Here is a 66,404-nt window from a genome sequence, read left to right on the forward strand (position 1 = left end):
AGGGTTAACTTATTCGTCCTGAGTCATCTATCCAATGTTTGACAATTCCAGGATGTATTATTTGATGTTTGACAATTCCAGAACATACTTTCGTGCCTGTAAGTCAAATTGATTTGGACAGACCAGCAAACAGGTGCACCTCACGCTGTAATCTTCTGGGATTTCAGAGCTCGGATAGGGAAGTTTCCCACTTTCTGATAATCAAAACGCCAGGGTGCATAGTTTGCATATTTTTGTGGACATGTCAAACATACAGCTGCTGCAGTGTGCCACTCTTCGCTCACAGTGTGACATTTCCTGCTACCGCCTGAATCAGGGTGAAAGGGTAAAGTGTTGCTGTACTGGCATAGAGTTCTTAAATGATATTCACAGCTACCTATTCTCAGATCAACCAAAGCTTGTGGTATACTTGATTTCACTTGAATAGCATTGGGCATCACGGTGGATTCACGTAAACAAACTTAGACAGGCATTAATTGGGGGGGGGGGGGGGGGCGCAATTAGTATGACTTCCATCCCACTGTATGCTTTGCCTACCAAGCACCATTCCCTAACTGATTTGTGTTTGCCATTTTTGTGTAAGATTTATCAACTGGTACTCCAGAAGGTTGTAGTTACTAAAGGTTTTATTAAACTTGTCATTATTTTGTAACCTAAACATGCCACTGTTCTCATTCATAAACTCTGTACAGTTCACTGGTTTTATTTTATTGTGGTGGTACACAGGTACACCAGCAATTTAATGTTCAGTCTGTTAAATTAGTTAATCTGATCATTAATTTAAGTTCTGCAATTGATTACAAGCATAGGGAAACAGTGTCATGAATAAATTCATAATTCATAAATAAAAATTGTGATGCAGCTCACACTTTGAAGGTTATTGTCAAGATAATTTTTCTTTGTGTAAAGAAAACAACATTTTGCTTTACTGAGGTATATACGAGAGTTGGAACTTCAATACTGGCAACTATTTACAGCTCGTACAAAATAGATATGTGTTTCAAAGTTTTACTGTCCTTCAAAGTAGTCACCAGCATTTTGCATAACCTGTTGCCAGTGATGTGGAAGTTGTAGGATACTCTTAGCAGTGCCAGTTGTGTTGACAGTTTGAGCGGTACGGTCTATTGCCCGACAAATTTCTAGCAGTTCTGAAGCGAATGCCGTGAAGTGTTTCCTTCAGTTTAGAAATTGAGTTGAACTCACGACTGCTTAAGCCAGGGGAGTGCAGGAGGTGGTATAGCACTTAACAGCCCCATCAGTCAAACAAATCACTAACAGCTTGCGCTGTATGTGCTTGAGCATTGTCCTGCAAAATGATTGTCAGATCCTACAGAAAGTGTCATCACTTCTGTCTCTAAGCTAGTAGTAGGTTGTGCCCCAAAAATGAACAGCCAGAGATGTGTTGATGTTTGAGTATAGTTGTCTCTTTTCTTCTCTCTCTCTCCCCTTGTGGTTCAATTATGGTTATTGCCAGTGGAGTGAGGTGTTCTCCTTGCTGGTTTTCAAGTATGGTTATGCTTATGGATAATCATCAAGGGTGCGATATTTTTCACTAGTGGTACTTTTTTGTCTGTGGTTACCACTTGTGGATTATCAACAACAGTGTGAAGATGTTTGCCTTGTGGTATGTTGATTGTTGATTGCCAGTGGCAGAGGTGAGTCACCAAAAAAGTTTTGTATTACATGGCAAGCGCACGTGGAGTACAAGTCATAGTAGTATGTTTTTGGCTGAATAGTAAGGAAATGGCGAATGGGACATGACAAAAATGGAACTTAACCACAAATCCTTAAGCACTACAAATTATTATAAAGCTGGTATTGAATGTCTTTGCGGCAGCTATTATTTGATGATATCTGTGCACCAATTTTTGAGAGTTATTGGTCAGTTTCAGAGATAAATGTAAATTTGTGCACAAGTCTGATCTATCCTGACAGAACAGTAAGGAGTGTACATATGACGGTGAGCAGTATTCACCGTCCCAGATAACCACATCAGTGTCACCACACAATAAGTTGGCATCAGGAAAAGTATCAAAGTCCAGATTAATGTAAAATAGAGATGACTAGATATAGCTGGACTTGACAATGTGTAGAATATAATTAGAAGTAAATGTTACATGGTGTGAGAGTGCTTGAAGTATGAATGTGCAGGCTGTGCCAGCTTATCCTATTGGAGTGCATGAGTGGTGTTGGGGAAACTAACGAAACACCGATATACACTACAGCAACATAAATTCAGCACTAGAAAATGATTAGTTTATTTCTTTCAGATAAGTGTTAATTATCAATGTTTATTAAAATCATATAAGATCTGTAAAGGTTATTTTTTTGGTTTATGGACCCTTAATACAAACATAGATTAAATGAAACGATAAGGCATGTTACAATTTGTTGCAGTCATCAATTGTAAAGATCTAACTGCATATTGTTAATGTATTTTGTTATGATTTTCGATGTGTATTTTTGTAAACACTCATTGTAAAAACACCACACTAAAATATGCACGAAGGATTGTGCAGAGGACTACAGTGTTTTAAACAGCGATCTATAAGTAGATCCGCACAGGCCACAGCTGGAGAGATGCAGCGTGGCCAGATGCTGGGCAGGCGGGACATACTGTAAGCAGCAGGCAGGGCTGGTATGATGAAGTGTGACCTCGCAGGCAGCTGGCAGTGTGACACCACAACACGGTGACCACGCATGATGAGTGACCAGCTGACATGACACACCACATGGCCACACCAAAGCTGTCAGCTACAGGCAACTGCTGGCCGAAGTTCTCTCCTCCTACTACTTAGAGTCAGACAGAAGGGCGCCAGATTGCAAAACATTTTACCTGGGCCAGCCAACAGTCCATCACAAAGGCCGGAAGTGGGCAGAGGAAGCCATTTAAGAAAGACTGCTATAAACTGAGCTTTTTTGCATCCCCTGATGCCAGGAAGTCATCTTCTTTCAGCGAGTGACAAAAACATACTTCATGATCATGACCGTCTGGGAAGCTCAATGGCCTTCTTTCAGAAATTGGAAATGGTTAGCCCAGTAAATGAGGGACTGTGGTCCCATCTAAATAGATGTGTTTTGCCACAACATGGCCTTCATTGCCGTGAGAATGATGCCTCACTAGTCTAATACCTTCTTTTTTCAGACTAGAGAGATCTGGAGTCACTGACTAGCTCCTCTCACAATATGCAAAGCAGGTGAGTGCTCCCCCAGCGTTGGAACCCCAGTGCTGTGTCTGGATCGGTTAACAGTCGGTTAACAGAACAGTCAAGAGGGGAGATTCAATGAGTAGGGAATAATTCTGTGAGGCTTGGTGGAAAGTGGTCGCGACAGAACTTCAGGTCTTCCCCTAGTGGGTGAGACGTGTGATCTGTATCTTGTGGTGCACTAAGAGCCAGTGACAGTTTTCGACTGTACCAGCAGTGGAACTGCACATCATCACGGGCATATCGTGTTTCACAAGGGTGAATTTATTCATCCTTAATCAGCCATCTGACATTTGACAATTCCAGTGTGAGCTGTTGTGCCTGTGAGTCACATTGGTTTGGCCAAACCAATGAATAAGTACATCTCACACTGAAATCTGCTGGGATTTCAGGAGTGATAGGGAAGTTTCCTGCATTCTGCTAATCAAAATGCCAGGGAACATAGTTTGCATATTTTCATGGATGCATCAGAACATACAGCTGCCATAGTGCACCACTCCTCGCCCACAACGTGCCATTTTCGGCTGCCACCTAAATCACGGTGATAGGGTAAAGTATTGCTGTACCAGGGTAAGGTTGTTAAATGATATTCATAGCTCTCTTTTCTCAGGTGAAACAAAGTTTGTGGATTCCATTTGAAGAGAGCTTGGCCTCACAGTGGACTCATGTAAACAAAGTCAGATTGGGTAGTAAAAGGGATTACTTCAGGGGACAATTAGTATAGCTTCTACCCCAATGTATGCTTTGCCTATCAAACACCACTCCTTAAACAATTTGTATTTGTCATAAATTGTAGTTACTAAAAATTTAATAAAACTTGTCATTATTTTGTAAACTTCAATACACCACTGTTATTCTTATGTCCAATACTATTCACTGTTTTTATTGTAATGTTGTGGTACAGGGGCACATTAGCAACTTAAGGTTCAGTCTTATTAAATTAATTAATTTGATTATTAGTTAGAGTTCTGAAAGTGATACAGGCACATTGCAACAAAAGTGTGATGTTAAATTCAATAATTCATACATGAAACTTAAGGGTGTGGCACACAATTTGAAAGTTATTGCCAGGATAATATTTTTCTTTATGTAAAGATAACATTTAATTCACTCAGACATACACTACTGGCCATTAAAATTCCTACACCATGAAGATAATATGCTAAAGACAAAATTTAACCAACAGGATGAAGATGCTGTGATATGCAAATGATTAGCTTTTCAGAGCATTCACACAAAGTTAGCACCGGTGGGGACACCTACAACGTGCTGACATGAGGAAAGTTTCCAACCGATTTCTTATACACAGCAGTTGACCGGCGTTGCCTGGTGAAACGTTGTTGTGATGCCTCGTGTAAGGAGGAGAAATTTGTACCATCACGTTTCCGACTTTGATAAAGGTCGGATTGTAGCCTATCGCGATAGCGGTCTATCGTATCGCGACATTGCTGCTCGCGTTGGTCGAGATCCAATGACTGTTAGCAGAATATGGAATGGGTGGGTTCAGGAGGGTAATACGGAACGCCGTGCTGGATCCCAACGGCCTCGTATCACTAGCAGTCGAGATGACAGGCATCTTATCAGCATGGCTCTAATGGATCGTGCAGCCACGTCTCGATCCCCGAGTCAACAGATGGGGACATTTGCAAGACAACACCCATCTGCACGAACAGTTCGACAATGTTTGCAGCAGCATGGACTATCAGCTCTGAGACCATGGCTGTGGTTACCCTTGCCGCTGCATCACAGACAGGAGTGCCTGCAATGGTGTACTCAACGATGAACCTGGGTGCACGAATGGCAAAACGTCATTCTTTCGGATGAATCCAGGTTCTTTTTACAGCGTCATGATGATCGCATCCCTGTTTGGCGACATCGCGGTGAACGCATATTGGAAGCGTGTATTCGTCATCGCCGTACTGGCGTATCACCCGGCGTGATGGTATGGGATGCCGTTGGTTACACGTCTCTGTCACCTCTTGTTCACATTGACGGCACTTTGAACAGTGGACCTTACATTTCAGATGTGTTACGACCCGTGGTTCTACCCTTCATTCGATCCCTGCGAAACCCTACATTTCAACAGGATACTGCACGACCGCATGTTGCAGGTCCTGTACGGGCCTTTCTGGATATAGAAAATGTTCGGCTGCTGCCCTAGCCAGCACATTCTCCAGATCTCTCACCAATTGAAAACATGTGGTCAATAGTGGCCGAACAACTGTCGTCGTTACTGCCGTCTGCTGTGCAGCGAGCTACGTTAATTTAAGTATTAACTGTATTTTTCTTACTTGTCACTTCTTTCATGTGTTTTTGCTTTTAGGAAGCTTTAATTGTTGAGTGCTAGTAATAGTGTTCCATTGATTTCGTGTATGTTTTTAATACAGTCAGAGAGATTCCCTTTAGTCAACCATAGTGCCAGTAGCGCTAGTGTTTGTTTTCAATACAGTCCAGAGACAGGTAGTGCTATTTTCATTGTTTTCTACAAGAAGTGTCTAGCAACCACAGTTTAGTCAACTATCAGCCGCCTTTAGTGAATTAGCAGTCTAGTTGAAAGTTGATTAACTCTCTACAGTAAATTGATTTCTTAGGATGGATAGGATGTGTGACTGCTGTGTACGGACGCAGGAGGAGCTGGCCACTGTTCGCGAACAGCCGAACGTGTTGATGGCCGCGGTCAGCCGTCTTCAGGCTGCTGCCTCGGAGTGTAGCGGCAGTTGGGAGTCTGGTGCGTCGCATGGTACACCCCAGGTGTTACATGCTTCACCCACTGTCCCTGCTGTCGAGACATCTTCGCAGGTACCGGGCGCGGTTGGGCCACCCTCTCCCCAAAGGGAGTGGCGGGTTCAGCGGCGTTAGCGGCGCATGAAGCGGAGGGTCAATGTGGAAGCTGGCCGTGTGGCATCGCCCGCTCTATCTGTGAGTGGGCATGTGGCCGCTCCTTCAGCAAGGTCTGAGCAGGCACACGGGGGAGGAGTTTATTAGTTATTGGGAGCTCCAACGTTAGGAGGGTGATGGAGCCCCTTAGGGAAATAGCGAAAAGTTTGGGGAAGAAGGCCAGTGTGCTTGCTGGGGGGTCTCATCCAAGATGTGGAGGAGGCCCCGCCGGCGGCGATAGAGAGCACTGGGTGCACCCGACTGCAAATTGTTGCTCATGTCGGCACCAATGACTCCTGCCGTCTGGGTTCAGAGGTCATCCTCAGTTTGTACAGGCAGTTGGCGGAAAGCCTCGCTCGCGGGGTGGAATCTGAGCTAACTATTTGTAGTATCGTTCCCAGAACCGATCGCGGTCCTCTGGTTTGGAGCTGAGTAGAAGGCTTAAACCAGAGGCTCAGACGATTCTGCGGAGATATGGGGTGAAAATTTCTCGACCTCCGCTATCGGGTGGAGAAATGTAGGGCCCCCCTAAATAGGTCAGGCGTGCACTACACACCGGAAGCGGCTAAAAGGGTAGCGGAGTACGTATGGAGTGCACATGTGGGTTTTTTAGGTTAGAGAATTCCCTCCCTAGGCCCGACAAGATGCCTCCTGAGACGCGACAAGGTAGCAGTAGGCAAAACGCAACAGGGAATAATAATATTAATGTGCTAATAGTAAACTGCAGGAGCGTCTATAGAAAGGTCCCAGAACTGGTCCCATTAATAAACGGTCACAATGCCCATATAGTACTAGGGACAAAAAGTTGGCTGAAACCAGACGTAAGCAGTAATGAAATCCTACACTCAGATTGGCATGTATACCGCAGAGACAGGCTGGACAGTGAAGGGGGAGGCATGTTTATAGCGATAAGAAGTGCAATAGCATTGAAGGAAATTGATGGAGATCTGAAATGTGAAATAATTTGGGTGAAGGTCACGGTTAAAGCAGGCTCCGACATGGTAACTGGATGTCTCTATAGGCCCCCTGACTCAGCAGCTGTTGTGGCTGAGCACCTGAAGGATAATTTCGAAAATATTTCGAGTAGATTTCCCCACGATGTTATAGTTCTGGGTGGAGATTTTAATTTGCCGGATATAGACTCGGAGACTCAAACGTTCATAACGGGTGGCAGGGACAAAGAATCCAGTGAAATTTTTTAAGTGCTTTATCTGAAAACTACCTTGAGCAGTTAAACAGAGAACCGACTCGTGGCGGTAACATATTAGACCTTCTGGTGACAAACAGACCCGAACTATCTGAAACAGTTACCGCAGAACAGGGAATCAGCAATCATAAAGTGGTTACTGCATCGATGATTTCAGCCGTAAATAGAAATATTAAAAAGGTAGGAAGATTTTTCTGTTTAGCAAAACTGACAAAAAGCAGATTACAGAGTACCTGACGGCTCAACACAAAAGTTTTGTCTCAAGTACAGATAGTTTTCAGGATCAGTGGACAAAGTTCAAAACCATCGTACAATATGTGTTAGATGAGTATTTGTCAAGCAAGATCGTAAGAGATGGAAAAGAGCCACCGTGGTACAACAACCGAGTTAGAAAACTGCTGCGGAAGCAAAGGGAACTTCGCACAAACATAAACATAGCCAAAGCCTTGCAGACCAACAAAAATTTTGCGAAGCGAAATGTAGTGTGAGCAGGGCTATGTGAGAGGCGTTCCATGAATTCGAAAGTAAAGTTCTATGTACTGACTTGGCAGAAAATCCTAAGAAATTCTGGTCTTATGTCAAAGCGGTAGGTGGATCAAAACAAAATGTCCAGACACTCTGTGACCAAAATGGTACTGAAACAGAGGATGACAGACTAAAGGCCGAAATACTAAATGTCTTTTTCCAAAGCTGTTTCACAGGGGAAGACTGCACTGTAGTTCCTTCTCTAGATTGCCGCACAGATGACATAATGGTAGATATTGAAACAGACGACAGAGGGATAGAGAAACAATTAAAATCGCCCAAAAGAGGAAAGGCCGCTGGACCTGATGGGATACCAGTTCAATTTTACACAGAGAACGCAAAGGAATTTTCCCCCTTCTTGCAGCGGTGTACCATAGTTCTCTAGAAGAGCGTAGCGTTCCAAAGGATTGGAAAAGGGCACAGGTCATCCCCGTTTTCAAGAAGGGACGTCGAATAGATGTGCAGAATTATAGACCTGTAACTCTAACGTCAATCAGTTGTCGAATTTTGGAACATGTATTATGTTCGAGTATAATGACTTTTCTGGAGACTAGAAATCTACTCTGTAGGAATCAGCATGGGTTTCGAAACCCAGCTCGCGCTATTCGTCTACGAGACTCAGAGGGCCATAGACACGGGTTCACAGGTAGATGCTGTGTTTCTTGACTTCCGCAAGGCGTTCGATACAGTTCCCCACAGTCGTTTAATGAACAAAGTAAGAGCATATGGACTATCAGACAAACTGTGTGATTGGATTGAAGAGTTCCTAGATAACAGAATGCAGCATGTCATTCTCAATGGAGAAAAGTCTTCCGAAGTAAGAGTGATTTCAGGTGTGCAGCAGGGGAGTGTCGTAGGACCGTTGCTATTCACAATATACATAAATGATCTTGTGGATGACACCTGAAGTTCACTGAGGCATTTTGCGGATGATGCTGTGGTATATCGAGTGGTTGTAACAATGGAAAATTGTACTGAAATGCAGGAGGATCTGCAGCGAATTGACGCATGGTGCAGGGAATGGCAATTGAATTTCAATGTAGACAAGTGCAATGTGCTCAGAATACATAGAAAGATAGATCCCTTATCATTTAGCTATAAAATAGTAGGTCAGCAACTGGAAGCAGTTAATTCCATAAATTATCTGGGAGTACGCACTAGGAGCGATTTAAAATGGAATGATCACATAAAGTTGATCGATGGTAAAGCACATGCCAGACAGATTCATTGGAAGAATCCTAAGGAAATGCAATCCGAAAACAAAGGAAGTAGGTTACAGTACGCTTGTTCGCCCACTGCTTGAATACTACTCAGCAGCGTGGGATCCGTACCAGATAGGGTTGATAGAAGAGTTAGAGAAGATCCAACGGAGAGCAGCGCGCTTCGCTACAGGATCATTTGGTAATCGCGAAAGCGTTACGGAGATGATAGATAAACTCCAGTGGAAGACTCTGCAGGAGAGACACTCAGTAGCTTGGTACGGACTTTTGTTGAAGTTTCGAGAACATACCTTCATCGAAGAGTCAAGCAGTATATTGCTCCCTCCTACATATATCTCGCGAAGAGACCATGAGGATAAAATCAGAGAGATTAGAGCCCACACAGAAGCATACCGACAATCCTTCTTTCCACGAACAATATGAGACTGGAATAGAAGGGAGAACCGATAGAGGAACTCAAGGTACCCTCCGCCACACACCGTCAGGTGGCTTGCGGAGTACGGATGTAGATGTAGAACTGGCTCGTCACAATATGCCAGTCACTACTCTTTGTGAACTGTGGTATCGTGTTGAAGCTGCATGGGCAGCTGTACCTGTAAATGCCATCCAAGCTCTGTTTGACTCAATGCTCAGTTGTATCAAGGCTGTTATTACAGCCAGAGGTGATTGCTCTAGGTACTGATTTCTCAGAATCTATGCACCCAAATTGCGTGAAAATGTAATCACATGTCAGTTCTAGTATAACATATTTGTCCAATGAATACCCATTGATCATCTGCATTTCTTGGTGTAGCAATTTTAATGGCCAGTAGTGTATATTTACAACTAAAGAAAGTGACGACTTGCATCGTCATTACTTCTTTGATTTATAGACTGAACAGTAGGGGGTGAACAACCACATCCATATCTTGCACCCCTATTAATCCCAGCGCTATGTTCTTTGTCTTCCACTCCTTGTTCCCTCTTAGTTTTTGTACATATTGTATTATTAAGTGCAATGTCAGAACTGGTTCTCTGGTGCCTTTAGCTTTCCTAAACCTAAAATGATTGCCGTGTAACAGATCCTCAATTTTCTTTTCCATTCTTCTGTGTATTCTTCTTGTCAGCAACTCATATGCATGAGCTGTTAAGTTGATTGTGCTGTAATTCCCCCACTTGTGAGCTCTTGCAACCTTTGAAACTGTATGGATGATTTTTTTTCCCGAAATTCTGATGATATATTGCCTGTCATACATTCTACACAACAACATGGTCATTTTGTTGTCACTTCCCTAATGAAATTACAAATTCTGATAGAATGTTATCTATCACTTATACCTTATTTGATCTTAAGTCCTCCAAAGCTCTCTTAAATTGTGATTGTTATACTCGATCTCATATATCTCGCCCATCACCTCCTGTTTCTTCTTCTATCATGTCGTCACCCAAGTAGTTCCCCTCACAGGGGCCTTCACCATACTCTTTCCACTTATCCATTCTCTTCCCTGCATTTAATAGTGGAATGCCCTTTGCTCTCTTAATGTTACTGCCCTCGCTTGTAATTTCACCAGACATTGTTTTGACCTGACTGTAGGCTGAAGTACTCTTTCCAACAATCATTTCTTTTCCAATTTTTTAATGTTTTTCATACAGCCATTTCACCTTAGCTCCCCTGCACTTACTATTTATTTCATTCCTACATTACTTATTTCTCTAACCCTGAATTTCCCTGAACATTTTTGTACTTTCTTCTTTAATCTTACCGCTCAATCTGATGGGGATGCAATGGGTAGTTTCCCTTGTTAGAATTTCCATCTCTTCATCCTAACTAGTCTCTTGAACTTCAGCCTAGTCTTCATCAGTATTAAATTGTGATATGAGTCTTTATCTTCTGCTGGATACACCTTAAATCCAATATTATAATGGATTTTGGAATCTCTGCCTGACTATGATGTAATGTAACTGAATTTTTCCCATATCTTCTGGCCTTTTCCAAGGATACCTCAAGTCGTTCTCCCTCTCATTCCTACCATCAAGCCTATATTCTCCTATAACTGTTTCTTCCTCATTTAGCATCTTCATGTATCTTCAATATCCCTTCATCTTCCACTTACTACGTCGGCGTGTATACCTTCTTCACAGTTACCTTCCTTGCAGTTACGGTATGTTTTTCTTTTTAGTTTCTGTAACTGTTCTTTTTAGAGATGTCCATTCCTCTTCAACTGAAATGCTTACTGTTCTATTCATTAATATAGTATCTACAGCCTCAGACAACTTGAACTGTTTCTCTTCCTTCCACGGAAGGTAAACTCCCCACTGCACCCGACTCAAGATTTAGTGGTAAAATGGCCCAATTCAGAGCCTGTTAGCAACTGAAAACAGATCAAGCATGACAACAGAAGGAAGGCGAACAGAACTGTGAAAAAAGAAGCAAAACGAAAACAGTGACTAGCCCAAGCTCAAAATGAGCAATACTGAGCGGACTTTACGTTCAGTAACAAGCTCTTTCTTCAACCTCAACCTGAATTGCTTCCTATCACTTAGACACCTTTGCAGTGTCTGTTCATATCTTATCCACATCAGCTGCCAAAATTCCCAATGACATCTCTGTGGTAGCCCCTTGCAGTATCAAAACCCTGCTCCTGCTGATATCGATCACAACATAACCTCTTATCAATTACGCAAACATAAACTAGAAAAAACACTATCCCCATGCTTCTCACTACCTCACATACTTAAATATACTGAGCCATATTGCTTTCTCTGCATAAAACAAAATCATGTTACGAGAACATTTAACTGTAACAGTATGATAGTATTCCTTTTTATAAAACAAAATCATGTTATGAGAACATTTAACTGTAACAGTATGATAGTATTCCTTTTTTTAATTTAACTACTCTCATCTAAGGAGCCTCATAGAATTACTACTACACATTGAAATAATGACTAAATTTAGCTTCACCTCCTGAAAAATAACTACTCGCAGTTAACTGCTTGTACACTATTAGACAATGAAGTACACCTCTTGCTCATGACACCCATATTGCCCCTACAACCAGACACAAACTAACAGTTATCTTTACACCTCTTCAGAAATACGATCTGTGTTCACCTGTTAAACACTGAACTTAACAAGCACAACTAAACCCTGGCAAAATCTACTTAATCTCCATGATGTCACAGTCAAACGAAAATAAACAAAAATATTGCTCTCACCTCTCAATGTGTCAACAAAACTGCATGCCTGCAATGTCAAGTCATCTTCTTCATACATGTGAGGGCAGCCGTAGGCACTCTCTGCTGTTGCCAAATGGTGTCTTAACTGGCTTTAAGATGCCCTGCTGATATTACTCTGTAGAGTGCCAACAGCACTCAGTAGGGTGAGCGGACCAGGGACAGGCTAGTGGGAACCAGTGACACTAGTGGTCAAGAGAAATATTTTACTAGATTTCAAATAACCATCTTGTCATCAAGACGGTGACATAGAAATGTCCCACTCTGGTGCAACAGGCCAGTGATGGCTTCTGTCCTAGCCGAGAGATACATGCATCAGCACCCTGTGTTATGACGTCAGACAGGGCAACAGATTGTGGTTTGTTAGTAGGCCATGGCCTCGTTTCAGCAGCATGTTTCTTCTATTGCAGTGACTGGATTGTATTGTCAGACACCTGCTCCCACTCAGGCCCCGTCTGCATCCACTGCAGAGGTGAGGTAGACTGCCATACACAGGACGCGAACCACTGCCCCATCATGAGCCTGTTGGCATCAGGTGTGGAGAGCAGGTCACTGGTGCTGTAGCACAAAGTCCCACAGGGGTGACTGAGTGCAGAAGGTGGCTGGTCTAACCAAGTCTCAAACCCATGGCTGCAGCTGGCAGCACCTGGCCGACTTCCTGTCTAGTTTGACCCTGGCATTGGTGGTACTGCTGGACTCAGAATGAATTTGTCTCAAAATTCAAAGTTATTTATGTGGCTCCAGTGTACTTTCATTGCACTGTTAACCTGCCCCCAATCACACAGCTAATAATATGTTTCTTGCCTTGGTGTGGTGACACCATCCTGCCCACACCGGGCATTACCGCTGTGTTGCAAGTTTTCCCATGCATGGTTGACCTATCTCGCTACCCTTTTGAGTATGTGTCATTATGAATCTTATGTCACCACACTGCATTTACCTGTACAGAGTAGCTAATGCAATCCTTCACTGTGGCTTTCTTACAAGTTCCCAAAAGTTTCACTTAAAACTAGATAGTGACAGTACACTGTGGTACCAGCACATCTCATTATTAGTGACTCTCTCTCATCTGTCTCCTCCTCTTCAATACACAAACACTCACTTCCAACACAAAATAAGAACATTTGTTCTGAAAGTATGGTGCAATCACCAAAGTGATGTCTTGCGTGACATCAGAAATCCATAGTCTAAATGCAAAGACTGACTTTTCTGGCCTCTTATTAGTATGCAGACCTGATTTCCCTCTGGTAAGAATGGGAATAACACTTTAGTAGAAACTACTTTGTCCGCTTTCTGATTACCACTCAGCCTGTGCTGTCATGTTAACCCATTAATGTATACAAAAGAGTTCAGACATTCCTTTTGCAAGACCCTTGGAACTGTGTTGCTGATATACTAGTGCCAATATCGGCATCCTTTTTCTGTACTGTGGAAGCATGTTACAGTTCCCCAAGTACAAGGGTCACTCCAAAAGATATGTACACTATTTTTGAAAAATACAGTTTTCATTCTGCATGCGTGAAAGTTTTACAGTATGTAGATACATCCTTCCCGCTTGTTTTCAAACTTAGTTCAACCCGTTCCCGTGAGTGGCGTCATCACAGCATGTCTTCAGTATGGTTGCTACACTTGATGTTCATCAGAAGCAATGTGCTGTCATAGAATTCCTGTACTGTGAAATCGAGACAGTGGGAAACATCCACAAGAGGTTGAAAAAGGTGTATGGAGATGCTGCTGTCGATCGCAGTACAGTTAGTCGGTGGACAAGCAGGTTACGTGATGAAAGCAGGCATGGCAATATTGAGGATTGTCCTCGCAGCAGCAGGTCTCGTACTTCACACTCTCCAGATAATGTGCAGAGTATTAATGAATTGGTGACTGCTGACAGACGCATCACAGTGAGCAAATTGTCACGCAACGTTGGGATAGGGGAAGGAAGTGTTTGCAGAATACTGAAAGTGTTGGCATTAAAAAAGGTTTGTGCCAGGTGGGTTCCCAGGATGTTGACAGTGGCTCACAAAGAAATACGAAAAACGGTATGCAGCGAACTTTTGGAACAGTACAATAATGGTGGAGAAAAATTTCTTGGAAGAATTGTGACAGGTGATGAAACATGGCTCCATCATTTTTCACCAGAGACGAAGAGGCAATCAATGGAGTGGCATCATGTAAATTCACCCAAGGAAAAAACTTCAAAACCACACCTTCTGCTGGAAATGTTATGGCTACAGCGTTTTTCGATTCTGAAGGACTCTTGCTAGTGGACATCATGCCAAGTGGAACCACCATAAATTCTGATGCATATGTGACGACACTGAAGAAACTTCAAGCTCAACTGAGTCGTGTTCGAGCACATCGGCAAAAGCAGGATGTTTTGCTGTTGCACGACAATGCACTGCCACGTGTCAAGTCAAAAAACCATGGAAGTGATGACAAAACTCGGATGGACAACACTGAAACACCCGCCTTACAGTCCTGACCTGGCTCCATGGGACTATCATCTCTTTGGGAAACTGAAAGACTCTTCGTGGAACAAGGTTTGAAGATGATGACTCCCTTGTGCACATTGCCAAACAGTGGCTCCAACAGATCCGTCCAGAATTTTACCGTGCGGGTATACAGGTGCTGGTTCCAAGATTGCGTAAGGCAGTTGAGAGGGATGGAAATTATGTGGAGAAATGAAAATATTGTTCCTAAAGGATGTATCTACACACTGTAAAACTTTCAAACATGTAGAATAAAAGATGGATTTAAAGAAAAAAAAATAGTATGCATTTCTTTTGGAGTGACCCTCATAATATACTGAATGACAAACATAATACACATTCTGGATACAGCTTATATTGTTTATTTGACAACTCATTTTTTTTCTTTCTTTCCATAAGACAAATCAGATACACCTGAGCACTTAAGATATGGGCTAGAAAATTGAAAATTTTTCTAAAACTTCGCACAATTTTATCTGATACTTGCACATCACTATGGTATACCATTCTTGAAGACTTCAAATGACTATACGCTTACCCAGTATTTCACATATTAGGTAGAAGACAGTAAATGACATGTCAGTGTTAGGCAACAGTTTTAGTTACCCAGAGCTTAAAAGGAAGCCATCTTTTTGAAAATTGGAAAATCTTTTCTTTTTGGATCCACTGTATCCTTCAATACCCTCATTTCTCTGTCTCATAACATTCACGCATACTTTCACATGTAGGACATGTTACTGACTAATGCATTTCAGGCGGTAATGTTCCAGTGGAAAACAACTAAAAGTAACATATGGAAGGTCATATTCAATTGGGTACAGGTTTACAGCAAAATTAACAACACATTACCAAAGATCACATTCATACTCAAAACATGGAAAGGCACATTTTGGTCTGTTACATATCAGCACTGAATTTATAGATTCCGGCACGTGTGCTAACCACTTCAAGCAAAAGAATCAACAGACGAGATCATTCAGTAAACTTGCTAACAGTGAAAGTTAATCACAACAACTAAAACATGCAGAAGACACGGAAGGACTCAAAGTTATAAAAAATATTTTTTCAGTGATGGTCACGCGTTAACATACACACACAAGCAATAGCTGACAAACATCAGGTTATGGAATCTGACGTACTTCTAGAGAGGGAGAAGACTGTAGAAAAACAATATTTTGCAATTACCAATAACAGTCATCCTGAATATGATGCTGGGAAAAAGGCAGTAGAACAATCTGTTGGAAATCAACAATTAAGTTAGACAAAATCAAGACTCCGAAACTCTCTGGTGGCTTGGACATAGAAATTTCTGCTTCCAAAAATTGTTTTCCTCAGCCAGTTATCCAATATGTTTTTGTTTCCTGCAGCCCCCCCCCCCCCAACTCCACTCTCTCTCTCTCTCTCTCTCTCTCTCTCTCTCTCTCTCTCTCTCTCTCTCTCTCTCTCCCCCCCCCCCCCTCTCCCTCTCTCCTTCACATATGTACAATGCAATACCAAAGCAACATAAAGCCTGAGCTTTCAGGACTTGAAATTCCGTTTCTAAATATAAAGCAAAAAAAGAAGACAGTTCCAAAGGCTCCTGACATAGGAGATAAGGATGGTTGTATGCAATCATGAATCAAAGGAGAAGGTACAGAAAATAGAATAAAACAGAATGCCACAGTAAGCAATAAATGAAATGAAACTGTCACTCTGAAGTTACCACTGACATGAAATTTTCTGGAAGATTATGTTGTAGCTTGAACTCACACCTTCATTCACAAAAGCCAACATCCTGCTTACTGAGTCCTCCAACAATATCTCATGGCTTCACACTGTTACGATTTCCTTTTGAAACTCAATATACTTATCCTTTCTGTAAGTACTCACAGATTGATGCAGTAAGTCAGTATGTGGGTTGTGTCTGGATGGTAAATTGGCAAAGCACTGCCACAAAAATAAAGAAACAGATTCAATTTCTGAACCCGCACAAAGTTGCTTTCTTCCAGGAAGGTTTTGTATGAAGTAATGAATGAGACATATTGTCAAGCAAATAAGAGCAAGAAAGAAAACAGACTAAGAATGATGGTTAAGAGCAAAAGTAAATGCACAGATATAAAAAAGTCAGGTAAACTTTGGTAAAGTATGAGGTGCATTCAAGTTCTAAGGCCTCAGATTTTTTTCTAATTAACTACTCACCCGAAATCGATGACACTGGCGTTATTTCTCGACGTAATCACCCTGCAGACGTACACATTTTTCACAACGCTGACGCCATGATTCCATGGCAACGGCGAAGGCTTCTTTAGGAGTCTGTTTTGACCTCTGGAAAATCGCTGAGGCAATAGCAACACGGCTGGTGTATGTGCGGCCACGGAGAGTGTCTTTCATTGTTGGAAAAAGCCAAAAGTCACTAGGAGCCAGGTCAGGTGAGTAGGGAGCATGAGGAATCACTTCAAAGTTGTTATCACGAAGAAACTGTTGCGTAACGTTAGCTCGATGTGCGGGTGCGTTGTCTTGGTGAAACAGCACACGCGCAGCCCTTCAAGGACGTTTACGTTGCAGTGCAGGAAGGAATTTGTTCTTCAAAACATTTTCGTAGGATGCACCTGTTACCGTAGTGCCCTTTGGAACGCAATGGGTAAGGATTACGCCCTCGCTGTCCCAGAACATGGACACCATCATTTTTTCAGCACTGGCGGTTACCAGAAATTTTTTTGGTGGCGGTGAATCTGTGTGCTTCCATTGAGCTGACTGGCGCTTTGTTTCTGGATTGAAAAATGGCATCCACGTCTCATCCATTGTCACAACCGACGAAAAGAAAGTCCCATTCGTGCTGTCGTTGTGCGTCAACATTGCTTGGCAACATGCCACACGGGCAGCCATATGGTCGTCCGTCAGCATTCGTGGCACCCACCTGAATGACACTTTTCGCATTTTCAGGTCGTCATGCAGGGTTGTGTGCACAGAACCCACAGAAATGCCAACTCTGGAGGCAATCTGTTCAACAGTCATTCGGCGATCCCCCAAAACAATTCTCTCCACTTTCTCAATAATGTAATCAGACCGTCTTGTGCAACCCCGAGGTTCTTTTTATTTGTTGTCACACGATGTTCTGCCTTCATTAAACTGTCGCACCCACGAACGCACTTTCGACACATCCCTAACTCCATCACCACATGTCTCCTTCAACTGTCGATGAATTTCAATCGGTTTCACACCACGAAAATTCAGAAAACGAATGATTGCACGCTGTTCAAATAAGGAAAACGTCGCCATTTTAAGTATTTAAAACAGTTCTCATTCTCACTGCTGGCGGTAAAATTCCATCTTCCGTACGGTGCTGCCATCTCTGGGACGTATTGACAATGAATGTGGCCTCATTTTAAAACAATGTGCATGTTTCTATCTCTTTCCAGTCCGGAGAAAAAAAATCGGAGGCCTTAGAACTTGAATGCACCTCGTAAATCAATAAAACAGAAGATATAAACAGGAGGTGGGAAAAAGGGTTAAACTGGTCTTCAGTAAATTGTGCAAAAGAATATTTTTTATATTTCTGGAAAACTGTACTTCAGAAAAATTTAAATATAACAATTAGAAATAAAATTATTTTATGACTTTTGTTTTTCCTTTCTTGCTGCTTCTGCTTCTGCCTCTTCCTTTTCAAATGCTGCTATTAAATCTTCTACTTCTTTAGCTGGTAAGATGCATATTTTTGTTTTCCCATTTTCACGTGTCAGTGTTGCCATTTCAACTGAAATGAATAATTTCAACAGCTTAGATTATCTGTTCCTTGTTCAATATATACAAATTGCCTTTGATAGCAAGTTCATCATTACCCTTTTCTGCAGTAAGTTTCGTCATGTCCAGAGTTTTGCTAAGGACTTTTATAGCTAAGGCCTGGGCATCCTTCAGTGTTGTTTCACCTTCCTTGTACTCCTGCTTTAAACTGGATACAGCAGCCTAAAACGCAAGTGAAGTAAAAATTAAAAATTTTACTTAATAAAAACATATTTTGTTCTAAAATATTATGTCATTATCAGTCCTGTAGATATGACTACTCTTTTTAGCAAACGAAGTGCTATGTAACACTATCGCTTATTCTAACATGTTTCTAAAATATTCTTAAAGGCAATTATTAAAATAGAATTTAAAAAAACCAGGACAAGCAGAGAAGACACTTATCTTCCTTCAAGTAAATTAAAATTATTTGGATAACAATAATGGAAATTCCTGGATGGAGCAACATGCAAAATAAGGAAACGGGAACCACTCACTTGCTGTGGATCAATGCATAGAGCACAGCAGAGCAACAGGAAACGGCATTCACACTAGCTTTCGAGCACTACCTCTCTTTCCAGCAAAAGTACACACATTCACACACACAACCACGTAAACGCACCAGCAATCATTTCAAAGAAGTCTGAAAAACTCATCAATGCAACTTTATGTACATGTAGATACTTTTACAACTATCAGTGGTTGATACCCAAGGAATACAGCGAGTATGTACTTGCCTATAATATGGCCACAGTAGTGTTAAAAGTTGATACCATTGGGACAGATTATATGACTGCACTTTTTACAAACTTCAAAATATGAGATGTGATGGGAGACCTTAAATTCCTATGTTTACATTCCGTAATTACAGTAGCACAGTTGAAGGATTGGGGAGGTGGTCTCCTCTGCAATTCACACAGGAAGATGGTTGCTCACATGGCTGGTTTTCATAATGTAGCCAAACAGTCTCCATAAATTGAGTAGATTACACTCCAGGATGTATATTCGCCAAGTGTTAGCATTTAAAACATGGTATCTGGAGTGTTAAATACAGTTTTACTTCACAGTGATAGAACACGACATTCTCAGGAAGCTAATCCTCATCAAAAGTGAGGATTGAACACTCCTGTGTCAACTTCATTGTCTGGCCGGCCTCAATGTATCAAATGACATACGAAGTGAACCCTTCACTTCTCCTAGTTTTCACATAATTCCTCTTCTGTCTATAGCATTATATCCTGCTGAAAAATCAAAAACCCTATTTACGCTCAGGCTCTTATGGCGTGGTACAGTAATAGGTACATTACTAAGTTAGTTATACTCCTCACTGGTTTGGATACAGTGTTTTAATCAACACTGAACCACTCCACAACTTGCCAAGGGTAGAGATTTCTCCAAATACAGTTTCGAAGTTCTCCAAAGAGAACCTTGGCATAGCAGATAGAATAAACACTCCATCAGACTGGCTGCAAACCAGGAACTCAGGGGAAAAGTTCCTGCTTTTCACTTTATTTTTGTTTTCCTCTCATGGTTTGACCATGGAGGTCTAGTTCTTAGGGTCACAACTGCACTGAAAAAGTTGGGTATGTCTGAAGAGAGAGCTGGAGCCACACAGCTACCTGTTTTCTCCGATTGCTCCAGGTATCTATCTAGGTATCTGTCGTGATATTGCCTGCTCTGAACATGAGATCTCTCTCCTCTCCCCCCACAAAATGTGCACCACTCAGCCCCACCAACTAATGAGTTCCTGGTCTGAAGGCCATTGCCCAGAGCCCACATGCCCCCAAACAGAGAGATATCTACTCCTCTGCACGCACAGAGAGGTCACAGCTTGGGTGTAAACAGTGGGTTCCACGTGTAGCCAAGGAACTTTTTACACACACACACACACACACACACACACAAAGGCCCAAGGGGGCCCTTCCAAAGGAAATACCCCAGCATTCAACTTAAATGATTTGCAAAAATCATGGAAAACCTAAATCTGGATGTCTGAATGAGGGCTAACTGTAGTTCTCCCGAACACAAGAAGAATGCCTTACCACTGTGCCACCTCACTTGGACCTGCAACCCACATTTCCTCAAATGACAATTCAGTAACTAATGCAAAACAAAATCTTTACGGACTACGTTTCATTAAGATGAGCAGTGCAACTGACAACAATTACATAAAAAATAAACAACAAACTAACCTTGTCCTAAACTATGTCACACATCATATGCTCCAAGTATATCTCTTCTGACAAAACTTTGCCCACTGGTTTCAAATTTAAACCAACAGCATGGTCATTAAAGGGTAAGAAAGGGCTAGCAGAGGGATATTTTGTGCTGAGGGTGTTCAGTAAGACCTGTATCTACTGAAGGTTTCCAATCCGTCGAACTGACAAGAGTGATCTCATTTCTTGTCAACGAACGAAAGACGCACAGACAGATATGCATACATTAAATCCTCAGTATTCAAGGTAATTGGAACCGAGCAGAGCTCAAATTTGGGAAAACTACAATTACATGAAGAGTCACTGTTACTTTGCATACACACAACTCCGCTGCTACCTTTTTTATGGTCTTCCCTCTGTCCAGTCTTTTCAGGGCAAAAACTTTCATTATCAAAGAAACAAATTTCCTCTTCTGTTTTTAAGAGTCAGTGCTCATATTGGCAAAATATGGCATAAACAACAATAAACACACAGTACGATCTGACTAACCATGCACACTGCATTGAGCCTGGCTAGACATTGGCTGACTGGCCACTGATGAAACAACAATAGCAGCTGAAGCAGGTATGATTTAAACACTGTATACTGTAAAGTCTTCTGGGTATCAAAATGATGTAAAAAACAAAGACATGGGACAAAGGAATTTTATGAGCATTTGTAAATGGATATACAAGTCGCATCTCAGATGCGACCAAACCAAAGAACACTCAAAGAAAATTGTTTCTTTTGTAATTTAGAAACTATGGTCTTTTTTATGATCATACTGCTTTGTTTCTTATTGCTGCAGAGATTGAAATATCTGTATGCTCTTGTTTTGATCGACTGATATAAGGCCTGTATTGCTGAAAATTATGTACATTTTATCTTTAAAATATCACTTATATTTTTTTAAATTGATATGTGATTTCATTTATGTAAAAATTAAGATCGTCTCTCTCTCTCTCTCTCTCTCTCTCTCTCTCTCTCTCTCTCTCTCTCTCTCTCTCGGTATTTGCATATGTACTTTCAGACAGAGATTTTCACTATTATCAGCCACTACTTACTAGATTACTAATTTTTTTCTTAATATGGCCAGAGTGGCACATTTATTCTGAGAACAAGTATATCACTACTCATGATGAGTTACTATGCAAGTACTACTATTAAGATTTTACAGAACTTCAGCAAATTTTAGGTGTACCAGACCGCTGAGTATCTTCCAACACACACACACACACACACACACACAGATAACACACTCATCTTGTGTCAAAAGTATTAATTGTTTTCTTTAGGTCTAAACAAAAGCTACATTACATCAGCACTTTCCCTGTAAATATGAAAACAACATACTCTTGACTGAAAAACTGATGTTATGTGAAGAGGGCAATGTCTCAATTAGATCATTGCTAGCCATTCTTGAGGAAGTCTCCTTACTGTGGAAGGAACAATGTTACATTAGGAATTCATACAACAATGTTGTAATTCTATCTCTGTCATAACTAAGCAGGTATAAACTGTTGGCACTTATGTATATAAGCCCTCAACTGCAAATAATGTTAAATTACACAACAAATATCATTTCATATTATTACATTAGTAAAACCCTTTTTCGAATTGCAACGTGCATGCAACATGGCTGCTGATCACACTCACTCCCTGCGTATTTTCGATTTTATCCAATTTTTTTTTAACTTATTAGTCATCTACCATCCACCTTGGATTCAACTTTCAATAGCCTTCTATTGTCCCTCCCTCCTCTACACCACATTTTCAGTACACTGCCAGTGCTGCTTGCTTTCTTAATACAGAGCTGCAGCAGCAGAGGACAAAATATAGACAACAGTAAATACATGTCATTAATAAAGCAAAATACTAACCGCACTATTGTTTCCAATGCATGTTGCCTTCCAACCACCATAATTTCCACTAGGGTCAGACTGATATAGCTGGTAACCATAATGCTTGTCCCATCCCATATACAGAATGGAAACACCAAATGGACGTTTACCTGGTGAAATGGCACACCGTAAGTATCAAATAGACTACAATCACAATCTGGTCCAGAAGTAAGGTTTAAGTGAGACATGATACCTCCATATTGTGTGTAAGCTTGCTTAACATCACAGAGCCAGGAAACTAGCTGTTCACACGGGATTGATTCTCCATACTGGATCAGGTAACGCTGAGCTATCATCCTAAGTTCATTTGTAAGTACATTAGCATCTGACGTTATGCCTGCCACACTGCATACCATATCACTGGAACACAAAACAAAAATTTTAATCCAGATGGCCTGTAACACTCCAAAAACAAATATACAGTACAAACAGCTGTAAGAACTTACTCATTAAGTTTGTATATTTTCTCTGAGAAAAAAACTTCATCAAGAAGTTTGTTTGTATTTCTTCTCTCAGCAGCTAACAAAATTCCATCATTGGCTAAAATTCCCAGGCAAGTGCCAGCATGGCTGATTGCTTCCATTGCATATTCAACTTGATAAAGTCGACCTGAAAGTGTTTTTAAAAATGATTAAATTATTCAACAAATCATTGATCCACTGTCCGGAGCAGCAACAATTCAAGAGAACAAATTACTCACACCTTTCCTTCATTGCACTAGCATTTACTGTACTTAATGTAAGTCAGTATAGTGTTTATCTGCAACAGACTACAAGAACAAGTCCAATACCTTTTCAACATCTTAACACCCAAATGGATTCAGATAACCGATCACAATCCAAATGCAGCAATAATGAAAATTTATCACAGTCTGGGTCATAGCCTGTTTGAGCTTCATAACTTCCCGAGCTATTATGCTGGTGGTGGTGGTGGTTGTTTCAGAGCACTCAATGGCATGCATACCAGACCCCTTTCAAAAATGAACCAATACTTAGAAAAAATAAAGTTTTTCTCATAAATAAACTTCTTTTGGCAATGGCCGATAGACAAATTTGACACTTTAAAGACTACATAAATGTTTGTACGTGGGTCCACAGACACTATACAGTTTTCAAAAGAAAGCTGTTGTCCCTTGGGGGGCTGCACAATTTTCAGTTTATGTGCTAATGGTCAATTGCAACTCGACAGTCATTATCAAGCAACATACTGCTTTATAATAACTATAAAATCAAAACTGGCCTATAGCAAATAAACTGAAATTTGTGCAGCCCATAATGGATAATGTTTTATTTTGTAGAACAAAGACTGTGTAGCTACTGGTCTGTACTACTATTGGTCTCAACTCTTAGTGATTTTTAAATTCAGTATAGCGTTAACACCAGGTATCTGTATGGATGCGTTGAACACAATATTATGACATCAGAGCATGCTAATATCTCAGTCCGTTGAAACCTCCTAGATGGCTTCACAAGTTAAGATTCGAAGGTTGCTTCTCCTTTTGGAACTGGGCTAGTTCTTGTGCATATAATATTACTGTAATTTCCAAAGGCACAACAAAGCTAAAAGTGTGCCCAAAAGCAATGTGTATAAGGCCATCCACCCACGGAGTGACTGGAAAGGAAAGTAACGAGCAACTAGTTGCCGACTAGCTTTAAACACAGTTCTGCAAACATGGCAAGTAAGAAACGAGAAACTGCAGTTGCCGTGTGCAAGTGTGGAGGAAAGGGAGTGTTGTTTGTTGCAGCAGCGTGTCTTTTTTGTTACACTTGGCATGTCAAGCACAGTTTCAAGCTCAGAGGAATATGTGGTTCTCTATTATGATCATTACATATGAATAAGAAAACGCAGAAAATTCTGGATTCGTTCATACAGCACATGTAGCAGTCAAGGAGCTGTAACAGGCAGATTCAAAATTCATAGCTTTCTACAGAACGATTAAATACTGCTGCACTGATATGGCAGAGTTGTTTTCTTTTGCCATAAAACATCATGACATTTACTTTGAAAACCCAAACATATTGAGAGTTACATACATGGAAATGAGGTGGTGGTGGTTTATGCTAACTAAATCATTTGCATGTGGACACCATAATCAGTGATTTGTGGCTTTTCACTGTTTATTTCCACTTGAGAATTACTTTTACAGAACAAAAAAAGGCTGTTAGTCACACAAAAGAATACTATCAGTATAATTTACAATATTTTGTACTTTTGCTTCCATTAACATACTAGTAATTTTAAAATTTTATTGTAAACAACAGACATACAGTACACTAAACTTTACATGAAATTCTTTCCCCACTGTGCACCACATTTTTTCTGTCAATTCTCTCCTACAATAGCTTTCTCTGTAAAATCTCTCTGCAGTAGCCTTCGAGCTTGTAGTTGAGTAAAATGGGATTTTTTCAACTTCCCAAATGGAGCTAACTTTCACAACCCGTTCATTCATCTTCAAATTAAATCAATACAGAGTTTTCGAGGACATGACTCAACTGGCAATGCAAGCATCAAGTCATCAGCAGCTGGTTGGCAATGTGTTGCAAGCAATTGATTGGTGAGACTCTGCAGTCATGCCATCTACAGAGCCCTATTTAACTGCACATGAAGTGATTCGCTACTGACCTGTTACCAACTCACACAGCAAGAAGTTGCTTTTGAGTCGCTCCGTGTGTGGAGGGCCTAAGGCTTGCAGTTTACACTTCTGTTACCATGAATTTTCATCAGTCTTACACCGTGCATGCACTAATACCACTGATAGATCTATCCTTAATAATACTGCATGGACAGGGCACTGTTCCACCTGAGTGACAATTAGCTGTGTCATTCTGAGTGATTTTTCTACAAAAGAAAAATTGAAAAAAAAAAAATTGGTAGTTTTACGTAACTCAGATCTACAGGTCTGTTGGCAGTTTCATTACAATATTTAACTACTTTCCTTTGTCAAACGATTTTTAGCAGTCATCTGCCAATTATATCACGTCTACCATTAGTAAACGCCCCTCACCACCACCATGCACTCCTTACCAGTCATGTTTCTTCCAAACACACCAGCATTTGCAGTGCCACTATGATTACAAATATAAATTTATTTAGCCTAGCAATAATCAGGTCACAAGACCCCCTCTTAAATAAAACCAGGCTTTCTTCATATTCTATGCATACACAACACCACAAGTGGCCTAACCTGTCATATTTTATATAATACATAACATTTAAAATGAGATGGTTACAACAGAAACAGTCACAGTTTAGAACAATGTGAAAAAGCAGTGGAATACATAAATGCAGAAAGAGAGAGAGAGAGAGAGGTAGGTGTGGGTGGGGGGTTGGGGAAAGGGGGCGAGATAATGTAGCTCCATCTTTATGTAATCATTTATCGAGGAAAATTAACTTGAAAAGGAACAGGGATAAATGTGATTCCTCAGCCATGGTAAGTTACTCACCAGGTATGAAACCACACAATTATGAATGTGTCTGGTCTCCAAGATCAGAGGGGAGACAGGGTGGGGTGGGGGTGGGGGGGTGGGGGGAGGGTTTGTAGTGAGTTAGTACTCTCCCCCTTCCTAGTTAAAAACCTCATACTACTAATTCACAAAGAAGTAGCTGCATGGATAGACTTCATACTTGAACAGAATGGACTGAATGGGCCAATCTGACTGATTACCAGCAATGCATTAAGTCATAAAACAGACAAAAGCTTCAACAGGGGAATGTAGTATACATGTTGGCAGCAAAATTTTTGTACACTGTATTGAGAATCAGAACAAAACACTAGAATTTATGTAAATCCTCAAATTCAAAACTGCATGAATGACTGAACTTCTTACACTACAAACTGTTAAAATTCCAAGTCTCACTGGAACCATTATCTTAATAATCAACTTTTCTGATACATTTTGCTTCCTGTCTTAATACTGTTCAGCATCTGTATTGGATTTAGTAACAGTAATAAAACATAAATGACTATTCTGAGCAAAAAAGGTTATGATTAAATGCAACATCATTTCTGAAAACAGGATGGGAAGAGGAGTCACCTGAAACTGAAATACTTTCTACCTATCTTTATGATATTTTTCCCCCTTTTGCATGGCAGTAACCAGGTAATGCATAGATGTAGCATTCTTGTAAGGGATAGGCCAAAATAATGCTTCAAACCACTGGTTACATCAGCTGTGAACAAGAAAAACTGTAGCACGTTATGACAGACTCTGGCTTGTTCTACCTGTCACATGACTTATTAGCAGAAATAACTCAAACAGCACTTGCAGTTAGTTCAGACAATTGCAGTTAATTCAGGAAATATTGTTTTCAATTTGTGAGTTATACTGTTTATATTGTAATAGAAAAGATTCAGTGTAAAAAATGACTGTTCTAGCTTGTTTCACATATAGTGTCAGAACAGAGAGAGAGAGAGAGAGAGAGAGAGAGAGAGAGAGAGAGCACACACCCACAGTGACATTGCTTTCTATCTCTCTGTGTGTCATCCAAATTTTACATCCAAATCATTAACAGTGCCCCACATAAGAATGTTAACAACAAAACTGGAAGCAAGCATTCATTCACAGCATTCAAGAATAATTAGCTTCAGATAAGATAGCAAAACAATCTGGGATGTTTTTCCATACCAATTTAAGTCCAGGTTATCCATACATACGAACAGTGCTGAAGATGTCATATAGCACTTTTAGTATCTCAATTTCGCACTTATGCTCTAAGTAATTGGCATAGAAATGGTATTTGAGGGAGGGATGTATTTTAAACATAAAGAGATCAACAGCAGAACCAAGCAATGGCCATGGGGTCAATCCATTTCAAATCACCCAGGCGATGTTGCTCAACATTTTTGATTTTCTTGATTTTTTTATCATGACTTCCCTATAGACAGACATTCACAAAACACTGTTTTAAAAATTTTTATAAGCCATAGTTTTTTTCTGGAAGCTGTTTTTACAATGAATGGCGGTTGGGCAAATTTTAGCGGAAATCGACATTTGCGGAAAGTGTAATTGCCATGTTATTTTAAAAGATATCAGAATAATTCAGAAACCAGTGTGCCCAGCATGAAATGAACTTCAGGCATAATTCTTTTAATTTTTCTATCATGCAAGAGAGTCACTCAAACTCTATCTGTAAAGACTCTGAAAACATTTATCAATCCTCACTTTTTAAGGCCTTCAATTTTCATGAAGGAAGAGAGACTCACTAATAATATGTTATCTCTGTGTTGTGTACTTACATAACTACCTGTAGTAAAAGTTGCAGTCCTGAGAATGCAATCCTGTTTTTTCTAGAGCTTTTCAAAAATGGCCAAAACCCTTCTAACTTCAATTTTCACAGGTCAGTATCTAAAAAGGGACTGAATGAAAACAAGTGGAAAATTTTACAGAATGTTCTTTATTCTCATGGGAATATCTCACAAAAAATTGACTGAGACTCAACTACATTGAGAGTAATAGAGCAGCAAATTTCAGTAAAAAACGCTACCCCTCTACAAGCTTGTGCAGTGCTAAGTTAGCAAACAAGGGCTTGAAATTATTACAGTTGACATTGGTCAAATGATGTTTAAATCATTACATACCATAAATGATCAAATATTTCTACTTTTAAATAACAATGGGCAGAGATAACAATTGGTAAGAGTTCTAATTCTTAAAATTAATGGTACATTTGTTGTACTACACTTGCATACAGTATACACATAATAATGTTCCTCCATGTATACAGATTTAAAACTTCAGTTGTAACTACTTGCCAGCTGCAATTTTCATTAGGGAGTTAAACAAACACGATATTTCATTGCATAGTTTATCAGTTATGTTGTGTGTTCTACCAGACACTTTGTGAATTCCATTGTAGTTGCTTTTCATATTACTTTCTTTGCAGGACCCAAGACAATAAACAAATGAATAAGAGTTTTGTAAGTGTAGATCTGAAGTCTCCCATCTTGAACTGTTTTCAAGAATAGTAGATTTTTCAAGTATTGAAATGAGTTGTTTTGTGGGTGAACCAATAAGTGAACAGTGCCATAAACAACACCACAAGAAGAAAGTGCATCAAGAATTAATAAGAGTGAGTGACTTGCCACCTGAAGAACAATGTTTGTTAAAATTAAGAATTTCGAAAGAAATTTCTAATATTTGTCATTACCAAAAAGATAAATATTTAGACAAATACAACCACATTTTTGGTAAAAAGTGTTGTAACCCATTTGGTACTCACAAAAAGCCAGTTAAAAATTGTTTGCGTACAATACTAGTTGAACACCTAAACAAAAAAAAACAAAAATGTGGATATTAACCTAATTCCTGGACAAGCTCTATGCCCAACTTGCAGATCAAGAATATTTGTAAATAAACCAGTGGCAATTAGTGTTGAGAATGATCCTGAATTTCTTCCTGGGCCTTTTGAATTGGTTGAGGATGATCCTTTGCATCAAGCAGAATCAATCTGTGAAACTTTGGAATTATCTCCTTTACGTAAAATAACAAATCTCAACAAAGACCAGCGACTATCAGCTTTACAAAGAAAAACTGATAAAATTACAAGTGCTGTCAAGCGAAAATTGGAAGAATCTTTCCATAATGACTTAGATGCTCAGAATGGAATAGTACAGAAAATGTACAAAGTGAGTATGATATACTTATTACCAAAATGAAAGAAAAATTCAAAGTTTCCAGTAAAGATGACAAAATTAAGATAAATAGCCTTTTGCCAAGATAATGGTCAAAGAAAAAAATAACCGAGGAATTTGGTGCATCTGAATACATGGTGAAGTTAACTAGGCTGCTAGTTATGGATCAAAGTATCTTACCACAACTTTCGAAAAGACAAGGTGCCAACAAAATAAGTGGAGTTGCTATTAATAGTGTTAAAGAATTTTATGAGGATGATGACAATAGTCTCATGTGTCCTAGTAAAAAGGAATGTGTTTCAACTGTGATTGACAATGTTAAGGTGCAGAAGCAGAAAAGGTTAATTCTTCTCTCAAGAGTTGAGCTTATTACACAGGTAATGCCCAGTGAGGAATTTTTACAGTCTCTTGTCGATAAGCTGGCGCTTTTAAAATCCCATCACTTTATCTCAAAAGCTCAAGCTCAATATTTTAAGGAAACGAAAGAAAACTTGAAAGAAACCCACTGTTTAGTGATTGGTGATTATGCAGGAAACTATACATTTACAGTACAGGGCGAAATTCAAAAGTTTTCACTGGACTAATGCATAAGCGACACTGCATCCGTTTGTCATCTACTTTAAAAAAGAAGACAACGTGTGTTGCAAATCTATTTGTGTAATTAGTGACCACCTAGAACATAATACCACAACATTTCAACATCACCTCATTAGAGAAATTAAGAATATCATACGTAATGTTGAAAAGATAATCTACTTTAGTGATGGCACAAGCAACCAGTACAAAAATAAGAAAAACTTCATTAATATCTGCCAAACACAAAAATGATATTGGTTTACCAGCAGAGTGGAATTTCTTTGCCTCATCACATGGAAAGAATTCTTGCGATGGGATAGGCGGAACAACAAAGAGAGAAGTTACACGAGCTTCCCTTCAAAGACCTTGTACAGACAGATCCTGACTCCACACGATTTGTTCAAATACTGTCAACAGAATATTACTGGAATTAGATATATATTTGTTTCTTCAGCTGAAATTGAATAAATCAAAGCAAAGCTGACAGAGATTTGATTGTTGTTTACCACTGAAAGGAACAAGAAGCTATCACAGATATGTTCCCATAAGTGACAATCAAATAAGATGTTTTGTTATTTCCAAAGGCTCCAACTTTGATGATCATCAAACTTGGATACTTTTTACAAATGTATCATCTTTTACAAATAACCATTTTGTTGTTTGTATGTATGATGAGAAGTGGTGGCTTGGAAAAATTGAAGAGAAAAGTGAAGATAACAATGATGTTTTAGTGCATTTCTATCACCCTTCTGGTCCAAGAACTGCCTTCCAACTTTACAAAAATGACACTTCTTGGGTGCCTGCAAATAAAATAGTACGAAAGCTGACTCCACTGGAACTCACAACAGTGTCTGGTAGAACACACAACATAACTGATAAACTATGCAATGAAATATCGTGTTTGTTTAACTCCCTAATGAAAATTGCAGCTGGCAAGTAGTTACAACTGAAGTTTTAAATCTGTATACATGGAGGAACATTATTATGTGTATACTGTATGCAAGTGTAGTACAACAAATGTACCATTAATTTTAAGAATTAGAACTCTTACCAATTGTTATCTCTGCCCATTGTTATTTAAAAGTAGAAATATTTGATCATTTATGGTATGTAATGATTTAAACATCATTTGACCCATGTCAACTGTAATAATTTCAAGCCCTTGTTTGCTAACTTAGCACTGCACAAGCTTGTAGAGGGGTAGCGTTTTTTACTGAAATTTGCTGCTCTATTACTCTCAATGTAGTTGAGTCTCAGTCAATTTTTTGTGAGATATTCCCATGAGAATAAAGAACATTCTGTAAAATTTTCCACTTGTTTTCATTCAGTCCCTTTTTAGATACTGACCTGTGAAAATTGAAGTTAGAAGGGTTTTGGCCATTTTTGAAAAGCTCTAGAAAAAACAGGATTGCATTCTCAGGACTGCAACTTTTACTACAGGTAGTTATGTAAGTACACAACACAGAGATAACATATTATTAGTGAGTCTCTCTTCCTTCATGAAAATTGAAGGCCTTAAAAAGTGAGGATTGATAAATGTTTTCAGAGTCTTTACAGATAGAGTTTGAGTGACTCTCTTGCATGATAGAAAAATTAAAAGAATTATGCCTGAAGTTCATTTCATGCTGGGCACACTGGTTTCTGAATTATTCTGATATTTTTTAAAATAACATGGCAATTACACTTTCCGCAAATGTCGATTTCCGCTAAAATTTGCCCAACCGCCATTCATTGTAAAAACAGCTTCCAGAAAAAAACTATGGCTTATAAAATTTTTTAAAACAGTGTTTTGTGAATGTCTGTCTATAGGGAAGTCATGATAAAAAAATCAAGAAAATCAAAAATGTTGAGCAACAAATTTTATTCATATTGGGTGATTTTAAATGGATTGACCCCATGGCATTTTTGGATGCCTTTCTTCCCGGATGGATCAGCATTTTGTTGACTGTTTCTCAAATGGCTTCCAAATTGCTTTAGTGCACTATCTGAAAAAAATAGCCAGCACTTTCTTGTAGGCAGGATATCAAAGATGAAAGCATCAAATTATTTACTTAACTCTGGTAATGTATCATGACCTCACAAATATTTGTAACATATTTTCAGTTACTGACCAGACCAGGACTTCATAGCCAGCATGCTGTGAGAGCATATGGATGCAGGCCTGTGGGCCGTGACTACTGTACCACTCCATCCAGGGTGAAGAGACTTGTGTAAACAAGGAAATCAATCCTGAGGGAAATGTTTGGAGGAAACTGGATAGTCTTTGTGCTCCCTGTCACATAGAAGATCAATTACTTCAATCTGCAAATCAGCACAAATTGGGTACTGGAAGCTTTTCATTTTCCAATTCAGTTGCATTGATAATCCTGTTTATTTTCCAACATGCCTAGCACTCCCCCTGTCGACAAATTAATAAATGCCATGACAGACCTTTATTTTCTACACTTTCTTCAACACTGCCAAGACAGTTACATTCAGCTATATGCTTGTGATACCTACACCTCTGTAAAGTGCTAAAGAATAAGCAACCAACTCTTTTGCTAGCTGGCTCTTAACATCAACTGTCATTATCTGTGTGGGGGCAAGATTGTCATGTCCAATAACGACACTGCACAAAACTGTTCTACATGAAGTGGACACAAATGTCGAGCTGCGACTACCAAGCATTCTTTTATTAATCACCAACTGTGGAAGGGTCCAAGGACATTGGTAGTAGTAGTACAGTTCTGTAGCTCATCCAAATGGCAGATTCAACTGATTTTACTTTCTCCTCTTCAGAGAGCTTCCTTTTAAGTTTTGTAGCTTTTTTTAGATGCCATGACATTTTCCATTTTGATATTCTATGACAATTTAAGACAAGTAGTGCCTTTGTAAACTGAACTTACTGAAATCATTCGGTGTGTCATGATACACTACACATTTTGCTTTCTCATTTTTTTATGTAAATAGATAAGATTCCTCCCACTGTGGATTCAAATGCGCACACACACTGTTGGAGTGACACAATGCTAACTCGTCATTGCTGTTCTTCAATGATACCGCTGTCAAAACTGACCCTCCCTTCTTTTGCAGTTGGCGATGCTCCTGTTTTGTTGTGACCATACGCTGTGAGTGCCTTTCCCCACTCTCCACCACGTTGCAACGAGTCTGCTTGCAAGTAAGAGTGTGAGCAGGCTCAAGTGCTCACACACTAAATCAGCGCACTGTTATGCCCTGGATTAGACTAATATGAGCATTTATGTGGCAATGTGGCATGTGTTTACAAAAATCAGAGATAAGTGTCTCAGAAGTTAAATGTATCCAATCAAGTAGTTGACAAACTATGTATTCCAAGGCTTTGGATACACAATGTAAAATGATGATTAGTAATTAACCACAAAACAGTTAAGGATATCTATTCATAAAGATTAGTCAGATAATGCATTGTTCCAATTCCTTTACTACTACTACTACTGGTGTAGTGTGTTTTAACATGTTTTCCTTAGAAAGCACTTGGAAGTTCTGGTGGGCAACAGTTTATTTTAGTAGGAGTGTTGTATGGTACTGAAATACACAGCATTTCCAAATGATTTATCTGATTGTACAAGACTATGTATTCTGTACGAATGAAGATTAAAAAACTTATTGGAAATTTTAATTTTTGCATTTAAACTAAAAGTTTACCTAGGTGTCAGTTGTAACTTGCCAGTTCATACCATTACCGGTAGGGGTTGTCCTGGCACTACTAGCTTGCTCACTCATTACCCAATGTACAACGAGTTGAGGTGGCAGTAACACATAGCACCAAAAGGAATTTTGTGTTCTCCACTTCAACAGCTGCAATCAAATTAAAACTGTGTGTTGTGAGTTTGGTCAACATTATTGCACTGCACTGCACTTCCCTCAAAGTGAGAAGCACACATATCTCACATTGTGCCATTTGCCTCCAAGGTCACCTTAGCTCAAGGTATGTGACTTTTTTTGTGGATTTGTGGAAGACTTCATTTGTGTACCTCCCTTTCCAATGCCACATAACAGCAATTAAGTCAGTAACTCCAGACAGGCTGGCTAAAGTATGGAGTGATTTTGACTACTGTCTAGTTTTCACACACCCATTGTGAGACAAATGGAAATTGTGATCCTAAACATAATGGTAAACAGTACCCTAACGTATTATGTGCAAGTATATAAAAGATACACCCTTGTAAAATCTGAGTGTTGTTTTGAAAATAACTTTTTAGTCTTATGTGCAAGCACAAATTTAACATAAGTTTCTGTCTTTAAGTAGAACATATAGTCCTTTGAATATGGATCAATCTTTTCAAAAGCCCTTGTAAATGATTGGTCACCAGCTGAGACCTGAAAAGAAAGCCTCAAGAGCCTTTCCACTATGGTGTTGACGCCACGGAACTTCAACAGAACATCACAGCTCATCAGCTATTCATAACAGACTAGGTGTGCCTAGTCCAGCATTACACGTGTGATGCTCTGTCATGTTTAACCATTTTCTCTATTCACTACAATGTTCTGGCATTGGACTTTACTCCCAACTTGCCAATAAATTCATGACTTATGGAATCCATTTTCAGCCCTCAAATTCTCATCAGTCACATGTTCCAGCATCAGAATCTGCATATTTAAGGTTCCTGCAACCTATATTCCACAAGTTGCCCTTCATGTGCTGCGAGGAATATCCTGTCACACTTGTGCATAAGACAACAGTGTTTTTGTTCTGCATCTTGGTATGCCTGTTGCTATGGTTTATTTACCAACTGTCATTTTCATTTGTAGTACACTGTTTCTATTCGAGTTTACATATTGTCATCTTGTCATATGGAGATAGTGTGTGGAGCTGCACACACTAGAAAAATGGGGTGCAAAGTAGAGAAACCTGAGTATTTCCAACATATTATTATGTTTGAGTTCAAATGGGAGTGTGACAGCAGTGGAGGCAGCCGAAACATTTCCACTACCAATGGGAGGAGGAGGAGATTAGTGTTTAACGTCCCGTCGACAACGAGGTCATTAGAGACGGAGCGCAAGCTCGGGTGAGGGAAGGATGGGGAAGGAAATCGGCCGTGCCCTTTCAAAGGAACCATCCCGGCATTTGCCTGAAGCGATTTAGAGAAATCACGGAAAACCTAAATCAGGATGGCCGGAGACGGGATTGAACCGTCGTCCTCCCGAATGCGAGTCCAGTGTACTAACCACTGCGCCACCTCGCTCGGTACTACCAATGGGAATTACATCACTGGACAGATGGCTGTACCGTAGGTGCAACCACAATGGAGGGGTATCTGTTGAGAGGCCAGACAAACATGTGGTTCCTGAAGAGGGGCAGCAGCCTTTTCAGTAGTTGCAGGGGCAACGGTCTGGATGATTGACTGATCTGGCCTTGTAACATTAACCAAAACGGCCTTGCTGTGCTGGTACTGCGAACGGCTGAAAGCAAGGGGAAACTACAGCCGTAATTTTTCCTGAGGACATGCAGCTTTACTGCATGATTAAATGATGATGGCGTCCTCTCGGGTAAAATATTCCGGAGGTAAAATAGTCCCCCATTCGGATCTCCGGGTGGGGACTACTCAAGAGGACTTCGTTATCAGGAGAAAGAAAACTGGCGTTCTACGGATCGGAGCGTGGAATGTCAGATCCCTTAATCGGGCAGGTAGGTTAGAAAATTTAAAAAGGGAAATGGATAGGTTAAAGTTAGATATAGTGGGAATTAGTGAAGTTCGGTGGCAGGAGGAACAAGACTTTTGGTCAGGTGATTACAGGGTTATAAATACAAAATCAAATAGAGGTAATGCAGGGGTAGGTTTAATAATGAATAAAAAAATAGGAGTGCGGGTTAGCTACTACAAACAGCATAGTGAACGCATTATTGTGGCCAAGATAGACACAAAGCCCATGCCTACTACAGTAGTACAAGTTTATATGCCAACTAGCTCTGCAGATGATGAAGAAATTGATGAAATGTATGACGAGATAAAAGAAATTATTCAGGTAGTGAAGGGAGACGAAAATTTAATAGTCATGGGTGACTGGAATTCGTCAGTAGGAAAAGGGAGAGAAGGAAACATAGTAGGTGAATATGGATTGGGGGGAAGAAATGAAAGAGGAAGCCGTCTGGTAGAGTTTTGCACAGAGCATAACTTAATCATAGCTAACACTTGTTTCAAGAACCATAAAAGAAGGTAGTATACCTGGAAGAATCCTGGAGATACTAAAAGGTATCAGATAGATTATAGAATGGTAAGACAGAGATTTAGGAACCAGGTTTTAAATTGTAAGACATTTCCAGGGGCAGATGTGGATTCTGACCACAATCTATTGGTTATGAACTGCAGATTGAAACTGAAGAAACTGAAAAAAGGTGGGAATTTAATGAGATGGGACCTGGATAAACTGAAAGAACCAGAGGTTGTAAAGATTTTCAGGGAGAGCGTAAAGGAACAATTGACAGGAATGGGGGAAAGAAATACAGTAGAAGAAGAATGGGTAGCTCTGAGGGATGAAGTAGTGAAGGCAGCAGATGATCAAGTAGGTAAAAAGGCGAGGGCTAATAGAAATCCTTGGGTAACAGAAGAAATATTGAATTTAATTGATGAAAGGAGAAAATATAAAAATGCAGTGAATGAAGCAGGCAAAAAGGAATACAAACGTCTCAAAAATGAGATCGACAGGAAGTGCAAAATGGCTAAGCAGGGATGACTAGAGGACAAATGTAAGGATGTAGAGGCTTGTCTCACTAGGGGTAAGATAGATCCTGCCTACAGGAAAATTAAAGAGACCTTTGGAGAGAAGAGAACCACTTGTATGAATATCAAGAGCTCAGATGGCAACCCAGTTCTAAGCAAAGAAGGGAAGGCAGAAAGGTGGAAGGAGTATATAGAGGGTTTATACAAGGGCGATGTACTTGAGGACAATATTATGGAAATGGAAGAGGATGAAGATGAAATGGGAGATATGATACTGCGTGAAGAGTTTGACAGAGCACTGAAAGACCTGAGTCGAAACAAGGCCCCGGGAGTAGACAACATTCCATTAGAACTACTGGTGACCTTGGGAGAGCCAGTCATGACAAAAATCTACCATCTGGTGAGCAAGATGTATGAGACAGGCAAAATACCCTCAGACTTCAAGAAGAATATAGTAATTCCAATCCCAAAGAAAGCAGGTGTTGACAGATGTGAAAATTACCGAACTATCAGTTTAATAAGTCACAGCTGCAAAATACTAACGCGAATTCTTTACAGACGAATGGAAAAACTGGTAGAAGCGGACCTCGGGGAAGATCAGTTTGGATTCCGTAAAAAGGTTGGAACACGTGAGGCAATACTAACCTTACGACTTATCTTAGAAGAAAGATTAAGAAAAGGCAAACCTACGTTTCTAGCATTTGTAGACTTAGAGAAAGCTTTTGACAATGTTAACTGGAATACTCTCTTTCAAATTCTGAAGGTGGCAGGGGTAAAATACAGGGAGCGAAAGGCTATTTACAATTTGAACAGAAACCAGATGGCAGTTATAAGAGTCGAGGGGGCATGAAAGGGAAGCAGTGGTTGGGAAAGGAGTGAGACAGGGTTGTAGCCTCTCCCCGATGTTATTCAATCTGTATATTGAGCAAGCAGTAAAGGAAACAAAAGAAAAATTCGGAGTAGGTATTAAAATTCATGGAGAAGAAATAAAAACTTTGAGGTTCGCCGATGACATTGTAATTCTGTCAGAAACAGCAAAGGACTTGGAAGAACAGTTGAACGGAATGGACAGTGTCTTGAAAGGAGGATATAAGATGAACATCAACAAAAGCAAAATGAGGATTATGGAATGTAGTCAAATTAAATCGGGTGATGCTGAGGGAATTAGATTAGGAAATGAGACACAAAGTAGTAAAGGAGTTTTGCTATTTAGGGAGCAAAATAACTGATGATGGTCGAAGTAGAGAGGATATGAAATGTAGACTGGCAATGGCAAGGAAATCGTTTCTGAAGAAGAGAAATTTGTTAACATCGAGTATAGATTTAAGTGTCAGGAAGTCGTTTCTGAAAGTATTTGTATGGAGTGTAGCCATGTATGGAAGTGAAACATGGACGATAACTAGTTTGGACAAGAAGAGAATAGAAGCTTTCGAAATGTGGTGCTACAGAAGAATGCTGAAGGTAAGGTGGGTAGATCATGTAACTAATGAGGAGGTATTGAATAGGATTGGGGAGAAGAAGTTTGTGGCACAACTTGATTAGAAGAAGGGATCGGTTGGTAGGACATGTTTTGAGGCATCAAGGGATCACCAATTTAGTATTGGAGGGCAGCGTGGAGGGTAAAAATCGTAGAGGGAGACCAAGAGATGAATACACTAAGCAGATTGAGAAGGATGTAGGTTGCAGTAGGTACTTGGAGATGAAGAAGCTTGCACAGGATAGAGTAGCATGGAGAGCTGCATCAAACCAGTCTCAGGACTGAAAACAACAACAACAACAACAAATATCTGCTCAAATAAACTTATCAGCATATTCCACAATTTGTTTACTCTTGGATGAAATGAAGAAATAGAAGGAAAAAGGAATCTATGCATGGCAAATTACCCACAATTAATTGTTTTAGTCTTAGTAGATCATCTCCCATAATGACTGTATGGAGAAGTTAAAACTGTATGCCAGATCAGGATTCAGGTACACTAACAATTATGCATCAAACAAGGCACTACTTCCACTGTACCATACAAGAACCTCTGAAAAGATTCGAAGGAGAAGGAAGGAGTTGAAGAATTGTATCAGCAAGGTACGAGATGCACTACTCAAATATACACCTCCTTCCAGAGTAATAAGTCGTTATTGCTGTTAATGGCTCATTCCTGCAGGAATGAAATGAGTATCAACATTTAAGTTCTATTAGACCAAGAAGCTATGTGTATGGCATTGTGGCCTTAGCTGCCTGCTGAGACTGCAATCACATCTCTCTCTCTCTCTCAAAAACTATATTTGTGACAGTCTTTTTGTTGTGCCTATCTGAGACTCAGCATCTCCACTATATGGTGAGTATCGAGTTTCCTTTTCACAATATTGTTGTACTATTTTCAGTACAAGTCTAAACTACATGATTTCTACAAGATTACTTCATAACAATGGGAAGTTTAGAGTTTCGTACAAAATGACACTTGAATTTGGAAGACTGTCAAACATACCTTCAGGAGAAAAAATTGTTGTTCGCGTGTCATACCGGCGTGCCTGTCAAACAAAGAAAACAATAATAATTTTAACCAATATTTTTAAAATCATTTATGCACAACCCAAAAAAATTTAATGTTTAGTCTTGTGTAATATTTCAACCACACATTTCCAAAAGAACATAAATGAGGAAGTAACTTTATTAGGTTCACAATTATCATCAGATACAGTAAACAAAACTAAACTGGATGACCTAAGACAAACTGATTTTATGATTATATGATACCATTGTTCGGGACAAAACCGAAAATTTACTATTTTTTATGTAGGCCTACATAGACCTTAACATGAACTACATACAGCCGAGATTTGATGAAGCAAGTTGCGTTCATCCGCCACTAAAGAAATAATAATGTAGCATTGCAGGAATAACTCAGAAAATTGGATGTTAATGCACAAATATTTGAAAGTTTTGTAATATCTTAGAGACTCTTGAGTAAAAACAGAATCTTGTGGTTTTATATAAACAAGAGAGAACTTTTATGAAAATATATCAAACATTAAATAAAGTTACCTTAATTAATGTGTTACAGATGTAATGTTTTAGTGTTAAACACCTAACTTTAACTGAAGGACTGAAATTATACACATTAAAATCATTATGTGCTGACATATATATATATGAACAACATTCGGATAACAGGGAACAAGATTTAGTTTTAAAGCTTTAATTTCATTTCAGTGAAAGATAACATTTCCAGACAACCTATGGTATGCTTTTGTAAAGTTCTCAACACTTGGGAAAATATGAACTTCATTGGTATCATCCCTTTTTGTCCATGCAAATTTATTCCCTACTTTCCTTGAGAATTTATTTGTTCACATTCTCCATTGATGACAAATCTGTGCAAATATCCTATTCCAGATTTCTAGTTTAACAATAACCCACTGACCAAAGGCAGGGAAAGATTTTATCATTGCAAATGGTTCTGAAAGAATCCAAATGCTTCTTCCTGCAGGTGTGAAATGGATGTGTGCTATCTTTCTCAGACAACAAACCAGTTTTAACTCTATATTTTCAAATGGTGCAGACATAGTGGACTTCAGTTTTTGGAAGAGATTTATATCACTCCACTACTGGCGTGACTGGTCAGCATGGTTCTTTAACTCGTTTTCTGGAACTGCCATTATATTAACTTCATCAGTTACAAATTCCACATGTTATACAAAGAATGATGTATCAGTAATGAGTGCTTGTCTAATTGTCATACACTACCACACATGCTTCAGCATTCCTCCAACACTATCAACAGCTCCCTCTCCATAGGAGTACATAGCAAATATGAATTTAACACATGACTACAATTTTATTTGATGAAAGTTATATTGCCTGAGGTGTGCTGCTGTTTCAAATGTTGGCCAGCTCCATCAGAGAATATTTTCCATCACTTTAATAATATAATTTTCTCTAGTATTTTCTGAATAAAAGCACAACAGCTTGCTTATCATGATGCAGATAACCAATTAAAATAGCGTATGAAACTGGAATGGTAACTTTGTAATCAACTGCTGTGTAAATAGAGATCTGTTAATTATTCCAGTGCGTGCTCTGCACCTCATGCCGGTAAGCAATAGTGAAGTTCTGACTGAAATCAATCTCAAGAACACAAATTATGCTAGATGAATCATTAAGGTTTTGTCATTTAAAAGAAAAAGGTTTGCTTACTTCTGATAAAAGAAAGTGACCAAGAAAATTCAGCAATTCGTTTTTCAACATTCTGAAAATATCTAATCTTTCTGCATTACTCTAAGTACTCTTACCGTCCCTTCATTATTCCGTCGATACCAGTTGAGGAGTTCAATAAATAAAATGCCAATGAGTTGAAATCTTCATACCTCTTTACATTTCCATGCTAAATAAAAAGACCCAAATTTTTGTCTAATTTAATATAAAATTACGTGTGCGAGGCAAATGTTTTCGTTTCATTTGTTACAGATGTAATATGACAGGAGCAGACAAAATCTAACACTTTATGAAACGTGTCGTATAACATCTCTACCACCCTCTTCTGGTAAAGGATGCCATGAAATCGAGAAACTCGTATGGTGCCTGCGTACTAAAAACAAATTCTACTGGGCTTCGGAATTTTCCATTTTGGTTTCACTTTTCATGGGATTATTCAAATATGATAACTGCAATTACAATATTAAATAACGTATTTCTCCTCTCATTTTTATGTTTGGCAACACGCATCCCAAAGTGGTTCGATACACGATCTTGACAAGAAATAAATGACAGTTCTCAAATACTGGGATTACATTATTTTGAAATACACGCAACGAGAAAGGAGAGCTAAACAATTATAGTTACAACATTCTGAGGCTGAAACTGAGTTTTCTGTGGACTATTTACAGAAATGCTACACACATACAATAAACCGCAAATTCAACACCGAGGGAATGTGTGTTGCTTAAAGCATCAGGTTCCGTCAGGCACTCATTAACAGACAGTTATAAACTCCTATGCTACTTACCATAGTTTCGAGGTTTCAGTACACTAAAACTGAAAACAACCACAATATTTCTCAGCAACTTTGAAGTCGCGTTACGAAGCAAATACACTCGACTCACGCTAAACAATTCACTGTCGTACAGGCTCACCAACTTTTTCGAGCCAAAGCCGCTGTCAGAGATATTGATTACAGGTTCGAAACACACCGTGAAAATTTCGGGCAGCTTTTTTTTATGAAGCCAGTCACTCATATGATTTCCCTTAGATGAACCATAATCCTATGGAACATCAGTGACTGTCAGTTATTACAAAATAATATTATTTTTAATCACTACCACAAACAACTTTTCCAGCCACTACCATTTCCGAAGTTTGTATCATTTTCAGATATCGTCGCTCTTAAACCATCTGGGACACCGATATCAGTAATATAGTACGGTTAAACATGAATTTGTTGGTCAGCTGAGAAGCTGCATGCTCAGTTGCTGAGCATTACTGGAGAAGAGGTCCCAAAGGGGATCAAGGCTCAAAAGAGGGCTGATACTCCAAACCCCTAATAGCTATAATTGTCGCCAAATATAATTGATGGTATGACATGATGTGTTCGCTAAGTGGGTACTTTTACTATAACTACAAGGCCGATCAGCGATTCAAGAGCAACGTAGAAAAGTTTGATAGCTAGGATAAATCCCAGACAGAACTAACAAGACATTTGTTGACAATCAGCAATACATCGTCTTAGTGGAAGAACAACTGAAGAGCAGGACCCACAGTGATGGGGAAAAGAGACAGCCCTGCATATAAAATGTTTTGGTCATATGCCATATTGTGAATCCGAATATAACGGGAGCCGACAAAATATCGCACGTGATGAAGGGTGTCAGAGAAGAAATGAACCATGCTCTTCTGGTAAAGGGAGCCATAAAATCGAGGAATTCATCAAGTGTTGGTAGTGTGTTGAGGAAATGCTACATAAAAGAGCCCGATGAAAGAAGTATGACCAAATCACGAATGTGGTCCACCATGACCTTAGCCCCCTCATATGCTAGGTCAATAAACATGAGGGCCTGCAGGAATTTTTCCAGGGAGGGACAAGACCCTAAAATTTTCAAACAAATATGATTTGTACAGGGATTGCTAAAACCCTGTATTGTCTCAATGCTATTAGCTACATAATGTTACAAGTGCCTAAACGAGATGAGCAGCAAACTAACAGGAAATCGCTTCTAAGAATGTATGAGGATTCTGTAATGATGGATTCCAATGGTATCAAGTGCCCCCATTTACCCCTCCGCTCCATCCCCTTTGCAGAAGCTTGTTTATAGTGTGAGAAAAGATACAGCATTTTATAGCAACCAAAAATGCGTGTTTCCACTGTAAACGCCCTTGACATGTTGTATGCTTCTTCAGAGAAAGATGGCTAGTTTTCAGCGATTATTATGCAACCAGAGGTCAACCATTACAGTACAGTACCATTACAGTACAGACGATTATAGTCGACCTGTGAACTGAAGTTTGTCGTCATACCCTAGATGAGATCATGCCCAACACAGTGCACTTGCTTCCCATTCCCATACAGAAGTACTAGGCACGCAGCTAGTAGCTGAATTCAGGTAAAGTAAGGGGGGCATTAATCTGTGGAGGTAACGCTGCCACACATGAAAATCCTCCATGGACGACAGTCACCAAAATTTTGGGAAATCTCAAACTGATTGGGCACTAGATGACTCAGGAGATTCCTTCTATGTAATTTTGAACGCTTATTGTCATCAGCTAAAAAAACTATATTTCATGACAGGAAAGCTGAAAGTCTTAAACGCAAAATATGTCCAGCCAACTGGAACATATATTGCAAGAATAGCTATCAATGAAAGAAAACAGCCCTTAGAATTTGTCGTTTCAACAGAACGTACTCATGATGTTATTCTTGGATGGGGCTTCTTGCAGGCATCTCAAGCAGTAATAAACTCTGGACGATAATAGCTGCAAATTGATGAAGCTTTTCCAACCAGCACAAAAGTAATGAAGATTTATTTTGGCTGTTTGATGTTGAACAAGATGTTATCGCACCATCATCAACAAGATGAGTCCAGTCATCAATCTTGATGTTCGAACCATGAAGCTTTTTTGTCAGTTGCAAAAACCTACTGAGGATCACAAAAGTCATCTACATGCCACTGATGATCATAAGCCTTTTAGTTGGTTCAAATGTTAAAATGGCTCTGAGAACAACATCTGAGGTCATCAGTCCCCTAGACGTAGAACTACTTAAACCTAACTAACCTAAGGACATCACACTCATCCATGCCCGATGCAGGATTCAAACCTGCAACCATAGCAGCAGCGCGGTTCCAGACACGTGAACAGTGTTTAATTTAGAAGGAAGTGGGGAAATGCTGCGAAATGACGTTATCGAAACTTGAAGAGGTACTTTAGCATCCATGGCTGGCACCTTACGATTCAGACACCAACTACACAGCAGAGAGCTATAGGTTGCCGCTTTGCCAAGGCACCCACGATTCAGTCATGGCTCATCCTACCTGCCACAGCCGCTGTGGTATCTGGGGGCGCCACAGCGCCACTGTTGCTGTCAACAATTCGTCTCCACACGCCAGATGATGCTATAAGATGCCACTCAGCAGTTCGTCAGTCAGAGAGCGTACGAGTTCCAGTTCTAGCTCACAAATTCGACATCAACATGCACTGAGCGCCATTCACTAGAGTGCAGTGCATGCCGGTTGGAATCAAGACTTTGATGATGCACCAGATATGGACATGTTTCTGATGGTAACAGACGGTGTACTCAATTGTACTTCAAGAACCGTATTGAGCATCAGATCAGTATGCTCTTTTAGTCACATTCGTTCAAAAGGCTGTTCAGTTGCTATTCAGAACCTAATGTTAGGGTGTATTCTCGACGTCAGTAATAAGGTTCTTCTGTTCTTGGTTACCTGAGCTCATCTCTATTCTTGCTCTGCTGAGGGCATGGTTGTGACTGGTTCTTGGTGTCTGCCAGTGACTATCAATAGTAACTGAAATTTGTGATTATAGAAATTATTGATAACAAGCTCTCAGTGCAAGTAACATCAGCATGCTCAGTTGGAGATGCACATTAATATTTAAACATTAAATACAAATAATGAAACATAAACTTCTTTGCGCCCAGCCTTGTAATTGAATCACTGCTGTCTCTCTATACTCTGGCACAATACAGCTTCCACACACTAGGCTGTTCTCATGCTCTAAGATCACCTGGCATCTGACGGGTATGCTGGATTATCTTACCTCCTTTCTAGCTTCCAGCAACGAAAATGTTTCTATACTGTTTGTTAAAATGTAACAATGATGCGTAATGAGATAGAGGCAAAGAAAGGTCATAAACGCCACATGATGTTATTTTTGTGTGGTCAGCAGTATGCCAGTAGACTTTTCCATGTCTTATGGGATTTCTAAAAACAGCAAAATGCATGGTTCAATATGAGAAGAATCCTAGAGGAAAATGCCACTTTTATTACGCATTATTAAAGCTGTCAGTGGCTCAGGAAAAGAGTTCTAAAAGCAGCACCAAAATATTTGATCATTTGCCCAATAATAAAAATGTCCAACAGGTAGCAAAGAAAATTTTAAATGCAACCTAAAGTCATTTGTCGTGGACAACTCCTTCTATTCCTGGACGAACGCCTATTTCAAAACTGGTAGCCTCTAAAAAGAAAAAAATGTTTTAAGTTTAGTTGCATGAGTTAATTTTAACACTAATCATGTATACATATCATGTAAATTGACTCGTTCCATTTTATTTCGATAAAAGAATATTCTATGGAATTTGTATCTAAATAGCAGTTGTATAGCAGCAAATTCCACATAACAACCGACTGCAAACCACTAATACAGCTTTATCGGCATTGGTCCAATTTTCTGGTACAGACAGCGAAGCATCTGCAGCAATTGGGTTGTTATTGGGTGTTTATCGCTAACTCCTGCTGATTGCCAGGAAGAGTTGTGGGGCATTGAGAAAGCCACTCCCACACCGACCGACGCAGGTTGAGGAGCCATGCAGGGGGAAATAATCCCTGCCTGCCTCCCACAGTGTAGGTATCTTAACACTCAGAACTGTGAAGTGAAAAACAGTAACAAAGCAGGCAGTAGGGGCTATCTCATATAGTAATGCCATCTAGGTAGCGTCGGATGAGACTAGCAGCTGAATCCCTTAAACTTCTACCAACTTCTTTCAACTAATACCGATTCGTTTCTGGGGCATCTTTCAGCCAACTCCACCACACTGACCAACATGCTAATGCAAACGCTCTGGCCTGCCTAACAACTGGCCCCAACATTGAATTCGATCATCAGGAAAGTGTATGTTTTATGCCTGACCAGCACCAGCAACAGATGCTGAACTAGTTGCTGAATGATATAAGAGATATCCATAGTTTGTACACTGACCCCATTCTGTGCCAAGGTTTTGTCAGTGGTACTGTTAGCATGGCTGTAGCATTTATGAAACAAACAAACCCAGCAATTGTACCAATCTTGCTATCTACTCAAATACAGAGTCAGCCATAGTAGAATTCACTAAAGTTGTACTTGATGCTCTTGATAAAGATAAGTGTGTCACAGGCATATTTTTGGATCTCTGTAATGCGTTTGATACAGTCGACCACAAGATTCTATTAAATAAATTAGAAGCATTAGGAATAAGAGGGGTAGCTAATGACTGGTTTCGATCATACCTAACAGATAGGGTACAAAGAGTAGAGATAACACATACTTCAAATAGATCCAAACATTTAGTAAAACACTTATCAGAACCAAAATACATTAATATGAGGGTTCTGCAAGGTAGCATATTAGGACCAATACTGTTCCTGGTATACATCAATGACTTTCAGAGTAGTCTTACCCATGGCAAAAAAATCCTATTCGCTGATGACAGAATACTATAGTCACTGAGGAAACAAGAGAACTCCATGCCAAGAAAGCAAAAGAAACTCTCAAGAAAGTTTATGATTGGTGAATAAGTAATAAAGTGACATTGAACATAAAGAAAACTAATGCCATGAATTTCAGTTTGAAGAAGAAAAATGACAATGTTAAATTAAATGTAGATGTCACCTCTATAGACTATGTAACAAATGCAATATTTCTAGGAATGAATATTGATTCTCAGTTGAAATGGTGTGATCACACAAAGGTACTTGGAACAGAATGTCATCAGCATGTTATGCCCTTAGAATCCTATCTTCAGTGTCTTTTAGTTACGTATTATTCATAGGTACACTCAGTTCTTAGCTATGGAATTCTTTTTTTGGGGAACAAATGCACAAAATATGAATGCAATTTTCAAACTCCAGAAAAGATACATAAGAATAATAACCAAAAATACTAGTTGAGCTCATTGTAAAGATCTGTTCAGGACACTGGGGATTTTAACTGCTCCATGTGAATACATTTACCAGTCAGTTGTACACATCAAAAATAACTTTGTTAACTACTGCACAAACAGCTCTGTCCATGACCATGCAACTCAACTTACATTAGCCAAGAAAGAATAAACATAAAACTCACAACAGAATTTTCTACCAAAGAATAAAACTGTACAATAAATTACCAAAAGAGATTAAAGAAATTGTAGAAAAACACATATTTAAAAAGGCAGCTAAAAAGTACCTGTTATGCAACACATTTTATACATTGAAGGATTACTTAGCTAAAACAGAGTAGGGGTTTGATAGAAAATATTATACAAATAAATAATAGTGATAATGATTATAAAATATCCATCATCCCACATAATAGCTTCACTCTATTTTTTCCTTTTTTCCTTTTTGTAAATACTTACCCCCAAGCTAGGCATGGCACAATACTAACACCTCTTCCTCTTTCTGAGCTCAACATCTCACTCATTACAGTGGGATTCTGATTCAGTTTTTCAGGGTAGCAAATGGGAAGTTGCGGTACAGAAAATGGCCCAGAGATCACGTGTGTGTGTGTGTGTGTGTGTGTGTGTGTGTGTGTGTGTGTGTGTGTGTGTGTGTGTGTGTGTGTGTGTGTGTGTTTGAAGTGTTATGAAACAATGTGTGTATAGTGTATGCAGTGACTGATAGTGAGATATGAGTGAAGAATGTGCCATTACATTATTTAACAAGTTATTTGTAAAAAAGTTATTGTATACCAGGAATAAATCTAATGATTGTCTCTAACTAGAAGTATGTAAATATATGTACATACGAATTAGCTTATTTTAAATTGACCTAAATTTGTGAATACTTTGACATCTCCTATGTCCTTGTAAAAAGAGATCTACGGATGAATAAGGCTACTACTACTACAATGTTGCACATGCTCAATGCAGCAAACAGCATTTTAATAATAGCTTCAGACAAATCTAAATGCCAGGGTCTCATTCCAACCCCCATCTAGCCCTGAAACCTTCAGCTACTTGATGCCTCACACTGGGTGCACATGAAGGCGTTGGCTTGACATGTGACTATTGGTGTGGTATTGATGCTGCAATTTAATATGCCTACTTCTCCTGTCATGCCTGCTCCCTGAACTAATTCGTCGCTACAAGGGATTTTCTTCCATGGCCATGGGTGCATCACCCACAGGATAGACATGTCGATTTTGCCTGATCATTACAGGGAACTACGTGGTTGCTTGTGGTGGAAGCTCTCTCCTACTTTCCTTTTGTCTCCCAGATGCCATCATCAGTTATCCATACGACTTCCTGTGCCCTCTCTTCAATATTTGTAATCAAGGGTGTGTCCACACAATGGTAGGCCCCAATTTACACTGCATGGCCTTTTGTTGTCATAATGACATTGGACACCTGGTCACCGTCCCCTTCCATCCAACCTCCAACTCGGATTCCTAGTGGATTCTCAGGACATTCAAAACTTAACTGTGTAAGGCCATGCTGACGGTCCTGACAGAAGATCTATGTAGTTTCCTATGAATCTATAGAGCCACTCCTGGTGGTACCAATCCACTCGAAATATCACATAGGCCTTGGCACTGAAACCTGATAGACCACTTGCACCCTGTGCAGTGTGTTCAGCCCTGTACCGATCTACCTATACACAGAGTGAATGTGACTAAGAGAGTGTACTTCAGGTGGGAGGGATGACAAAATGAGTCATTGTAGCCCATAGAGCGCTTCAGCATTTCGACATTGAATTCTGTCACTAGCTCATGACTTGTCACCATTACCTCCCCTAGCCACAACAAACAAAACCCCTACCACTGCCACCTCTGACACAGTGACCTGGCACACATACAAACGTCCTTTGCAGCGACAGCTGTAAGTATGGGCCTCATTCGCTGCCGACTAGCCAAAACAACCTGCACTTCCACTAGCCCTCTCATAAACATGCAGTAAAATGGGCTAGAATGTGGAAGCCTGTTGATATGGAAGCACCCTCACTTTAGCACCCCACCTAGATCCTGTTGCACCATTCCAGCTCTCTGCCTCTGACGGTGCCAACTCTGCCATCTTCCAGGACCATACTCAGCTATCAGAACTGGTCATTCCAGAAAAGGCAATCCTGTGGAACGGAAATCAACCACTTCTTCTGCCCTTCCACACTGGCACCAGCATAACCACAGCGATTGTCAGTCCTATGCACATATTAAAGAGGAAAGGGATTTAGTATTCCTGCCTACAGTGAGTACCGATAGGAGGGGTGGCGTAAGGACGCTGAAAGCTGCAAGCAGAAAAGTCACTGTGCCTAACTACAAAGATGGGACAGCAGGTGACATGAGCTGCATCGCTTATGTGGATATAAGCCAGCCTGCACACAGCAATGGTACTTGTTCTGTGTTGTAAGAAGTGTTCAGTCCATCATAATACTGCTGTGGATACAACAACATTGCTTTGGTTTTGCGCTGACTGGGTTTTGCTATTGGTACATGTTCAATGCTGTAATGGAACGGAGCATATACATAAGGAGTCAGCCAGTTTAGTGGCAGGTGCTGTGATTACAATGAAACATGACGTGAGGCTGGGTACTTGAGCTGATAATGGCAAGACAGGCTTGATGGGGAGATTAACAGAGTTAACAGCCTTCCGTGGAGGGTGCATAGAATGCAACAGGCGGGGTTCTGCCAAAGGGATGGCACCAGGCGAAAACCGTTGACCGCCTGGTGGATCAGGCAATGGCGCAGTCAGCCACACACACCTAAAAAAAATGCTGGAGTCCGCCCAAAAACGGAGTCAATGAATCACAGCAAGGGCATGCGTATGACAGTTTGTAGTGAGAGTGGGGGTGGGGGGATAGACCTGTGGGTACGGAGTATTTTTAATGTTTTGGGAGACTAATGGGAACTTTTAAGTAGCTACAAAAAATTTCCACTTTCGGCCCTGTTATAAACTTGCGTAATACTGACTTTTAAATCATTTTCTTGAAAGAAAAATACATGACCACACTGTTGTTTTGCCTTTCTCTAAGAGCTAGGAGTGGGGGAGGGGGAGGGTGAAGACACTCCTTGCCCCTGGGTATGGACGCCCTTGAATCACAGCCTGCATTTAAATTGTTTATATCTTTTATTAACTAATTCTTAAATTCAAGATATATGGGTGAAGAGAATCTGTCTCCCACCGAATCATCTGGAAAGATTATTTAAAATAACTGTAGAATTACATTAAAACTAAAGTAGAATGACATTAAAATCTAAAGTATTGTAGAGGGAGGTACTGGCCCCTGATTTGCTAGATTAAACATTCGTCGTACGAGACAGTCTGGAGTCGATACCTTTCAAACAAATACACTTTGTCATAGACACTCATGAGAGGCGGAACCCCAAAACTTTATTACTGACACTTATAAGCTGGCGGGTAGGTTTGAGTATAGTGGTGCACAACACTAGTGAGATGTTGTGGATCTTCAGCTTCCTACAATGGTGTTAATTTTCTGCATCTACGAACAATTCGTGGCTTAGCTCATTTAATGTATACAATTAGCGTAAAATATAAATAGTGCTCTTGAAAAGTAAATCGATAACACGTTGTAACTGGGGTGCGACTGCTGTAATAAAAAATATTATTATTCTGAGCTTTGTTTATTCCTGTCTGGGAACCCAGTGGCGATCTTGACGTTTTTATTAGTTCCTGACGACGTTTTTTCACATGCTGTATTCAGAATCTTGGGTTTTTCCGTTGTTCGACAGGACACAGAGGGGAACGTATACATGGAGGTTAGTTGTGCTTGAGCGTTACAAAGCAGACATCGGAACAATGGATACCACATGTTACGGAATTTGCATGCCCACGTACAATATAACAACAGATTTTCAAAGCCCTAACGTCACAGTCAGCTTATAACATCGCAGTGTGCAGCTACCAACTGTTCTTGCTCTTTTTGCGGTTTACTCTTTCATATCCGGAGTGAACAGAAAAGAAAACTGTAGGGTGTTCTTGTCTACATGAATACTACAAGTGAAGAGACCTTATAGATCATCACCTGTCATAGGATCCTCTGCCCAGAAATAAGAAAGGAAGTGCGAAGGAAATATTTTTTCAGTTTTTGAAAACTGTCTCGTGGAAATCGTACATTGTTTACTGTAAATGGAGTGATGCAGAAAAAAACATTGCAATAGAGACGTTATAAGAGAGCGTTATTGTGAATTATCATGACACTTAACGTTCTCTGACAGTCGCTTACACAGTAAAATCATCAAAATCCTTATGACTCACAGCAGTTTTATCAGATGAGAAACGCACCATCCAACAAGGTAATACACAGCGAATAGGCTTAGGCTAGAGGAAAAAGGTGTAGTTCCGTTTTTTTCATGTTCTACGTGCATACATTCATTAATCTTTGTTCAATAGATCATGAATACGACATTTCATAATGATGTGGAACGCGTCACTATAACATAAGTTTTCTTCATATAAAATAATTAATTAATTAATTTTTTATCACATTCGTGACAACTTGCTATCATGTGGCTCGTGTCAGTAGATTTATGAATAAAGTACTCTCTGTGAAAACATAGCTACTAGATGACCATGTACATAATTGGATTTTTTAAAATATACAATGAAATCTGATATATGTAACCCAACCACATACAGATGCAGTCTATTCAAAAATTTATTTATGGAGTAGGAAGAAGGGACAATTAGTAATTATTTCAATTTGTTGTAAAATTTTCGTTACCTGTGGTCACCTTTAATTCACAATGGAGTTGCTCAAATATTTTAATGGTTGCATACTTCACAGCTTTCTGTGCAACAGGCAGATTACACTGTAGTTAGGGAATGCTATTTCTGTTTCTTGGTGTTATACTTATGAATGCTATGACTACTAAATAATTTTTGAAATTGTGCCTGATTCTTTACAAGAGCCTTCATAAAAAGGTATTGATAGAAGTTGTGAATATAACTAGTTTTTTAAACAGTTGTTTTCCTGAAACTCGATGATGGACCATAGAATAAGAATACAGAGTGATTCTTCAGACATCCACAACAGAATTGTTGTCACCAACATACTGCAAAGTCACGTGACTATGGAAAAGTGTATAAAGTTTGCCCATAAGCGCTCTGTATGTGCTGAATGTTATTACATCACTAGTACAGAAGTATCACATTGAAAAAACTGTGGATTTAGATCATCATAACATCTTAATAATTTGCAATCGATAACTGGAATGAACTTGGATTGAAGTTTGAAGGAGACAAACGTGGGGGAATTTTGCTTGTTTGTTTCAAGTGTCACAGCTCAGATGTCGCAATTTTTGTTGTTATAGTGAAAGAAGGGATAATCACGCTATTTGGTAGATTTTGTATTACACTTGACCTTATTTCCGATTCTCTGTTTTAATAACTTGTGCTGTGATGGAATTGAGAAACGACTTTCTTGTCTGCCAAAGTGAAAGATTTCCCCCCCTCCCCCCAATAAAATATCGAATTCAAAGTTATGATGTGTTGCCAATTAACGATTTATGACACAATGAAATATTTGTAGAGACTAATTTTTTCGGTTTTTATTTTTTGGTGGCTTACGTTAAATCTTTGTTCATCCTTAGGAAATCTAAAATTTTAATTGGATATATTTACTCTCCACAGGTACGAGTGTACTAGTGTTACAGTTTCCTATTTGACTGTTTCAAGATAAAAGTCAGATCGCAATTCCTTATCTAGATTCAAGATAAAAGTTTATCTAGCAAAATCAGATCACACATGTATGAAAAAGAGGAACTGGCAACACTGTCACAGCGTGCAGTGCATTGGAAAGAACAGCAGAAAATGTATATCGCCCACACACCACCATAGCAGCTGTTGTAGCTCAGTGAGCAGGCTGACAGGACATAAAACCCAGATCCACTATGCAGCGACGGTTCGATTCGTTTACAGGCTCCTTTTGACATCTGTTCGATAGTTTTTGTAATTTATAAGAAAGACATCATTTTGTCGCATGGCATTTTCCTGTCAGGTGAGTGTGATCTACTGGACTACATGCATGTGTCTACTAATCACTCAGAGCACAACCATAACTGGACCTGTGAACTTCAAATAAGGTGGTTTCCTGATGGAGATCATAAACACAATGAATATGTCGATATGCTTTTGGCGCTAGGTGCATCCGATAACAAAGCTCTACTGCTGCACATGCATGTGCTGCACACTATTCCCAAAGGCACCAGCCCGATATGAATGTTTATCATCGCATTTATCATCACAGGGAGCAATGCCTTCAGGAAACTGGCAATCTTCATCCATAAGTCATGGACAAAGATCGTCCAAGAACTAGATGTACTCCACCATCAGAGGGTCGACAAACACAGTTTTGACAACTATTTTGCAGCAAGTGAAAGATAATGAACAGTTTGTAAATAACATGATATGGACTGATGGATCTAGCTTCAGTCATGAAGGTATTTTCAACCTCTACAACAGCCATTGTTTGTTGGAACACACTCATGAATGTGGTTTTGAGGCATGCTTTAGATTAAACCTGTGGTCTGGAATCATCGGAAGAATGCTTTTGGGCCCTTACCTATTGCTGGAGAAATTGAATGTTCCCCTTTAGCATACATTTCTATGCAATGCTTTTCCTGATGAATTAGAAAATGCTGCATGCATGCATGCATGCATCTTTGGCAATGGGTGGGTTCAAGTGTGTTGTACTGGGTCAATCAAAGTATGATCGAGCGAGTGACGAAGTGTGAACACCTTCTTTAAAGTGAACATTGCTCATATGTGTATGTACTGATTCTATGAAGATAAGCCTGGATGTAAAATGTACAGAAGGGAATTACTGTGCATAGTATAATGTGCAGTCTAGTGTGGCCTACCTGTTGTGTTTCTTGTACCTCTTTATTATTTTCTGTTGGCCTTATTTGTCTCGTGGACAAAACAATGTGGTCGTTTACATCTGTTAGAAGTTCATGTTATGTCTCAATGTTGAAGTAAAAGTAATACCATGAAAAAATAGTTCAGTGTGGGGCAGTGGAGGCGTGAAGTGGACTGCGGTAGTCGTCGTGGGGTTGTGGACCACCGCAGCTGCAGCGGGATCGCAGCCTCTTCGTCGTTTCTAGGCCCCCAGTTCACATACAATACAATACAATACAAAGGCAACACAGAAGAAAGGTAGTAATGGAAAGAAATACACAAGATACTTTATTGAGGAGGTGTAAATTGGATACAAATGGGTGCTTTAACTGAAAAAAAGGTTCGATGTGAATGCGACTTGAATATTGGCGAGTCTGCATATCCTTTCGCCATGTGATTGCCTAATCTCACTGAGCTAATGGGCCAGCTCTGGCACAGCACAGAATTCATGCTACTTGTTCTTTGGCACACTGCATGCAGTTACAACATTACCAGAGCTTCGGTTTCTAATCGCATTTCAATAAACTTTTTGGAAGTACTAGGTTTTGCTAGGTACACATTTGTCTGAGATGAGAAATCACTTTCTGACTTGGAAGTGCACCATTTTTTCTTCACCCTGTATAATCCGGTGATAATGGCCCAGACTGTCATATGTAAATCTTATCTTCAGTTGGAAGTTGTTCGAAATAGATGCACATTGAACAGATTGACTGTCAGCACACTCCCACACAACCGTATTTCTCTCTCAGATGTTACATAAATTTACGCAGTCTCGATATTTTTCATCAAGTAAAGCGCCTCCGACTAGTATGATGATTACACTGTGGTCCACTGATATTGCAACACCAAGAAGATAGCACCCAACAAACATCAAATTGGCATGGATATCCAAATTTTTAGAACTTGAGGACAGTCACACAAAGCAGTTAAGAGAAATTCCATCTATATTCTGTGTGAGAGGGAATGTTACGTGGAATGTTCGTCATTTAAAAAACACACTTGAATGTTGGTTGTTTAAGAAAGATTGTGTGGAGAAATGTCTGAATTATAGGTGGGAATTCGACAGTGGCAGAATGATAGCCCACTGAGACGATGGCTTATCATTGAGTGATGTTGCTACTCACATCGGTTGTCATCCTATGACCGTCATTGAATATAGAATCAATGGGTCATACACAAAGCCATACAGGATCTAAAGGACCCTCAGCGACTAGCATTCATTAGGAAAGAAATATTTTTGTTTAGCTTTGTAGGATTGTATAGCTACACCACATACCTCAAGTGAGAAAATGGACCTGTTTCCAGAAAGACTAAGTACACACACACACACACACACACACACACACACACACACACACACACACGTGTGTAAGATAAGTACTTTCCCTTGACAATTTCTGTCCTTCATACCTACTCTGTGTACTCTGTGTTAACACAGACGACATGTCACTGATCTCATTTGTACTAAGTTTGCAATACACACGAGGTGCCTATTTCCTTCCACCACTGTTAGTTGAATGCATAAGTTCTAATTAATGTTCACCAACCTGCAGTGTTCTATAGTTTTTGTCCCCTGCTCAGAAAACAGCATGTAGTTCGTGAAATCGTTGAGGCTATAATAAAGTCTTAGAGAGGAACTGATATTGCATAAATAATTATACCTTCAATTAGTTTGTTCATACAGGATGCCACTCGCTTTTTTAAGAGAATTCGTTTTCTTATCAGAACACGAGAAACTGCACAATTATTATCCACTTTATGTATCACAAATAATCTGCAACGTCACACTTCCATAGAAAAAAAAGAAATCAAAGAACAGTGTAATTGTGTAGTTGCTATTAAATTGTTGTCTGTTACATGTCTACGTAACTAGAGATCGCTAATTAAGTTCTTAACCGATACTGACCAAGGCAGACAACAAGTCTGTCTTCCGAGACTGTTGAACCAGCTCTGATCTTACAGTGGAACCACTTGACAGTCCGCCCAAGTTAGAAGATATCGTCTGTCTCTTCGTTTAGCAGTTGTTTATTACAGTGCTGGTAATTACCACTTTTGAAATAATGTAATTATAGCTTGTTACTGAGAGATGTTTTTTTATGGAAGGCATGAAAATACATTGTTTAGTTTTTTATTTTAATAACAGAAGTTCATCATTTTGGTGCACTACTTCCGAATACAGCAGTCAATCGTGGAGAAGATCCACAATTTAGGTGGTCCTTCTCACAAAACCCATACCAAACAAACCATCTGTTAATGTTACCTTACACCACACCTTTCCCAATGTTGCCTTCTCAACTCCTGTAAGAAGAGCTTCTTGTAGCTGAACATGATAGCTTAAAAGCCAACAATATTGCACATCCCCCTCATTTCTGATGTTTCCAAAAACTGGAATGTTCTTGCAGACAACAATCAATTTTGGAAATCAGGACATTTTTATAATTTTTTATTTATCATCTCTCAAGAGCCATACCATTCCACTAACTTGTTATCTGTTATTATTTTTCAAAACTTGAATCTACTTTGCATTTTTCATTCTTAAAATATTAATTAATTTATTTTCTGGTTATAAAAACCAATTGCTACCATCAATAAATTTGTGCATAAGATTATATCCCAAAACCATTAATCTTTAGTTCCACTTTCTATGATAATTACATTATTCTTTTCATAATAAAAATTTTCAATGTTGTATTATTCTGCATCTTTATGTTGTTAGTAGTCTTACATTAACTTACAATTTATCATTTCTGCTAGAATACTCTATAGCAGTCCACTATCATCTAGTCAAGTTTGAATTACAAAATTTTATACCGCTGCTAAGCAACTATCAGCACATTACCATCCATTAAATTCAACAATTTTTTTCCGATGAGAAGTTAAATCGCTATGGCGTACTACCCTTTTTTAAATTAACCAAGTATTTGTTATAAGAAGTTACACTGCTATACAACTACTATTGGCACATTGCCATCCTTTCAGTTTGATGAAACACTTTTCATTTTGCCTCACTGTTATGTCAGCACCATGTCATTATGCACTTATTTATTTGAATGTCTCATTAAGATGTCCATTCCACATGGTTACAAATAAAACAAACACAACACCCACACATTTCATAAATACGTGGAGATGGAAGAACATTAGACTCACACCTTTTACCAGAACATACACATGCAGCCCACTACAGCAACCCATATTAATGATTCAGTTGTCCATGATGTGGTGTTGCATCGTGAAACTCCAGACTTGCCCAACTGGTGCTGATTTCAGCAGCTGTCAGTCCATTCTCCCATCTCCAGTTTGGGTGTATAAAAAATGTTGGTTCCAGATATGTTAAGAAGAGAGTTTTTAGTTAAAAAATGTGGTGTAGGTGCAGCACAAACTATATCACATACAAAGATTAACGATACAAGAGGAGGAGATGGTTCAACAGTGTATTACCTCGATGAAAATTTGGTCAGTTAGAATCATTCCAGGAAGATCTGCTGGAAAATGGGTGATGGTACTGGCAGTCTTAAAGTTCTCATAGGAATAGGTCCTTGGATAATTATTCTGCATGCTGACTCTTCTTCTGGTTTTGCTTTTGAGAATAAACTTGTATTTACTTGTAAGAAAAACAGCAGTGACTAAAATTCGGAAAGGAATGCTGTCAATTTCGTGAGGTGATTCACAAATTGAAATGGAAGTGTTGTGAGGCTAGGGCCTCCAGCCTGGTAGACCGGTCGCCTGGTTCATGTCTTATGAATTCTTGTTGCACCTTGGTTTGAAGTCGGTCATTGACAGTTGTAATTCTGCTGTTACAGAGAAAACACCAAACTGTCAGTGTAGCCCTATGGAATTAATTTGGGCAAAGGGTTTTAAGGCTATGTGGGAGAAAGAAACAAAACATTCAAGAAAATATACACTGAGTGACTTGTGCATGAGGCAACAGACAACATCCCAGCTGTAACGTAGGCACGGTCCGTGCGGCATGCTGAAAAACTTCAGAGAGAAGAACTTGACAGGGAAGTGATAATGGATATAAGCCTAGAACCTATCATCGTAAATTTACAATCAGAGTGTTCAGAAACAGACTCAAATAGAAGTGACCATTTTATTATGATGTAGACTTTGAAACAAAGTAATAATATTTCTTAGTTTTAAAGACTCGTGGTTTAAAAAATGTGTTTGTCAACATATCAGTTGCATACATAATAATGAGAAATTCCTAGCCTTTTTGATTAGGACTTCGTATCTTTTTAATTATGCAGACTATAATGTTCAACATATTGCCCAAGGAGGAGTTAAGTTTCTCCCACCATGATGTATGCTCTAATAACACACGAGAATGCAGCTGGATAAATTCGTCAAAAGTCCGATATTTCCAAATGTAAACCTCTGTCATTTTCAAGGCACGAATTGGATAAGCCCTAAAATGACAATAATTGTTACTTGCCAAGATATCAGTGATTTACGATGTTATTCGCAGCTGATGGATTATAAATGCGTTCTGTCACTGTAATGTCGAGTGCGTTTGTTTACACTCATAATGCCCATTAATGGCGAAACATACGACAACTTACTGACCACTTTTATGATAGTCATTTACTTTAGTTTTTTCTACCACTAATTATTTTTTACATGCAGTGATTACACATAACTACAGTCAAACTCATCCACACACGCCTACACCACACCTACACATTTTTAAAAGATCTATTGAGTAGAAGCAGTTGTCAAACAAACAAAAAAAATCGGTTTGCGCTTGAAGTTAATTTTGTTCAGTATTAAATTTTTACTTACAATGTAGTTCAAATTACAATAAATGACAATTATTGCAAGCAGTTTCAATGACCTTGTTGTTAGACAATTATCATTTTGAGAGAAATTGCACTTCACATCTTTGCAAAACTGTGTCAGCTGTTCTCCCCTCCTGACATCACACAGAGTAAATCTGTGGAGCAGTGGACGCAACGTCGTCATAACTTCAATTAATATTTCTCTAATGACGACTGATCGAAATTGGTTTTAATATTTATTATTCCCCTCATAGACTTGAACGTATAATACAATGTACCGTAGGCAATCGAGCCCGACTGTTATCCCCAGCAGCACAGTTCGGCAACGTGGACTTTGTTTGCACGCTCTCTGCTGCCGCACATGCGCAGTTCTTATCCCCCTCATGCTTCCTTTCCACTCTGTCTCTGTGCGCGGAAGCGCCTTCCTAGGTGACGCGGGCTATAGTAGGCTGCAGCCAAACTCTAAGCAAGATTACGATGTGAAAAATAGCTTATTTTTGTGAATTTTCGGAAGCTTACGAAACTATATTTTCTTAAGTTATCGTTACGAGTGTTTTGAGTATGTAACTTATTTCGCAACAGATCAATGCTTGTGATTCACATTTATTGCAAAACAATAGATCACTTCTGAATTTAATTCTATATCAACGCAAATGAACGGGCGTTTTAGAGAATTATCGAAAGTTACCATTATCCTGTACATAATCTGTAATAAATCGGCGTTTGTGATTTAGTTACTGTAGCAGATGTTGTAACTAACATTTTGTGTTACATCTAGCTTTCCCTTAAAGAGGAATATTTAATATCTACATTTATCGCAAATTAATTCTATTTTTGAGTTTGCTAGTAACTAGAACTAACCTCGTAAAGTTTTAGAAAACTAGTAAATTTTACTACAGATTTTTGTGTTGCCTCAATAGAAATCTCGTTTTGTGTATTGCTTCAGTTCTTATATGGAATTAGTAATTTCTTATTTCTCCAGAGTAAAAGATAGTCAGTGGGCTTAGTTTAAAGTTATTTGTTCACTTCCCTGTAATACATAGCTCTATTCAAAATGCAGCCCTACTGTGAATGCTTTTCTTGAACATGGAATGAGTTGAATGACGTTTGTGAGCAGCAGGAAATCACCCTGACTACTATCAAACTTTTGGCAGTTGCTGCGAATAGTTGTGTGGAAGAGCTCCCATGAGTCATGTAACTGTGGTACCAGTACCAACCGTACGTTAAGTCCTATCCTTTTCTGGGGAGCCTGTCTCCTCTGGAGGAATTACGGGATCTGTCGTCCACTTGGCTGCAAATGACGTTACAGTGTTAGAGCTAGGCGTCCTGTACAGGTTGGACAGGGACCAGGGAGGGCTCAGTGTGTTCTACAGATCCCCCAAACCAAATATTTCAAGGTGCTGTCTTTCACTGAAACGGAAACTGAGGCTGTGGAACTCACTTCACCTGTTTTGGGGAAACTTGTTTTGGCCAGCGTCAAGAGAAAGCAAAAGTAAAAGGGTAGTGTTCTATTAATCATCAGCAATTCAAAATTATGGCAAATAACGGTATCCCTTAGGGAACTGGCAGCTAGGAAGGAAGGAAGATTTAACATCTTGTCGTCATCAAGGTCATTAGAAACGGAGCACAAGCTCGGATTCTAACAAGGATGGGAAAGGAAATCGGTCGTGGCCACGGCCGGCGCAAGCCCATGTGCGGCCCCGTGCGAGCTGCTGAACTGCCGCCCCCCTCCCCGTTTTCTTTTCTCTTTTTTTTTTAGAAATGTTTGAGGAATTTTATTGAAACATCTGTAGGAAATGTTAGCAACCAATCGCAATTTTTGTTTTTATTTTTCAGATCTACCTAGGTTTCGGCCACTGAGTGGCCAGTCTCAAAGCTTTTAATATGTGCTTACATCTAAACTGTCATGTTGACAGTTACGTTCAGCATGATGGTATAGATGTAAACATAACCCAAAGCACTGAGAATAGCCACACTGTGCCCGAAATCTAAGTAGATCTGGAAAATAAAAACAAAAATTGCCATTGATTGCTGACATTTCCAACAGATTTGTACAAAACAGTCGCTGGGCATCAGCTCAAAAATGGAGTCAATCCTGACGGAAGAAATCTAGCTAATTTTAACAAGCCTTGTGAATTTACAAAAATGTGCAAATGTGTGTGAAATCTTATGGGACTTAACTGCTAAGGTCATCAGTCCCTAAGCTTACACACTACTTAACCTAAATTATCCTAAAGACAAACACACACACCCATGCCCGAAGGAGGACTCGAACCTCCGCCGGGACCCGGCCGCACAGTCCACGACTGCAGCGCCCTAGACCGATCGGCTAATCCCGCACGACATGAACTTACTGTTAACGTAAATAAACATTTTTCAATGGTTGTGAACAGATAATGTATTCAACTGAAAACAAAAAATATATTTACAATTTAACGATAATTTGGTTTGAACAATAATATTTACAATAACTATTCAATGTTGCACAAAATAAGAAACAACATAGTAAATAACCAAACACTGATCATAATATAAAAATTTTAAAAAATGCTATAGAAATCGAACCTTCCTGGCTTTTGCTTGTGCATACTCTTTCACACGATCTGTGTAATTTAAGTCCTCTGCAAGCTCGTGATCAATCGATATTGTTGCAAGATTATTCAAACGAGTTTGGCTCATCGTTGATCAGAGGTATGTCTTTATGAGTTTCAATTTTGAGAAACTCTTCTCTCCACTCGCAACTGTCACTGGGAGTGTTAGGAGAATTCTCAGAGCAATGTTAACATTAGGGCAAAAATTGTGTCTTCCTATAAACTTCAGAGTCTCTTTTGGACCTATTCCAGGTTTCAACAATGTTGAAAGCACTTTTAGTTCTTCCCTCAACACCAGTGCATCAATGTTGCTTGACTCATGATCTTGCAAAATCGCTGTGAGGTTTCTACACTTTTGTCCAGGCTGTCGGGAGGTGCATCCTTCAGCTCGCCGATGTCGTAGATAAAATCAAAATACACTCCTGGAAATGGAAAAAAGAACACATTGACACCGGTGTGTCAGACCCACCATACTTGCTCCGGACACTGCGAGAGGGCTGTACAAGCAATGATCACACGCACGGCACAGCGGACACACCAGGAACCGCGGTGTTGGCCGTCGAATGGCGCTAGCTGCGCAGCATTTGTGCACCGCCGCCGTCAGTGTCAGCCAGTTTGCCGTGGCATACGGAGCTCCATCGCAGTCTTTAACACTGGTAGCATGCCGCGACAGCGTGGACGTGAACCATATGTGCAGTTGACGGACTTTGAGCGAGGGCGTATAGTGGGCATGCAGGAGGCCGGGTGGACATACCGCCGAATTGCTCAACACATGGGGCGTGAGGTCTCCACAGTACATCGATGTTGTCGCCAGTGGCCGGCGGAAGGTGCACGTGCCCGTCGACCTGGGACCGGACCACAGCGACGCACGGATGCACGCCAAGACCGTAGGATCCTACGCAGTGCCATAGGGGACCGCACCGCCACTTCCCAGCAAATTAGGGACACTGTTGCTCCTGGGGTATCGGCGAGGACCATTCGCAACCGTCTCCATGAAGCTGGGCTACGGTCCCGCACACCGTTAGGCCGTCTTCCGCTCACGCCCCAACATCGTGCAGCCCGCCTCCAGTGGTGTCGCGACAGGCGTGAATGGAGGGACGAATGGAGACGTGTCGTCTTCAGCGATGAGAGTCGCTTCTGCCTTGGTGCCAATGATGGTCGTATGCGTGTTTGGCGCCGTGCAGGTGAGCGCCACAATCAGGACTGCATACGACCGAGGCACACAGGGCCAACACCCGGCATCATGGTGTGGGGAGCGATCTCCTACACTGGCCGTACACCATTGGTGATCGTCGAGGGGACACTGAATAGTGCACGGTACATCCAAACCGTCATCGAACCCATCGTTCTACCATTCCTAGACCGGCAAGGGAACTTGCTGTTCCAACAGGACAATGCACGTCCCCATGTATCCCGTGCCACCCAACGTGCTCTAGAATGTGTAAGTCAACTACCCTGGCCAGCAAGATCTCCGGATCTGTCCCCCATTGAGCATGTTTGGGACTGGATGAAGCGTCATCTCACGCGGTCTGCACGTCCGGCACGAACGCTGGTCCAACTGAGGCGCCAGGTGGAAATGGCATGGCAAGCCGTTCCACAGGACTACATCCAGCATCTCTACGAACGTCTCCATGGGAGAATAGCAGCCTGCATTGCTGCGAAAGGTGGATATACACTGTACTAGTGCCGACATTGTGCATGCTCTGTTGCCTGTGTCTATGTGCCTGTGGTTCTGTCAGTGTGATCATGTGATGTATCTGACCCCAGGAATGTGTCAATAAAGTTTCCCCTTCCTGGGACAATGAATTCACGGTGTTCTTATTTCAATTTCCAGGAGTGTAATCACAGTGAGGTTTCAGTTGATTGAATCTCTCATCCAAAGGTGTGGTTACTATATCTAAAAGATGATAGTAGAATTCAATCTTGTAACGTTTTGTTGGGTCATCTATTGTCTCTTCCCTTCCTTCATAGGTAAAGTGTATTGGCTTTCTACTTCGTCGCTGGAAAACACTTATCTGTAGTAACGTTAGAGCTTCTAGTTCTAATTCTGTAGCGAATTCTTTGGAATCAGTCAAGAAAGACACAAACTTTTCTTCTGTTCTCCAGGTCTCAAAATATGCTTTCCTTTTTTAAAGCATTTCCACAGCTCCAGAAACATTTATGTCAGTGATCTGGAGGGTCTTACTGACTACACCGATGTGAAGCAGAACGTTGTACCAGATTACCAGAGAAGTGAGAAAGGTGTAATTTTTTATTTGATTCGCAAGTGACGTTGCTTCGTGAGCGGTCATGCCATCGAATTCTTCTGATATCTGAACCAGTGCATCATAAACGCCTCCAATTTGAAACCTCAGGGGAGTAAGTGCATCGATGCGACTTTCCCACCTAATATCTCTCACTGGTTTCAGCGACAGGTTAGGCAGATACTTCTTCAAGACATCCGAACATCTAACGGAGGACGAGAAGAAGTCATATAAGCTTTTCACTGTCGAAAACATGGAAACAGCATATTTAGAAGACATAATGGCGTCGTTTACAACAAGATTCCATGAGTGACTGCTACATGGTACATAAAATGCTCTCTTGTTCGTACCTTAAATTCTTTTCTGGAGACCAGACTTCTTTCCTTTCATGTTTGCTCCATTGTCGTATCCTTGCCCTCTCATATTACACAATAGGATTTTTTTTGTCTTCCAGGAACTTGACTGCGACCTGCGTCAAAGTGGAGCTTTAAGAATCTGGCACTGGAAGAAATCCCAGGAAATGCTCCCGAATTCGGACATCGTATACCCCGTCAAGTCTTGTCTCCTGGACGAAACGTACCACAACTTTCATCTGATCAACTTTTGAAATATCTCGTGCGCAGTCCATAATTGTACTGTAATACTTTGCAGGATCTCATCATTAATAGAATGTTGTTGGTTATAAATGACCCAATAAGATGAATTAGTTCATTCCGTGTTTCTTTTCCAAGATAATTATGACCCTTGTTCTCACCTTGCTTTGTTCTGTCCAGGTGCTCCATCATCACAGTGTCGGACTTTCCGAATAATTCAACGAGTTTCAAGAAGTTTCCTTTGTCAGGCTGAAAGAGTGTATCTGTACTTCCTCTCAAAGGCAGACATTGCGGACCCAGGAAATGAATTATTGCTGTTAAGCACTCAATAACATTTTTCCAATCAGCCTTTGATGATGGACATCGACAGTTCGTGACTTTTCCAGTACCTCGAAAAACACGATCCACTTTTTATGTGAATTCAAATACTCGGTAGACTTTTCGTGACTTTCAGGATACGAAGCAAGGTGCCGTCAGTCGCTTATACTGTTCTTTGCGATTTTTACTGTAGATGACGAAAAAAGTTTGCAACGAAACCAGAACACAGCATCCTTGCTCTTTGAGTACACCAACCAATGTCTATCTGCTTCTTCTAAATTCTTCAAAGAATAACTGTAGTGCACAGGGCTGAAACGCCGGTTGTCCGCGTTTTTAGGACATTCATCAGCTTCCTTAATGCGCCCGGGAGGACCTCGCATGACCAAAGTCGTTCGAATGCGGTCGGTAATAATTTCCGGCCATCTTCCGGGATCTGAGTCAATTGCGTCTTCCAGTTTAGGCTCGCATTCAATCCCTTCTCCGGTAGTGAGTACCTCAGGTTATGTTTCGCCGGTATTTTCCGAATCGGGTCGCCTAATTTCTGTTCTGCCTGATGTTTCAATCTCGGAGCTTTCGTCACAAAGCAGGTCTTGAGTCCAGACGATATGGATGGCCCACCGTTAGTATTGCTACTGTATGCGGTGGTCTCAGTACTGTGTTCGTCAACTTTCTGGTCATGTCCTGAAGATAAAGATGTAGCTTCAGTAGCTCCACTAGTTTCTGTACTTTCAGGATCTATTTTTCCACCCTCGCCACTTCTAGGTCGTTCTTTCTTTGGCTTGAAATAGAGTTGTAGTGCATCCTTTTCCTTCTTATCGGCATCTTCCTTCACCGCCCGTCTTTTCCTATATTCACTGCCAGACAGTCTTTTTCTACCATCGGACATGTTTCGATCCAGCCTGTAAACAACGATTACGTGAAACTAACTGTTGTGTCAGTGTACTAACTTTATTTGCAACACACTTGGCAGACAGTTTCCTGATATTCCACTGCACGTAAACGGAAAATTATATTACTGTAGGATACACTGTTCAGGAGATGAAGTCATAAGAATTGAGCCGCGTGAAACTGAATTTCAGGCCGAATTTCACAACAGACGTAGGTGAAATGGTCAAAGAGTGGGGCGGCAGACAATGGAAAGAGGAAGAATAAGGAGATGGAGTAACATAATAATGCAATAAATACACACCTGGGCATCGACGGGTACTAATGCTAGTCAACAAATATTACCTCACTGCACTGTGGTTGTTCATTTCAAAGAACTGACACACGACATCTGTCGTAATTTCCATGTGTCACTTCTTTCGTGTCTGATTATGGAATAAGGGGTAACAAATTAGTCATCGCCGTATCACTTCACTTTTCTTCGCTTTATTTTCATTCTAGCTATAGGGACGATGCGTGCCTGTTTGCCGACTTGCCAATTTTTGAAGTATCATAAGAAAAACAACTTTTCCTATTCTGCAATCTTGAAGGCGAGAAAAATTCTAACTTATGAGTAACGTGCATGTGCAATACTAATTGTACGTTACATGAAAAGCATTTGCCTATTACATCCCAAGTTGCAAGAAATTCTGACGCACCAATTCTTCTGTTCTTACGAAACGCAATGAAAGTGCTTCTGACCAATCTTGACTCCCTCGGCCAACTACCGAAACGAATTCTGTAGTTTTCGTTGAAGAGAACGCAACAATACCTATTGCCTGGAAAGGTGAAGTGGTGACGCGGCAGTGCCAGGAACTAGGTCACGTGACGAGGTACAGAGAGGCTACGGTTAAACTAGCGCCCAAGAAGAAGAAGCAAGAACCTCACAATAAATATGCGACCGATGATATCGATAAATGTATTATCAGGCAGCAATACAAAGAAATACGATCTTTGCCAAAACAGAAATGAGCTTCAAAGCTAGCAAGGAAACCCTTAGAAGCAATGTTCTGTCTAGGGATTTTCGTTTTAGAAGGTGTCAAAATTAACGTTTTGTTTTGTGTGGACGAGAAGGCATTGTTCCTAAAAGACCATACTTTCTCAGTTTTTCATCAGAATCAAAGCGACCAGTAGTTTACTAAGATCAAACATGGATTCACACGCATTAT

The 66,404-nt window shown here is 39.9% G+C and overlaps 1 protein-coding gene across 1 annotated transcript; it reads right to left on the minus strand.

The window, feature by feature from the left end:
- Positions 1 to 18,245: 18,245 nt before the first annotated feature.
- On the minus strand, positions 18,246 to 41,601 carry LOC126259451 (proteasome subunit alpha type-4). Its single transcript, XM_049956272.1, has 7 exons — positions 41,480 to 41,601; positions 38,963 to 39,005; positions 23,039 to 23,201; positions 22,786 to 22,952; positions 22,572 to 22,702; positions 18,556 to 18,679; positions 18,246 to 18,470 (listed from the first exon to the last, which is right to left on the minus strand). The coding sequence occupies exons 1-7, from the start codon at positions 41,480 to 41,482 to the stop codon at positions 18,328 to 18,330; spliced, it is 774 nt and encodes a 257-aa protein (XP_049812229.1). The 5' UTR covers positions 41,483 to 41,601; the 3' UTR covers positions 18,246 to 18,327.
- Between the last annotated feature and the right edge of the window lie 24,803 nt (positions 41,602 to 66,404).

The sequence above is a fragment of the Schistocerca nitens genome, chromosome 5, assembly GCF_023898315.1.
Source record: "Schistocerca nitens isolate TAMUIC-IGC-003100 chromosome 5, iqSchNite1.1, whole genome shotgun sequence".
Classification (NCBI taxonomy): Eukaryota; Metazoa; Arthropoda; class Insecta; order Orthoptera; family Acrididae; genus Schistocerca; species Schistocerca nitens.

What these genes read in the sequence shown, in the direction of transcription:
- LOC126259451 (XM_049956272.1), bottom strand. An exon ending in AAAATATACAAACTTAATGA is followed by an intron (nt 22,953 to 23,038) that starts GTAAGTTCTTAC and finishes TTTGTGTTCCAG; the next exon opens with TGATATGGTATGCAGTGTGG. An exon ending in AGCTTACACACAATATGGAG is followed by an intron (nt 22,703 to 22,785) that starts GTATCATGTCTC and finishes CCATTTCACCAG; the next exon opens with GTAAACGTCCATTTGGTGTT.